Below are 72,089 nucleotides of genomic sequence, written 5' to 3' on the forward strand. Positions count from 1 at the left end.
GCCATGGTGGATGCTTCTTTGTGACCAACAGATGGCATGCCAGATGACTAGCTCATACCTAGTAGCAGGTCTAAGGGTAAAAACAACCTGTTCTGATTATCTGAAAGCATGCATGCAGACCACACACACACACACACACACACACACACACACACACACACAAAAATATCTCATGCAACACGGCTTGCAGGTTTCATGCCTTAGTTCTTATTTGATTTTATTTGAATTTGCAAACTGATTGCTCGTACTATACACCCAAGGAAATTAATAAAGAGAAAAAACTTTAATATGTTACAGATTTCAAATTGAACAAATATGAAAAAATGTGTTACTGTATGTTTAACATGGAACAATATGTAACAATATGCATTGATATGCCATTAGCTGTAAAAGAATACAAAAGAAAATCAAATAACAGAGATTAACCATGTCTGATTAAATAGATTAGTAGAAAATTAATATGTGAATTAGTGCAGTAAACATGTAGAAACTTACAGTACAAGATAAATTATACGTATCCAGAGATTATCAATAGGGCAATTGTGCTGTTAAGTAATATGAGGAAAAGATTACTTAGTACAGGTCTGAGTAATGTTTGTACTAGGTCAGGTTAGCATGCATGCCTGTCACATTGTATGCACTGTCAAAAAATGCAGCTTATACTTTGAGTCTTATCAGCTTAAATGTCTATATTTACAAAAAATAAAATGCAGGTTGACTTTACCCAAAGGAAAATAATGGTCACAGGGCCGGATTCACAAAGGCTTGCACGGAGTCTAAGAGTAGAGTAAGACTCTAGACAGCCAATATGTGTGCCAAGCGATCCAGGAACAGCCGGCAAGGGTGTGCATGAGACCTCCTAAAACTACCCTTGCACGGACAGTGTTATGTTATGCAAATTACCTCATTTACTGCTGAAAGCTATGCAAATGAGGTAAATTTACGATCCAGGAAACATTAACCTGTCCGAGTAAGAGTAGTGTTATTTGTAGAAATGTACTCAGTTGATAACGGAGTACCGTTCTGCAAATAGCAAAATGGAGCTATGACAGCTCCAAATAAAGGATGCATCCAGTTGAGGAAGCATGCCAATGGCCAAATATAAGGCCATTGGCATTTTTATCTGTTGCAAAATAAAAAAAATAATTTTTTTCCCACCGATCTCTGATGTTTAAGCATAGCGCAGCTCCACACAAAATATGCGGTGCTCTAAAAACCAGAAAAAAAAAGAATCAAAGCCAAAAATAGGCATTCTATTAAAAATATTCATCTGCCATGCAGGTAAATGGCAGGCTGAAGACAACATGGCTACTGAGTAGTGGTTGCTAAGGGGGGAAGCTCAGTCTGAGAGATGCAATCAAGCATTAGTAGGCAATCCTATGCAAATGAGGATAAGGATAGTGAATCCCAATTTTCTCTGCCATGTGAACCATGTCTCTAGAGTGTAAGAGTAGGATTAGGAGAGTAACAGAGTAGAAAATAGGTGACATCATGAGGGGGTATGTATCAAAGAGTGTAAGCTTATTGGAGCAGAGTGGCATGTATTTGCTGTAAGTTACTCAGGACTGGAAGAGTCATGTCTACAGTTGTCTTAACTGAAACCTAGAAACCGAAGTTGTACGCCGTGGATATCACTAAAGTTTCTTGCAAAGATGCTTACACTGTGTGCGCGCGTGTGCACACCTGTAAACCCATCTAAGCTTGTGTGCGCGTGTGTGCGCCAGTGTAAGCCTGTGTAAGGCTAAGCCTGTGTGCGCGCATGTGCACCTGCCTAAGCCTCTGTAAGCCTATGTGCACACGTGTGCACTCGTGTGCAGGTGCTTGCGCTTGTTTGCGTGTCACTGCTCCCTGTGGAAACAGAAAGGGAAAAGGAAGGAAAAGAAGTAGTAGGAAGTTAACCAAGGAGAACTAGCAGACCTATCAGGTGAAATCAATCAGAATCAGCCAATTACACAGGCAGTATACTAGCCCAGCCCAGCCCAGCCCAGCACTTAAAACTCTGCAAACAACATTCCCCCATGTTTTTCTCAGAAATACTGCAACACTGCAGTCTACAAAGAGAAGTGAAAACTTAAAAAGCTTAACTGAGACAAAAAATGTTAGGGGCTGCCATTGCTATTATAAGGCAAAATGTGCAAGATGCTGAGGGTGGTGCCATTGCTAATGCTGCTGAGCAACCCACAGTGAGGAGATGGAAAAGAGTGTACAGACCCAGGGTAACCTACCAGGGGCTACATGAGCTGGAGATAGTGGAGCACTATAGAATGGACAGAGACCTCCTGCAGCAAATTGTTGAGCTGTGCAGGCCACGCCTCACACACAGAACCAACAGAGGGAAACCCATCCCAGTGGAAACCAAGGTATGTGTTGGCCTAAGAATACTAGCAACAGGTACCTTTCAAAGACCAACTGGTGATATGATGGGGATTTCACAGGCATCAGCATCCAGGGTACTGCACCAGTTCCTGAATGCCATGTCAGCACATGTCGGTGGCCATCTATATTTCCTCAAGTCCCGTGAGGTATTGGCCATCAATATGCATCTCTTCCAGCAAATAGCGGAATACCCGGAGGTAGTGGGTGCAATTGACTGCACACACATACACATCAAAGCACCAGCCGGTGAGCGGGGTAGGGCCTACATCAACCGCAAGGGCTTCCACTCCATCAACTGCCAGGTTGTGTGCGATGCCAAGGGCATAATACTGAATGTGTGTGCTGGCTGCCCTGGAAGCTACCACAATTCCCATATCTGGCATCTGACGCAGCTGTACCAGACATTTGCCAATAGGGACATCCCTGATGTTAACCTAGTGGGGGATGCTGGATATGCACTGGAGCCGTGGCTGACTCATCAGAAATGCACACACACCTGAACAAGAACTCCATAATGAGGCACACGCACAAACACGAAATGTAATCGAGTGTGTGTTTGGGATGCTCAAGTCATGGTTCCAGTGCCTGGACACATCTGGTGGAGCCTTGCAGTACTCACCAACTACATGTACCCAAATTGTCATGGTATGTGCCATGCTTCACAATATGATCCTGTGAAACAGCTACAGCAGTAACAGCATGGGGCAGGGCCAAACAGCCCCCCACCATTGCCAAGGCCTGCACAGGCGCAGCGTGACTCGGAGGAGGAACAACCTGAGCCTGCCCCAGTAGGCAGAAGGAGGAGTGCCCAGTATGCCTTGGCCTTGGAAAAGAGGCAACGCATAGCACATACACTGGCTCAGTAGGAACCCTGGAAATTATACCTCTCTGACTCACACATAAAATAAAATGGATGCCTAACTTGACACTACCTGTTTCCAAACATGTATAGGGAGTGTAGTATGTGTATCTGACATAAGCAGCCCTGCAGCACCACCTAAGGCATGATTGCCATGTTTTAAGCAATATAAAGCAGTGCTAAGCAGCTTTTACGAATATTTAGTATATGTAAACAAAATTGCCCGTGCTAACTAGTGCAACGTCAGGCAACGTTGAGCAATGTTGGGCAAGGTCGGGCAAAGTTGAGCAAAGTCAGGTAAACATGCTCATACTAACTTTACTGTCCCTTAAGCAGTCTGGCCTGCCTAGCATGAAAATAAAAAGCTGTGACAGGGCTCGAACCCAGGATACTGTGCACTATAGTCACAGTACTGAACCACTAAGCCATGATAGCATTTCAGTGGCACAGACACAGCAGGACAATTGTACACTAATGCAAACACAAAGAAATGCTGTAACTTGGCCCTAAAGATGCATATGGGAACCCTCCCCCACAGGCCTATGCAGACAGAGAACATCAGGCCAGGCGGTGTGATGTGGGTTGTGTAGGCTATAAAGTCGCAATCTAATATACGAGACATTGGACGCTAAGATGTGTAGTACAGTAGTATGCCTCAAGCCAGTACGATAGGCAACAGTACAGACTGAAATGGTGTACCGTACATAGCAGTGCAGGCATAGCAAATGTGTATAAGTGTCAGGTGAACTCCTCATTCTATGTACACCCACAGTAACAATCAGGTGTGCCCCTGGGTAGAAATGTACAAAGAAAAGCTGTCCCGCTTGTATGTAGAAATGTTAAGTCTATGCAAAGTGTCTCATGGAAGCCCTGCAGGCACAGCATGATCCCTGTTGATCTGACACAAAGGTGAGCCCTGCTGTAAAAATACAACTTGATTTTCCATACACATATAGTATAAATGTCTATACTGGGCATGCTCACACATTCCAACAAATGTAGTGGATTTCATTCAGCATCACACTGAAAGGTCATACTGGGCATGCTCACACACTTAAATAAACGAAGCAAATGTCAGGCAACAACATACTGAAAGGTCATACTGGGCATGCTCACACACTTAAATAAACAAAGCAAATGTGAGGCAACAACATACTGAAAGGTCATACTGGGTATGCTCACACACTTGTGCTAAATACGGAGGTGATAATAAGGGATCTATGGACAAATGTGGATAGTCATCTCTACTTCCAGAAACACATTCACAAAGTTGTCAGCAAAACATGCTATGTGTTCACACAGACTGCCAAAGTCTGTGCATGTAGGTCAAAGGCGGTTCCCACTACTCATCAGTCATCAGACCCATCAGAGAGTACCACAACACACTTGTGATGAATCTGACTAAGCACGTTCATCAGCCAAAAAGACCACTGAAGTACCCTAACAAGAGGATTACTGGCCTCAAACAGTTGCCCCATGCAACAAGACTGAATGTAACCCAATCTGTACTCTGTTGCATACTGTCTACTCAGGAGATCTCTGCCCAACAGAGAGGTCCATGTCATGGCTACACTCAGATCTGTTCTGAGTTACAGCTCAATGGCACTAAATATACAGACCCAACTGATATTGCCAACATCCTGGCAGATAGGATCAGTGTTAACTTTACCCCCCTCTCACCCATGAAAGAGCATATCTCTATAATGGAAGACTGCAAAGTTGCTGTCATCACGGCTGCACAGGTAAAAAACACTCTCCAAAGCCAGTATCACAGCAGCCATGGGACCAGATAACTTCCCAGGCTGTGTTCTACACAAACCACAGAACGAACAGGCACCACACTGACGTACCATGTGCAGTCATAGCCTCACCTCATGTTTTGTGCCTGCTGAATGGTGCACAGTGATGGTTATCCCACTACACAAGGGTGGAGACACCACGAACACCAGGAACTAGCACCCCATTAGCATGATGAGCCTGCTCTTCAAGGCCATGGAATGTATCATCATACAACTTATAAAAAATTACACTGGTAATCCCCAAACCCTGGACCACAACCATGTTGGGTTTGTAAAATGCAGATCATGTCTCCTAAACCTGATACATGACATTGAAGCAGTCACCAGAACCGTAGACAAGGGTAAGGTGGTTCGCACAGCCTATGTAGATCCTGCCATGGCTTACAACACCACCCTACACTCTGGAATTATAGATAAACCCACTAAACTAGGTATAAATTGCTATGTCACAAGATGGGCTGCCAACAGGCATACTGACAGAACACATACTGTGAAAGTAGCAGACTTCAAGTATGACTTTGGACCAGTGATGAGTGCAGTACCACAGGGTCCAGTCTTGTGTCATGTCCTGTTTAGTATCTACTTCCCTGAATTACACTTTAACATGGAAGGTCTGTGGCTACTGAAGTTTCCAGAGGACTGCAAACTAGGATCCATAATTGTAAACACTATAGATGTGGACATCCTACAAAATTGCCTCACTGAGACAGATGGCTGTTGTCAAAGCCGTGGGCTCTAGCTCAATGCCAAAAGGTGCATTGTCATCCCCTTTGTTAAAAACTTTCTAGCCAAGAACTATAACATAGGTGGTAGTACACTTAACACTGAAAGTGTGACAAGAGACCTTGGGTCACAGGTAGACAGTGGACACAATTGTGATAATCACATCCCCACAGTAGTCAGGAAACCCTCCTATTTGGCACACCTCATCACAAAATGTGTCTCATGCAGAATAGAAGAGGACATTGTTCCCCTCTACTCATCACTCACTAGAACTATAATAGAGTACAACGCCACTTTTGCTATGTACCTCACAAAACAACTACAACAACTGTAAAGCCTGAAGCAATACCTCACAAAGAGCATTAGCAGCCTGAAATACATGCCATACACAGACGATCTCAAAATGCTCCAGCCGTACTCCCTCACATATCGCCTACTCAGAGGTGTTCTCTGCCTAACATACAAAGCTATGTCAAACACAGAGCTGTTGGACATGCTCCATGTAAAACACTCACATTCCCTCTGATCTTCAGACTCAAAACCACGAGTGAAATACCAAAGGAAGGGGTGTATCCATTTACCTTATGGATACCCACACCTACAGGTTAGTGACACAGCATGAGGCCTTAGAGACCATGCAAGTGCAACTAAGATTGGGCAAAGCTGCTCATCAGATTGTAGCCTGCTACAGATCACCTATCTTGTCTCAGGAACCTCACTCAGTATTCATGAGAACAGTGGAAAATATAAAGATCCTATCAAACACCATTATATGAGGAGATTACAACTACCCAAACATTGAGTGGGAGAATTACTTGTGTACAACGTCCTTTGCCCAATTTTTCCTAGAGTTTAAAAATTCTAACACCCTGGAACAGCTGGTCACCATGCCCACTAGAGGTGACAACATACTGGACATGATCATCACCAACATGGGGTACCAGTGTTCCACAACAGATATAAACCCCTCGTTGCTAATATCAGATCATAAAGTAATCACACTGGACATCCACACCCCCCCCCCACTCAGTCAATGAAACCACTGTGAAGACATTTTCAAAAGCAAACTGCACACTTCGCAAGACCAAAGTGGAACATTCCAAAGCCCTCTTGCTATAGGATAATGGTATATAATCTGCCAAATCATTTACAAGTGCATCCTATGAGCATCTACAGGGATGCATGGATCGAGACATCACAAATAAAACCAAGATGCACTCCTCCAAAAATAAGAAAACAATATGGTGGTCATTGCCCATAAATAAGCTATACAACAGAAGGAGGAAACAAACACATGATAGAGCCAACTTCACTAAAGGAAAGGCATCACTGATCATTATTAGGAAGAAACAATGATCGCTCATAAAATAATCCAAGGACAGTTTCTAAAGACAAATTGCCAAGGAATGTAAGAATAACAACCACAAAGTGTTTGGTAGCTATACCAGACATGTAGGTGTCAACTTCCAAATATGCTGTCAGCTACTGACAAATGGCAAGAAATACACTGAACCAACTTTCATTGCCCACATCCTGGGGGACAAGTTCAGTATAAACTTCCCCCCATCACCCCCAAAAGGGCCTGGGTCCATCACAGAAGGATGCAGAGCCCCAGACTTCATGGACATGCAGGTAAAGACAGCCCTCTCCAAAGCTAAGAACACAGCATCAATGGGACTGGATGGTGTCCCAGGCTACGTCTCACACTAGGCTCAAAAGGAACTATACCCTCACTTACATTCACTGTCCAGACTCAACCGTACCACAGGCTATATACCCAAAGAATGGCATACACTAACAGTCATCCAGCTCCACAAAGGGGGTGCCACAACAGAACCTGGAAACCATTGCCCTATATGTCTACTCAGCCTGCTCTACAAAGCTATTGAGCAAATTGTTATGGAACCCATAAACAGAGACATTGGGGACCTCCAGACACTGGACTCTACACAACCACGCCTTGTTAAAGGCAGATCCTGCCTCCTAAACATAGTTGACTTATTTCAAACAGTTGCCAAGGACATAGATGGAGGTGAAAGTAGTCCACACAGCCCACCTGGACCTCACTAAGGACTTTGTACACCATTCTCCACTCTGTCATCATGGACAAGATTACCAGCTTGAACATTAACAGCTATGTCACAGGATGGGTGGCCAAGTGGCTCACAGATCAAACACATATGTTCAGAGTTGTGGGTGCCATGTCCGACTCTAAGCCAGTCACAAAGGCATCCCACAAGTCTTGGTCCTGGGACCCCACCTGTTCAGTAGACACTGCTCAGAGGTACAGGCAAGCACGGGAGGAGTATGGCTGAACAGGTTTGCAGATGACTTCTAACTGTGGTCCATAATTGACTCTATGGCTGACACACACATCCTCCAGAAGGGGCTTACAGAGACAGATACCTGGTGTCAAAACAATGCCCTCAAGCAGAATGCCAAAGAATGCATAGTCATTCCCTTTGGCTAAAACAAAGTGCAAACAAATTACCACATAGGTGGTACTCCAGTATGTATGGAGAAAGTAATTAAGGCCCTGGGTACACAGGTAGATAGTAAACTCTCCTTTGATGATCACATGGCCAAAGTGTTTAGACATTCCTTCTATGTAGTCCACCTAATGTCACCTAATGTAACCCACATTGTCTAGTCTGATTATGTCACCATCCTACAAATATACCTGTGGAAAGTAGAGCTCACAGTAATGTGTATAGTGTGTCATGTAAATGTGTACACCTGTAGTATCATAAACCTGTTAGGTAGGGGTTTGAATTTTCTACTTGACATGTGTGTGTGCATGATGTCCTTGGAGAGGAGCAACCTTTTTGGAGAGTAGTGAAACACCTTAAAAGTGGTATACTAATCTTTGTCAAGTCTGATGATGTCACCAGCCTACAAATATACCTGTGGAAAGGAAAACTCACAGTAATGTGTATAGCATGTCGTGTAAATGTGTACTCCTGTAGTATCATAAACCCATTAGGTAGGGGTTTGAATCCTGTACTTGACAAGTGTGTGTGTGATCTCCTTGGAGAAGAGCAATCTTTTTGGAGAATACTCAAACACCTTAAAAGTGTTTATACTAATCTTTGGCAGGTCTGATGATGTCACCATCCTACAAATATACCTGTGGAAAAAAGAACTCACAGTAATGTGTATAGTGCATTGTGTAAATGCGTACTCCTGTAGTATCATAAACCAGTTAGGTAGGGGTTTGAATTTGACAAGTGTCTGTTTGTGTGTGATCTCCTTGGAGAGGAACAACCTTTTTGGAGAGTACTCAAACACCTTAAAAGTGGTATACTAATCTTTGTCAAGTCTGATGATGTCACCATCCTACAAATATACCTGTGGAAAAGAAAACTCACAGTAATGTGTATAGCACGTTGTGTTAATGCATGTCCCTCTATATTATAAGGTAGTTAGGTAGTGGTTTGAATTCTGCACTTGACAAGTGTGTGTGTGTGATCTCCTTGGAGAGGAGCAGCCTTTTTGGAGAGTACTCAAACACCTTAAAAGTGGTATACTAATCTTTGTCAGGTCTGATGATGTCACCATCCTACAAATATACCCATGGAAAAGAAAACTCTCAATAATGTGTATAGAGCGTCATGTAAATGCGTACTCCTGTAGTATCATAAACCAGTTAGGTAGGGGTTTGAATTTGACAAGTGTCTGTTTGTGTGTGATCTCCTTGGAGAGGAGCAGCCTTTTTGGAGAGTACTCAAACACCTTAAAAGTGGTATACTAATCTTTGTCAAGTCTGATGATGTCACCATCCTACAAATATACCTGTGGAAAAGAAAACTCACAGTAATGTGTATAGCGCGTTGTGTTAATGCATGTCCCTCTATATTATAAGGTAGTTAGGTAGTGGTTTGAATTCTGCACTTGACAAGTGTGTGTGTGTGATCTCCTTGGAGAGGAGCAGCCTTTTTGGAGAGTACTCAAACACCTTAAAAGTGGTATACTAATCTTTGTCAGGTCTGATGATGTCACCATCCTACAAATATACCCATGGAAAAGAAAACTCTCAATAATGTGTATAGAGCGTCATGTAAATGCATAGTCCTGTAGTATCATAAACCAGTTAGGTAGGGATTTGAATACTGCACTTGACAAGTGTGTCTCCTTGGAGAGGAGCAACCCTTTTGGAGAGTAGTAAAACACCTTAAAAGTGATATACTAATCTTGGTCAAGTCTGATGATGTCACCATTCTACAAGTATACTTGTGGAAAAGAAAACTCACAGTAATGTGTATAGCATGTCATGTTAATGCATAATTCTCTAGTACCGTGAGGTAGGGGTTTGAATCTTACACTTGGTGAGTGTGTGTGTTCTATGTGTGTGACACTGTTGGTCAATGTGTTGTGGGTTTTGCTTTTACTACTGTATGACATATCAGTATGACAACAGTATGTGCATTGCACATGTGAGGTAGCTGTGTGGCAAATACATATACGTACATGTGACCTCAATTATTGCATGTGTGGGAACCCTGCTTTCTCCAAGAACACATCTGTCATCTTTGCCAGAGTGTGCTGCTGTTTTCCTGACCTTAGGTCATATCTGTATGCTTGTGACAAGGCCAGCCACTGCAGTGATCCCTGGCCTAGGTCATCCGTGTCACACACACTCATTACGGTTTCTATTGAATTGTGTGAGTGAGGGTTTATGGCCGAGGTATATGTCAGACCTGTTCAAACACAGCAAAGTCTGTCAATGATGGCTATTCATTATAGGTGTACAACAACCTTTGTGGATATGCATGCAGACCCCTTATTGCTTATGTGATCCACTGTGGGATTTCAGCATACATTTGGAAATGTGATTATCAAAGGAGAGATGACGTAACACTTGGTTGCATGTACACATCGGTACCTGTTCTTCATGTTGGTGGCTACTACCTATGTGGTACTGTGGGGATACTATGTTCCTTAAAGATGGATGACTATGCTTTGGTTGGCTTATAGCTTTACAGCATGGGTTTGACAACAGGTATCTGTCTGTATGATACCCTTGTGGAGGATGTGTATGTCATCTGGAGAATGCATTATAGGCCACAGTATACATTACCAGACATGGACGGACATATCCCTACTGTGATTGCTTGTACCTAAGATAGCTATATGCCAAACAGGAGTGGTCTCAGTAATGGGTGCAGGTGAATACCACTGGTTACTGGCATAGTATAGTACCTGAAGGATCCAAATGTTACTGTGTGTCCTACATCTGTGTGTCAGTTGTCAAGACATCATCTAACAATTGGTTATGGTCAGGCTGTTGAAGTTATGTATGCTACCAGAATGCAAAACAATGACAGATAGTAACAGTACCACCCGCAGCACAGTGTCAAACCATGTCATACACACATGTGTAGTCAAGTTCCAAAATGTGTGTAGTACAATGCATACTGGCCACCAATAGAAACTATGGAGTGTTACTGTGTAATACAGGGCATGTCACCCTGCCCATAGGTTCATAGGTTCATAGGTTCATACTAGGCTATCTGCCCGAGGGCATTTATAAGCCTAGCCATAGTTTTGTGGCTTACGCCACCCCTTAGTTTGGAGAAACTATGCCCATTATTTAGCTGTGCCTCTGTCGAGCAGTGACACTGAGGTAACCCCTGGGGTGTATCTGCGATCTCCCATCCATTGGTCAAGATTCCTCTTGAACAAGGCCAGCGAGGTGCTCTGCCTCACATAAACCGGGATTTTGTTCCACAGCATAGGGAGTCTTTGGGTGATGAATCTGTCCCTCCAGCACGTCCTATTAATAACCGTGTCGAGGTTTAAGTCACCCGCCTTGTGGCTCTGAGGGATCTAGATTTTTTGAGATGAAGCATATTCATCAAATCTGGGTTTGACATGGCCTTGTATGTCAGGCATAGGTCACCTCTGAGTAAGTGGTACGCAACTGAATATAACTGGAGTTCTTTCAGTCGTGCAGCATAAGACAGATTTTTGAGACCCTTTATCCTTTTGGTGAGGAACTTTTGTGGCCTCTCCAGCTGCTGCAAGTGTCGGGTCAGATACATTCCGAATGGGGCATTGTACTCGATCATTGGTCTGATGAGTGATGAGTATAGGGAGACTATGACTTCCCTTGATCTAGATGTGAATCCCTTCATGATAAGGTGGGCAATGTAGAAGGTCTTCCTAACTACTTTAGCAATATGAGTGTCGAATGAAAGGCTACTGTCAACCTGGGTTCCCAGGTCCCTAATAACTTCTTCTGTGTTCAGGGGATTGCCACCTATATGGTAGCTAGGGGTAACCTTATTTTTCCCGAAGGGTATGACTATGCATTTCTTGGCATTTAACTTGAGGCCATGGCTCTGGCACCAGTTTTACATTTCTGTGAGACCCCTCTGAAGGATATCTGTGTCGGATGTGTTCTCAACTACGGCACCCAGTTTGCAGTCATCTGCGAACTTTGTCAGCCATAACCCTCCTGTGTTTGCTTGTACTTCAGAAAAGTAGATGCCAAACAAGAGTGGGCCCAGGACTGAGCCCTGTGGGACACCACTTGTGACAGGCTTAGAGTCTGACATGGTGCCAGCAACTCTGACCCTGTGGGTTCTGTCACTCAGCCAGTTTGCAACCCATCTTGTAATGTATGGGTTTACATTTAAGTTGATGAGTTTTTCAATGATACCCGAGTGGGGTATTGTATCGAAAGCCTTCGCCAAGTCTAGGTAGGCTGTATGGACTGCCTTTCCCTCGTCAATGGCCTTGGTGACTGTTTCAAAAAGTCAACCAAGTTTAAAAGGCATGATCTGCCTTTGACAAAGCCAAACTGGGTTGGATCCAAAGTCTGCAAATTCCCTATGTCTTTATTTATGAGATCCATTACGATCCTTTCCATGGCTTTGCAGATCAGGCTTGTCAAGCTAATGGGACGGTAATTTCCAGGGTCGGTGGAGGCACCGCCTTTGTGGAGTGGGACCACAGTCGCTGCGCCACTCCCTGAATGCGATCCGAGGTGAGACTAAGATTAAACAGCTGTCCTAACTGTGGGTTTAATTCCTTGTTGAGTTCATGGAGCACACAGCCGGGGACACCATCAGGTCCCATGGATGCTGTGTTCTTTGCCTTGAGAGAGCAGTTCTCACCTGAGCGTTGGAGATGTTTGGGGGCTACAATCATTTGGTATAGATATCTCTTCTTTAGGGGGGGAGGGTGGGGAGAAGTTTGCACTGAACCTGTCAGCCAGTATGTTGGCAATGTCTGTAGGATCAGTAATCTTCACATCATTTTTAACTAATTCTGAGCATATCTGGGAGTTTCCTCCTAGGTTTCTGACATAGCTAAAGAATGCTTTATGGTTGTCTTTAGAGTCCTTAGCTATTTTTTCTCAAAATTAGCTTTGGATGATTTTATGAGAGCTCTTAGCTTTTTACTTATAGTGATCAGCGGTGTCTTACCTTTTAAGGATTTTGCTCTATCTTGTAGTAGCTTTCTCCTTTTATTGTAGAGTTTGTTTATGGCTGGGGTCCACCAGACTGGACGCTTGCCTTTGGTACAAAGAGTCTTTGTTTTGCTTGGGATTGCCTGATCCATGCAGCCCTGCAGGTGCTGGTAGAAGGCATTTGTAAGTGATTCAGCGGTTTGAGTAATGTTAACCACCGGCTCAGGGGCCTTAAAGGAGACCACACTAGTCTTTAGAAGTGTGAAGTCGGCTTTCGAGAAGTTCTTTACTGTGGTCTTTTTCATTTCGGGTGGGGCGGGATGAGGACCTCCAGTGAGATTAGTTTGTGATCAGATCTCACCAGTGAGGGGTATACTTCTGGCGTTGAACATTGTGCTCCCATGTTCGTGATGATGAGATCAAGTATGTTCTCTCCTCTTGTGGGGATGGTGACTAGTTGTTCCATGGCATTTGAGTTTATGAATTCCAGGAACTTTGGGCTAGAGTGTTTGGGCTTGAGTAGTGTTCCCAGTCTATATTAGGGTAGTTGAAGTCACCTAGTATGATGGTGTTGAGATACATTGATCCCGTCCAGTGTTTTCAGGAAGGCCATGTGAGGTTCCTGAGTTTCGCAGGGTGGCCTGTAACATGCTACAATTTGCATAGCAGTCTTGCCTATGGTTAATTGCACCTGGATGGTTTCCGATGCATCGTGCGATGCCACCAATCTTGAGGTGTGGGTGTCCTTGATGAATATGGATACCCCTCCTCCTTTCTTGGTATTGTCCGGGTTTTGTGGCCGGAATGCATGATATGAGGTAAAACCTGATAGTGCTGGGGTGCTCTCAGGAGCCTTGAACCAGGTTTCTGTCACAGCACAGTCATCGATGTTCTCCATACTGAGAAGGGCCTCGAGTGCATGCATCTTGAGGTTGAGACTTCTGGCATTTAGCAGCATTACCCTTAGTTTTTTTTCTTTGTTTTGTTCTAGGGTGGTAGGTTTAGAATTTGAGCCTTGCCTAAAAAGGCACTATGGGGTGGCAAGAGCCTTTGCCAAAATCCGAATCCCAGGGTGACAAGTGCAAGCCGCCCCTTGCAAAGCAGCGTGGTTGTCCAGCATGTCATCCCAGGGAGACAGACATTGGATCCCCTTTGAATGACACCAGAGTTTAAGCCAATTGTTAAAACTGATCATCTTATCTCTGTATTGTGGCATCATTCTTGGTGAAGGTAGGATACTGCTCAAGGTCAGGGTCATACCTGCCTGGGCTACATAATCAGAGAGCTCCTCTATGTCTCTTTTCATGTAGTCCAGGGAGGTACGTCTCAGGTCGTTTACACCAGCGTGGACAATGATTGAGTCATACTTGTACCTGCTGTTGAGAGACCTGAGTGCATGCGTTATGTGGCAGATTTTAGCACCCGACAGGCAGCTTACTGTGACCTTCTCCTTACTCAGTCTGGTGAGCGGGACGTCAGTGTGTCTGACTATGGAGTCACCAATGACTAGTGTGTCTGGCATAGTGTTTGGCCTTAAGGGCTGTGACTGCTTGACACTCTGTGTCCTGGCCATGGATATGGTACCTGTGCCTGGCAGGGGTGCTACTGACACTATCATGTGTCCACTATGCACGTACATGCAGACAGTGCACCTCCACCAAGTTCACAAATGTACACCTGCAAATCTGTGCTACACACATCCCACACATACTGTCCACTCTCTAACACATGCTGCCAATACTACACACATCAGCCAAGTGGCACGTGGGCGGACAATACACTATTGGAACTAACCCTGGTGTAAACAATACTACATTGACAATCATAGCTTCAATGCATCATGCTTGCTCAGCTACACCTTCAAGCATATCATTACACTCTACTGCTGACAACATGCTAACATTGCTATACTGCTATAAAGTCACCCTGTGCATCAGAACCATGGTAGCCTGTTCCTGCATCAATGTTAAAGATAACAGGAGGTGGCACAGGTTTCATCATATGCACAGGGTGTGTTGTTGGTTTGCCAGAGGCCTACAGTGAGCCATACAATCGACATGTATGTGTGTGTGTGTGTGTGTGTGTGTGTGTGTGTGTGTGTGTGTGTGTGTGTGTGTGTGTGTGAGGGCCAAGAGTACTGCTATGGGCCAATGTTGATGTAATGTGTGCGGGTATGTGTTAGCCCTAGGTGTCTGGTTTATGTGTGTGTGTGTATGTGTGTCTGCATGCACACAGTTCCACCATGTGGCTGCCATATACGGGTATTTGTGGGACAGCCACAGACTGTACCTGCCAGGCTTTGCAGATAACCATCTCTGGCCATGGATATGGTACCTGTGCCTGGCAGGGGTGCTACTGACACTATCAGGTACTAGGCCAGACTGGGTACTATCCCCGGAGGTAGATGGATGTACACTGGACCCAGGTCCCTGCTGGGACTGTCCAGAGCCATGTGCATGTGGTCTTCTTGGACATTCTATGGACAGCCCGCCCCCAACATTGCTGGGGTTGCTACTGGCACTACGGGAGCGGCTGTGACTTGAGGGACGTCTGCGGCAACTGCCAGCTGCTGATGTTGCTGGCATACATCCACGTCGATAACTCAACCATCCTGCACAGTCCTGACACATGGACATGACATTGCGGAAGACATCTAATGTCTCACCCCAACGTCTATCAGTGACCTTAGTGTAATTACGGATGGCACCTGCTAGGTCATGGATACTGTCAATTACGGCGGTATGTGCCCTCTGTGCCCTTAGTCCCTGTCTGGTGTACCGTTCCATACATGCCTGTACCTCCATGACAGCCTGGAACATGTGTGAAGTTGTAAGACCTGTGGCACTTCTGCCAGTGGCATGATGAGCAGCAGTGCTTTGATGAGAAGTCCTGGACAACTGTCTATGTGGTACCCTTCCAGATTTCTGGGTATGGCTGCTGTGTTGGGATGCATGTGCCATAGACACCACACTGTCCTGGCCAATGCTGACTGTACGCTGTCCCTCAGCTAAGGGCATTGGTGATGGATGTATTGGCAGTATGACTGTGTGCATGGATGGGGTGGACATACGTGTACTGTTGATTGGTGGCCCAACGACAGACCCTGGCAAACATGCCTGTGCCTCAACACACCTATCATCATTATCACTATTTTGCTCAGTGACATCAGTTTCCCTGCTGCAGTGAACCAGCCCAAACTCAGCACCTGTGAGAGGAAGATAGGAAACACACTTTTACGACCTGTACATGATGTCGGCACATATGCACACATGAACACATGCACACATGCACACATGAACACATGAACACATGCACACATGAACACATGCACACATGCACACATGCACACATGAACACATGCACACATGCACACATGAACACATGCACACATGAAAACTTGAAAACATGCACACAAATACACTCCTCACTAAAACAGACACACACACACACACACACACACACACACACACACACACACACACACACACACACACACACACACACACACACACACACACACCACCAGCAATCCAGAACATACTCAATAGCGGGTGATGGTGGGGTACAGTATCACAAGCCAAACAGTTATATCACACATGTCAGCATGCAGGACGTGTGTTGCTCAATAGCATGCAATGCGAGTGTAGACAGCCCTTGATAATAACAGTATACATGGCTTTGATGCACGTGTGTTGTTGTTCAGTGATTGGCCTCACCCTGGAATGCAATGTGTACATGGACACAACATTGCTGTGCAAGTATTAAAAGCTCTGCAATGTTCTGTGAACCATCACTCACAGGTATACATACCATGGCTGGATGTGTATCTGTGTGTCACATAGATATCCATTTCTTCACATAGATATCCAACATAGCCATTGTACAGTGGTTATAGTGAGTGCAGGACATATTGTGGACATGCCAGTGCCAGCCATGACATGGCATGCTACAACACAACTGCAACATTAAACATCACACATACACAATGTGTGTCATGTGACCTATACACTCAATAGCATTACAAAACATATGTGTGTCACTTTGTACAAATGTTGATTGCTATGCATATTGTGTATAGGTGCATATGTCTGCACACACACAACATTGAGGCACATAGCAATTAATTCTATGTGTAGTACTGTGGTCACTGTAACTGGATGGGGTTTAGTACCATGAGCCATCATCATGCAGCATCATGTGGTCACTCAAGGCTACTAATGTGTGCCAGACCGGCACATAGCATGCTGTACCTGAACTGCAGTACCATGGCTACATTCACCATTTCACAGCCAGTTGTTACATGGGTTTGTAAGGTGCCTAATAGGGGGCATTGCCTAACATGAATGTGTTATGTTTTGAAGAGTGTCGCACAGCCACATGAGAGGCCTCTACCCCTCAGGTATATTATGTGTGCTGTGTGGATGACATTTGGGATACTGGAGTGTGACCTTACAGCCGGTGTCTGAATATGCCATGTGTAGCATGTTAACATGTACTGCGTATGACACAGTTGTGTATGTTGTGTACATGTGTATCGACTCTGCCTATCCAATGTCCACTACACTGTTGCCACAATTGTGTGGGATGCTCTGTGTATTGCATGTGTTTGAGGCAGCTACTCACATTACTGAGATGTGCATAGTCTCACAGCAAACATGCACAGCATGCATTATGCACAGGTGTGTGACGTGTACATGGCCTACACCTCACCTATGACATGAACATTTAATTAGCAATATTAAATGTAGAACACACTCACCAGCATGGGTCTGCTGCCTTGCTGTCGCACCAGAGGGACCTACAAGGATATGAGACAGTTTGTCAGTGGCAACAACTGTGGCATTGCTACTGTGTGTTTGCAATCTTACAGTAGTACAACGGTTGACAGTCACAGGCCTACAGATTATATTCCTAATTATTAGTATTGCACAACATTGGCACTGCATCTTCTAACTACACAGTACACATCTCACATAAGCATTATCTACCAATACAGGTAACAGTAGTCCACAGCTATACCATGTTACCTGCACGCTCAGTGTCAACTTGCTGGGTGGCTCCAACCTCCATGATGATACATGTTAGTTGTTGTTGTTGTTGGCCAGGAGCCACCTGGCTCAGGAGCAGCTCCTCCACTCTGGTGTGGGGGGGATGGATGACTACCCCACCACCTGTGGCAAGCTGTTGTCTACAGATATCAGACGCATGCCGCCGTACATGTCTAATTAAATCACTGCAGTGATGGCATACCTGCTCATATGTCCGGTTATGCATACCTATGTCATTTACCCTACAGACAAGATCTTGCCGCAGTGCAGTCTGCTCATGCTGGTCCTGGCTGGTTCTTGAGAACAGCAGGGCATAGTGCTGAACCAAGCTGGTTGTAATCTGTTCCTCCTCTGCTGGGCTATATGAGGGATTACGATGGTGGGCCATGACCCTGGAAGACAATGAAACAATATGTGTGAGCAAGTCATGTGGCACACTTAACATTCTAAAGTAGAGATATCAATTAACTGCCATATATAGCAACCTATTGGCTGTCAGAGGATACACACTTTCAATACTACATATCAGTGCTCAACCCACAACTGCCTGACAGTGACTGGCACACTCTATATATCAAACCATGTTTTGCACAGCAACAAAGATAAACCAGTATGTAAGACTATACAACAGTACATGGCACACTGTATGCGACACAATGCACCACCTAGCCACAGGAGGTATATATCAAGCTAATGCATAAAGAAACATGTAATCCATTGCAATGATTGTAAAGTCCAGTTACAGTATTACCAGTATACCACACTAGTCATTGATGGCAAACCCCTGGCTAACATATGTGCACATTCGTTAATATAGGTGGCATACTGCTGTACTAGAACATACATGTTGCTAGATATGCACTTATATCCTGTAACACACATATGACTGAGGCCATGGTACAGGCATACCCACACACACACATCAGACATACATACCAGACACAAAGGTATGGCAACCCAGATGATCTTTACCTGTGTACTATACAGTACTGTGTGTCAGTAGTTACAAACCCTTATGCCTGTGGTATGTAATCTGTGAGGACTACGGGGAACACACAAAACAGTGGTTCCAAGAAATGTGGACATACACCATACTGTGCTGTTTAGGCATACAGCTTCAGGTAGTACTACAGTTCATACAGGAGTTGGATTCACCAGCAGTAACACTCAATAAGCATACATGTACTGCTGTAGCCTACAATGGGACACCCCAGATGACACCAAGGGACTATGTCAGACCATATGGCATACTGCGTTTTCTGCCTAGCAATAGCATGTGCATCATTTGCTGGGATCACAGCTAGGACACATAATACCATGACAGAAACAGTCTCCCACTTAACTATCACACATATACAGAACTCTGACACATTCACCAGCACATTCACCATCACACTCAGTCAACCTCACATAGCAATTATTTTAACAACTACATGTGGGTGTGTATCAGTTCATAGGTAGGTAATAGGCTATTGGCCCTAGGGCCTATAGATGTCTAGCCATATGCTACCCTGGCCTTTGACACACAGGTAATTTCTTTTCACATGGCCCTGTCAAGCAGAGCCACAGAGGTGATTCCCGGGGTACATTTCCTATCTCCCATGCAATCATCAGGATTATTTATGATGATTGCTAATTAGGAGCTTTGTTTGCTATTGATAGGTGGTTTGTTCCAGAGTATGGGATGTCTCTGAGATAGGAATCTATCCCTCCAGCATGTGCTGTTTATTGAGGTGACAAGGTTTAGGTCCCTAGAGCGTGTAGCTCGTAGGGATTGTGATCTGTTTACGTGGAGCATGTCCAACAGCTCTGGGTTTGACATAGCTTCGTATGTTAGGCAGAGGTCACCTCTGCGTAGGTGGTATGCGACACAGTCTAGCTGTGGTTTTGTGAGACGGTCTGCATAGGTCATCTGTTTGAGGCTGGTATTACTCTTTGTGAGGTATGTCTGTGTCCTTTCCATTTGCTGTAGATGTCTTGTGAGGTACATGCCACATGGGGCATTGTACCCTATAATGGGTTTTATGTGTGTTGAGTAGAGGGGAACACTGACCTATATTTCACTGGATGACACACCTTTTGTGATGATGTGTGCCATGTAGACAGATTACATGACTAGTGTGGCACTGTGATTTTCAAAGGGAAGACTCCTGTCCACCTGTGTCCCATGGTCTCTTATCACACCTTCGGTGTTAAGTAGACTACCACCTATGTGGTAGTTAATGGGTACAGAGTTTTTGCAAGAAGGGATGCCAATGCAGTGTCAACATTGAGCTTGAGTCCATGGCTTTGTCACCAGGCATCTGTTGCAGTAAATATTACTCTGTCTCTCTCAGTCCACCTTTCAAGGTGGGAATATCAATTATGCGAAGTTTGTGAGGTATACAGTTATGTCATAATATTGCACAGTGTTGTGCGGAATGCATTGAAGGGGTTCTCAGCCCATGTAGCTTTAGCAGGCCTCACTGGCTGCAACACTGCAAACCTGAGGAATCATAACCACAGCGTTTAACCACCAGCACTGTGTGCTGTCTTGTTTGCCACACACTACAACCTACATAGAAATATGCACATAACAACCTTCAACAACATATATATGTCCACCTTTCACAAACAGTTGCAGTATGTCCCTTGCTCTATGCACATGTACAGCTGCTAATATATCTGACACAGACAGATCTCTCCATATATGTGTGCCATACACACACAAGGACCACACTGTTGTAAGTCCGTGTACCTCACGGCTGACGTGTTGGGCCTTGCTGCAACATGTACAGGTGTCACATGTGAGCACACAGTAATATTAGAGGGTGTATATATAGCTGCAAATGCTAGATTAGAATACTAGCCTGGTACAGCTGTTGCCAATGCTAAGCTACACGTTAATATGACTATCATGCATTTGTTCCTCTGTCACATCCATGTTTATATAACTGTATGCGCTACTCCCCCAAACAGACATTGTACACACTACTGTACAGAACACAGATAACATGGATCAGATGTTTGACATTTAATGCTGAACCACATATATGTCAGTCATATCCCACTGCACACAGCTACACACTGATTTCTCCATGGCAGTAGTTATGCAGGGCATCTGTGCATAGATACGTACTGCTGCCACATATGGATGATTCAAACTATGTAGAGTACTCTTCAAAAACATCTACTACATGCCAGTAAATACATATCTGTTACATACATTTCCTTTGTATGTGTTTGTATTAGTTGGTTCTGTGTGTTTTGTAATTTTTTTTTTTATATCTTATTTTTTTTTCAATATATTTTTTTTCTCTTTTTTTCAATATATTATTTATGTTTCAATATATTTTCTTTAATATTTTGTTTTTTTTCTGTTGCTGTTGTCTGTGTCTCTCTCTCTCGCTCTCTTGCTCTCTCTCAGTGGCTGCAATGAAATGATTGCATGTCTGGACAGCAAGTACAGCCTGCTTTTATGGGTATCTGCACATGTGCATGTGATGGCCTCTTCACCAATTGTTGGCCACCATTTGGCAATTGCAGGCATCCTGCTGTGTGGTACTTGCAGTACTCACTGTCATAGCAACCCAATGCTATAAATTGCTAAGTCAGGTAGGCATAGCCCTTTCAGCTTTCCAAAGTGGGGACCATGCTTGTTTGCTGTGGACACCGTTGTGTAAGTCAGAAGTTTGGTATACTTCTTGTATCTGATGCTAGGGGTGTAGCCAGTGATTTGAATGTTGTACTCAGACCTGAATGTTGCCACTTCCAGTACACAGTTGTTAGTGTAGAATTGTACTCACCCCTACAAATGCTAACACAAGATACATGGGAGTATGTAGTTTATTTTCTACTTATACAATTAGCTGCAGTACATACATAGTTATTGAGATGTTTTCATTTGGCACATAAACTGTTTGTGAACTGCTGTACTGTGGATATTAATGTACTCACTTCTGCACAGTTTGTGGTTTTTTATTGTTGACATTAGCACAGGATGCTCATGAAAACTGGACAATTCCAGTACTGAGTTTGCCTACCTACATCCTTGCTGGACCTTGAACACACAGGTATTTTGTACATTTGGGTGGGGATTGTCCTGCTATGATACTGTGTGGGGGTTGTAAAGTGCTACTGTAACATTATTTACTGCTAAAATGGCTGGTTCTGTTATCACAGTCATGTAATGCAATTTCACAACAAATGCTGGTAAAGTTCCACACAACAGGTTTTGTGTTATGGCATTCCTATCTTTCCTTTACATTCACTCATTCTGATGCATGATATATATATTTCAGCAACAACCTTTTGTATAGCTACTGTGGCTTAGTGGTACTTCATGCAGTCTAGTGTGTACAAGGTCCAGGGTTCGAGACTGATAGTGGTGTTTTATTTTGCTGCTGAGCAGAACAAGGGCCCTCACATGCCGGTGACTAAGGCACTTTTAAGCAGTTGTAAGCGGGTTTGCACGAAGCTTAGCAATACTTAGCTAAGCACACACAAGTGCACACTCGCGTCAAACCTGCTAACTACTGCTTTAAAGTGCTTACTCCCGCTAACCCCCTTGCTCATTTCTTTGAAAGAAAAGAAAATGGGGAGATAGGACAGTGGTGAAAAAGGGGCAGAAAGAGGGAAAGGCAGTAGGGAAAACAGCTAGGGATGTGCAGAACCGGTGTAGGGAAGGTCCATAGCTGCCCATTTCTTTAACAGCAACAGCTGTGCATATACTAGTAATTTGGAGGGAAATTTGAAAGCTTCCACCCCTGAGAGAGGGGTGAGGACAATGAAATATGTTGTACTGCCAATTAAATTTCAGTTTATGTGTCCAGCGGACATGTGTGCAAAATGGGCAGCGATGGATGGAGCATAATTTTTTTGTAGGAGAATATTGCCCATTTTTTTTTTCAGGTGAGAGTGGAATGTGGGGTAGAGGAAGTAGGTATATTTGGGGAGGTAGGTTGGGGAGGTAAACAGACAAGACAAACAAGATGCATACAGGGGCAGAATATGACACATGGGGTGGATGAATAGCATTGACGGGGAAGGATGTTTGGAATTTGCAAGCCCATGAGCCCACAGATGGCAACAGTGGAACTGAGATCCCCACCCATGGGCAGTCACCACTGCACCTTCACAGCCCAGAGGGTGGCTGTTCTGGGAGCTGTGTAGGATGGGCAGGCTCACCCATGAGTCATGCCACTCTTGCCTCGAGCTGGCATAGAGGATCAGCGACTGAATGCTCAATCTCCCTACGCACCACAGCCTGGACCATTCGGAGGGTGATAAGTGGCCCTCCTCCAGCCATGCTTGCACAGGGGGGACAAGCCCCATCCCCTGCAGTGCTTCCACCCGAAGGTGGCACAGGGCCAATGAAGGAGGAGGTCCCGGGCTGGGCACCGGACCTGCTGGTGCCAGGTGCCATCGCCAGCTGAGGTGGGACAGGTGGGTCCGCTGGGACCGGCCTTCCCATACATTCTATGTTTAGGAGGATTTAATGACAATATGGGTTAGTAATAGCCGGCAGCATTCCAAATTAGTTGTAACAGGGTGTAGTAGTATTCCCATTAACCCAACACCCCAGAGTTCCAACAGTTGAACAGCAAGCATAACACATGCACATGTAGAGCAACAGTGGACATCGAAACAGCATGCAAGATTGATTGGTGGCAACAGGCCACCAAGATGGTGGTATGTGAACAGGGCACATGCATCAAAGTAAATGCAGATATTTATAAACCAATAGGACATATGTCCCAACAAATGTTATGCGATTGGACATACCCATTGAGGTGTGGAATTGCATTGTTTATTCACATACAGTAGGGTGTAAAAAGATACCTCCATTAACAACTTATATATACTTATAGTTTACACTACATTCCTATTGACTGCAGTAATATATCCCCTACGTGTATTATTACACTAGGCAATGTCCTTTAAATTGTGAAATGGGTTTTGCTAGTTCTTTATATGCCTGACCTGTATCTGACATACAAACTGTCCAGGATGCAGATGTTACTGCTACGTATTTATATATTTCATTTATATTTATATATCTACATATCTGGATGTGTTCAGGTGACATTATCAGGTATATTTTAAGAACCACCTACATTTCTAGGAGCACACTGACATTTCTAGGGAACACAATAACCGGCTACTCATGTGCCAGATTAACCTGTAAATGCTGGCCATGAACCGACAGTTGAGGACTGTATATATGCTTAACAGCTACTGACACTCCCTTCATCCACTTTATATGGGCCTACCCATGTGTGGGTTGACTGCGCTTAATACAACAGTACTATTTCTATAATGCAAGGGTACAACAACATATCGAAGAAAGTGACACGGACACACTCCAGGAATTATACCTTTATTAATTACATTACACACTTTTCTAGTGACTCTCTCATTTATTTGATATATCAGTGCATGCAGAAGACTTTTATTCAAGACTTATTATACCTTTATTAATGGGTTAGAACACCTTTTCATGCTGTCTCACTTATTTTATATAACAGTAAATGCAGAGAAGTTATTCAAGACTTATTATACCTTTATTAATGGGTTACAACACTCTTTTTCAGGCTCTCTCACTTCTTTTATATAACAAAACATGCAGAATAATTACTAACCTGCCTGGTGGCGCAGTCTTAGCAGCCTATCTGCACAGGCTTGCTGATTCGCAGCATGGACACCTGCAGCTCTGAAGTAAATGAAGGGATATTGAGACATACCTATCCATAATATAGACTACAATAGCAATTCTTACATACTTCATTCCATGGCTACATACTCAGTAGTGGGGCATTTTCCATTTCACGGGCCTCCTGTATCCACTAGTTCAGTCAGTCCTCCTTGCGTCTCTTCAGGTCTGAGTAGTGGTGTCTGACCTGCTCACCAGTCCGAGGGATGCCTGTGGCACTGGTGAGATCATGTGCTAGATGGTTCCATGCTTCCGCTTTGTACTCAGTGCCTTGAAACTGGCCCTGCAGGAGTCTTGCATCATGATGATGGACGAGGAGTCAAACCATTACTTTTGACTCCTCAATGCCCCATTGTTGCACTCGAAAACAAAAGCCCTCTCCAACACCGGCCATGCTGACTGCAGATGGGAGCTACAACCAGTTATGGCAATTATTCCTGCCTATGGAGCTTAAATATGCCTCATTTCCCGCATTTATCTGTGATTGGCCGGTTTTGAAAAATCTCAGCTAAAAGCAAACCTGCTTAGCAATGGGTAAACTACCATTGATATATATGAGTGTGTTGGAAGTGCATCCATATGAAAAGCTGTTATGGCTTAGTGGTTTAGTACTGTGATTATGGTGCACATTATCCCGGGTTTGAGACCTGTCATTGCTTTTTATTTTACTACTGGCCAGACCGGCTAGGAGGTGTGGCTGTGTTCAGCTGACTTTGCTCAACTTTGCCCAACGTTGCTCGACGTTGCCCAACGTTGAGCTAGTTAGTGTGGTGCGCAACTACACGCAAACATGTTTTGTTTTCACTAGTTGACGTGATGCGCAGCTCCGCGCAAAGCCATTGCGCTAGTTAAAGCAGTGCTAAGCTATGAGCAATTATACTTAAATGTTCTTAATATTGGTAAACTTTGCTTAGCAGTGCTTCACATTGCTTAAGATACGTTACTTATGCATTTATCAGTATGCATGACCATTTCACCTTCATATATATATATATATATATATATATATATATATATATAAATATCATTCACTACTACATAGGCCATTTCAATGCATTTTACTAAAATTTAAAAGGTAAATATCAGGAATTATTTTTATGCACAGATTTCCTACAGAAAATGGGAAGAGGAGTGGTGGGACTCGAACCGGGAATGGCTCCTCTTAGTGCAAAGGCTCTACCACTACACTATTGCTATTTGGCTGAATTTGCATATAAGTAGTTTATTATCCTCTTCGATGTCTAAACTGCTAACTGTAGCTAAGCAATGTGCAAACCCGCGCACACACATGCAAATACGGGCAGCTATATTGGGAATAATAAAAAAAAAAAGTTTTACATTTTATTATATTTGTACAGGGGTTTAGAATGTGGGGGAGTGTAGTGTTGGGGATATACATATTTGAGCAGACTTGCTCATGTCTGGTGACATTTGCAGTTTAGGCACTTGCAGGGGCGTGGATATTTGGACTGCTCAGTAGTCTGACATGCCCCCTGTACTCGTGCACACTCCGTGTTAGCCTTAGAGTTGAGTCAGTGCGCCCTCATGAATATGCATGACGCGCTGACATCATACTCTTAGGCTGCAGTTTCCGTGTAAGACTTATTTAGTCTTACACGGAGGATTACTGAATCCCAGCCATAGTCTTTATAACAGATATGTCTCTGTTTTTTTTTACAACATAAGTCATGTTTGTGGCTTTTACAAAACATTTAGTTCTGTTCACTTTATAACTAAAAATTAACACATGTAGTCTTTTAAAATTAAAGGTTACAGTTCCTTTGGTGATGAGTATTAACAGAACAAAGGTATACCCTAGAATTCAGAAATATGCTTAGTACAATCATAGTATGTAGGTAAGGCTCGTAGCATGATGCATTCCAAGGACAGTTAGTTGAAATTTGTGACCCATTTCACTGCTAATAAAAAAAAAAAAAACTATTGAAGATCACGTATTGATCACCAGAGCAGGTTATGTCAGTGGCATCATACATCACCCTAGTAAGACTGTGGTAGAAATCTACTCTGTACTGGTGACCTCGTAAGAGACCCCAGTCAGGGACTCCTGGTGATTTTTATGCAGCAAATATAAAATGTTTCTGCTCTCTTTTTCACTGCATCACCAGGGAGCCCTGCCAAATTCAGTGCCTTTGGGAGCGATTGTCTTTCACTGGGTCTCATTCAAGAGAATTATGGCAGGTCTCCTGAGGTCATACCCATTCACTTTTTTGGCATGTGCTTTGAACTTTATAGCCCCTTGTTAGCCTGAACTGTTATGGTGTGACCATTATGAAGTACACAAAATGTCGCCATGGCATGGTGATGTTAAGGTGGGTACACTGGCATGGAACATGTGTAGGAGGAGTGTGCTGCCTAACTATGACAGCGGTTTTGCTCCTTAGTGCCCCTACTGGATGCAAATTTTTTCCCATGTCATTAAGGGGTCATTGACAAGTTCACAAATGCTTATTGCACCTTGCCAGTACACTTTCAGTTGCATGACATTAAGAGAGCCTCCAAGCGTGGCTTGGCCCACAGCCAAGATTAGTATTACATGCTGTTCTGTTATATTTATTAGGTAGTGATTTATCAGCATAGCCGACTCTAGTTTTTTTAAATTTAAATGATTTAAACCCCTGTTGCTGCCACAGGCCGCATCTCTAGAAGATTGTAGGCCAGCAGCTTTCAAAGCTTTTTCTGAAGTGAGGAAGACATCACTTTATTTAAAGCTGCTTGTTTGCAAGGTAAGGGTGCATCCAGATTACCTGCTGCCTTCACAGAAAATGTTTGCTTGAAAAGTGTTGTGCTGTTATAGTAATTATTGATGTTGCAGTTATAACATACACTCATCAGGAGAGTTACCTTGCCCTCTGGAAGGATGCACTTTCCTGTGCAGCAGTGTAATACAGTTCACAGCATGCATTATTAGTATGACTCTTTGCACTTGTGAACTTTAGCCATTCTTACACTGCAATCATAAAGGTCTGAGTTGTGGAGTGATTCTGTTATGTGATGGCATTTGCAGGTTGCTAATCCCTCCTATCAGGTAGACCAAGTACAGGTTACTACCTGTCTTGCACTGGATAGCCCTATTATACAGTAATGACAGTCTGTATAGCATTTCATATGAGTACAAGGATAGGGAGAGAAAGACTCTTCTTGCATACATTATTGCTATATACACCTGCATAAGAAATGCAGCAGGGCAGCAATGTGATAGAGAGATGTGCTGCTACTACTTATGGATAAATAATTTGTGTATATAATGCTTCATGGAGTAAAGATTGTTTATGTATTCCTGTTACACAGACTGTAATCTGAATGCATTCTGCAACAGCACATCAGTATGTCTAAAGTACATACATACATATATCTATATATATATCTATGTACATACATACATACATATATCTCTATATATCTCTAGAGCTTTATTTGACTATCTATATGTGTGTGTGTGTGTTTGTGTATGTGTATGTGTATGTGTGTGTGTGTGTATATATATATATATATATATATATATATATATACACACACACACACACTTGATGTATACACACACACACACTTGATGTATACACACACACACACACACACACACATATATATATATATATATATATATATATATATATATATATATATATATATATATATATATATATATATACAGATAGATAGATATATGTAAAGACATCTGATGAAGCTGTTTTAATGGAGAAAGTGCTCTTCTGTTTGTTTTTCATTAAAGAAGTTTTGATTTCTAAACAAGTTATAATTGCTTGATTACTCTGAAGCCTCAGCTGAACTTTTCTACAGTGAATGGTTCTTTTTTCCCCAAATTTTTAGGATTCTCAGCCAGCAGCTTTGTTGCTCACAAGTACCAGTTTTTCCTGTAGTCTGTTGTTTTTCCTTTTGGGATGGAGACATCTTACCCACTAAGGCTGAAAAACTATTTTGTCTCGATACAAAGATTTATGCTATATATATATATATATATATATATATATATATACTGCTGTGGCCTCAGCAGGGTCCTATCAGACTATCAGTATGACAATGTGTTGTACCTCTCGGTAGAGTTACTGAGATTATCCATCCAACAGTAAGCCTACATGCTGTCAAAGGTCAGTCAGTGGTAGTAACAACACTGATGGAAATCAGCAGTAGATTATTATACAAGGCTAGTGGCTGTGGATGCCAAATGTTGGCTTCAGATGGCATCTGTTCATTGCCCCCTTTTTACAGGGGGAGCACAGTACAAGAAGGGCACACAACCTGTCCATAGGTATGCAATATGTGTGTGCTGTTTCCCTGCAAAGATACATTGAGGCCATGTATCTCCAATACTCAGGCACCCCCGTAGATTGTATGAGTTGGAATATAAGAGTCTGGGGTGGGATTACCTTCACATACATTTTCCTCCTCCTTCCATGGCAGAATGCCCAATTGTGGCAAACAACGAGAAAGCAAGTTTTCCTATGCAGAGAACAAGAACTTGTTGAAAGCACTCATCTGCATGATCAGTAGGTCATGATAAATCTGACTGGCACTGTTGTGAATGGCATCAATGCTGTTGCTAGTCAGGGCAGACATTATTAGCAAATGAGACAACATACCAACAATATCATCTTTGCTGCTAAAACTCATGCAGCCCACTTGGCAAAGGAACTGAGGGAAATGAGTGGAGGCATTTTGGTAGAACCACCTTTATCAGGGATGGAAGAATTCCTTGCTTCTTTGCATGGGAGGTTTTTTGACATATCCAGACACCACAAGGGTGTCCTGGATATAGTAGCTGAGCTAAACCAACGGATATTTCCCAGGTGGGAATGTGTTTGTGATTAAGTATCTCTGCATACTGGATAACACATTAGCACATATTTTCACAAGAATATCAGGGCTTCAGAAACACAGACCATCAACACCTGATACATTATCTGGTATATGAAATAACATTTATTCATTCACTGGAATTCAGGTAATGATGGGAGGTTTTATTTACTGTGTGTACTTTCCTTTGGTGTCTACACAGGTGATATTTTATCTGGCTCCTCCTTTATATATCTACCTCTTTCCGATGTTGAAGATGCATCAAGTTCTGCTGATGATAGCAGCCAACATGTGGCATGGCCAGTGGTCATGGAGTCAGTGTTGGAAATGGGCAATGTGGAGTCCAGATTCTTTCCCCTGTTAGTGGGTATAGCCTCTGCACCTGTGGAACCCACCACGGACACATAGGAGGACACAAAAAGAATGGAAGCTGCAGACAGGTCTACCCAAAGTAGGATGTATCCCCCTGTGGTGCAATCCTCATTGGCTGCCACAAGTTTCACTAAGCAAAGGAAAGATGGGGATGCCAGTGGTGATTGGTGTTCCCTCTTCAACCAAGCTAGCTGTCTGTATGTCCAGGACCCAGTGAATGTGCAGGACCTTCATACATGGAAAGGCTAACGACACCACAGTCTTGCTAAGATGGTGTTTGATGAGGTGTGTGTGTGATGACCTCCAGGAGTGCATCTCCCACATGTCTGACATGATAGACATATTGGATATGGAAGTTGCACAAAGCAGGTGTCTTTGTGTACACAGACATCATTGCAGATGAATTTCCCATGGCCTGTCTACCTCTACCCCTGGTGGTGAAGACCGCCATGGAAGAGGGAGGCCAAAGTTAGTCACATGAACTTCCACCGCTACTACTCTATCATCCATTATGGTTGGAATAGCATATGATGTGAACATCCAGAAGGTCTGGGTAATTGTCTTAAACTTGATCCCAAAAATGGTGACCATCACTCATGCATAGAAAACACTCCTTCTTATCAGCATTGTCTGGATACTGCTTGTGACCCTTACAGGAGAGGGCACTGACATAGAAGAGGCATGCCTGGTCAACACAAATGATCTGCTTTGAGTGCCCTGGACCTATCTGTACAATCTTGCCACAGCACTGCAACATCAACTGAGGCTGTCAACTAACACATACACACATACACACATAGACACACACACACACACACACACACACACACACACACACACACACACACACACACACACACACACACACACACACACACACAAAATGCCCAGCTACACACATACACATACACACACACCCACAATGCCCAGCTACACACACACACACACACACACACACACACACACCCACACACACAAATGCCACACACACACGCGCGCCCACACACACACACACACACACACACACACCCACACACACACACACACACACACACACACACACAATGCCCAGCTGCACACACACACACACACACACACACACACACACACACACACACACACACACACACACTTGCAGAGACACTGCCATATCCCTGCCCAGTGCAACCTAGTCTCCCCAGTCACTCTGCCAGATCTGACTCCTCATGTGCTCCCCATGTGATTCTATTATATATTCACCTGTATCAACATACACAACTGACCATGAATTACAATATGGCCCTCCCCACTTGTGCATATGATGATAACTATGTCATGCCTTCTGTAATGTATTACTTGGGTAGCCTTGGTCTGATGTACAGTGTGGCCAGTCTGTCCAAAAAGTAGCATAGGCTAGGTGAAGGTCTGCAGTCATCGGGTTTTAATTACTGTATAGTGTTTTATTCTGGCTAATAGTTATAAACCAGATGCTGCCTGCTAGTGAATGCCATGGCATACTGCACCATGCTGCCTGCCAGCGAATGCCATGGTGTACTGCACCAACTTTTGCCTTGATTAGTCCTCTCCTGAAACTGGTTGCTCCACACGCTGTTCATCGGGCTTCTTCTCCACTGCCAGGTGTAGGACTACTTCCTCCTTAACATGTCTGCCCTGCTGCACCCATTTGCATACAGTGATGTTATGTAAGATAGCACATACTGATAATATCTTACTGCATGTAGCAGAGTCATACTGTAGAGAACCTCAGGTACATCTGGACAGCAGAAGTAGGCCTTCAGCAGTCTAAACTCATATTCAACAATGATCCAGGCTTGCAACAGGTCATAGTTGGAACCAATGGCTCCCATGTTCTGAGGATTTCTGACTGGTGCCATTAAACATGGCTCCAGGACATATCCAGCATCACCAATTCCATGCCCATTGTTGAAATCACCTCACACAAACGTATGATATAAGTCAAATGTGTGCCATATGTGGGAGTTGTAGGTACTGTCAGGGTGACCTGCAGACACATTGTAAATTAGATCTTGTGCATTACAAACCACCTGGCAGTTGATGGAGTGGAAATGTTTGTGGTTAATATACCTTCTTCCCTGTTTACCAGATAAAGTCTTTATTGCAATGTGGGTGCAGTCTATGGCCTTCAGTACCTAAGGAAAACATATTGTCATAGAAAGCCTGCATGGTATTTGCTGTCTCTTCTGTAGTATGTGGAAATCACATCCCTAAGTGCTATCACATGCCACCGAGGAACTGTTGAAGTACTGTTCAGGTAGATGCCTGAGATACACCCACTGTGTCCCCTGTTGGTCACTGAAAGTTCCCTGTAACTAGTAACTGTAAATACATACATACCTTGGTATCTACAGGGACTGGCATGCCATGCATTTCATGGGTCTATGTATGAGGGCAACACATCTTGAACAATTCCTGCATGGTATCTCTACCCACATGGTAGTGGTCCAGAATTCCAGTGTTATGGAGGGCATAGACAAATGACACAGTGCCACTAAGGGTGATATTGTGCAACACTGTGACTACCAGCAGCAAATACACCCTGTTGCATATACAGGTTAACTAATGTTGCAGGTATCCCGTACATGCATCTGCAATTCACCTTTAGTAACTCCAAGATTTTACTGTGACTATTAACTCCTGAGCTATCACCTCTAGCCGTAACTTATAAACATCTCTGAATCACACTGCCATATTATTTACCCTCATCCGCATCTACAGAGACCCTCATTTTAGTAATGTTGCCCACTGCTATGTCATTATACTGCCATTAAGACATTGTACAGGCCATGGAATTTCTCAGGCATGCTCATTCATGTTCAGTAAATTTCTGAATCAGCATTACTCTGTGCATGGCCTCTCCTTGCATAAAATTATTTTTTTTTCCTGAGTCAATACTTTGGTCTCCAACTCTTCTTGTATTCACAAACTCTGCTGGAACATTTCTGTATAATGCGTACTTAGGGATTAGCAATCTCATTTAACCATTTAAATATCCTCAGGTTTACACTGGATGACTTCTAATGACAGCAGGTATCCCCTCTTAAGGAGTAACCACTGTGTTCACCATTATCACTGGTAACATCAAAAGCACTTCAAATACAAAGAAATATTCAATAAAACTATTAAAATATACCCATTCTAGGTGGAAACCACCATGTCAGGTTACTTTTGATTCCCCCAGCTTAAAGCCACTGACTTCAGGCTCCATGAATAATTTGTAAACATTGACAGACATTTACATTGTAATGGCTGGCAGTAGGCCAATATAGTTTTGTGAAGTGAAAGGGTTGTAGAGACACAGCCCACCAGTAAAAGCTTAACATTCCTTGCTTTCTGTTGGTGCAGCTACTGAAAGAGTGCATGGTTAGTAATAAAGATAAATATTCTGTACCAGCAGGTACTACTGTAAGGATCATAGAGATGATTTAATGGCCAGACATTCCCATCCAGTGGCTAACTATTTCATTTCAGCTTTGTTTGATTTTCTAATTAAATAATGTAAGGGGTCTTCCTCACCTAATGTCTGGAACAGTGCCACACCTACCCCCCAATGCATCTATATACCCTATGAATGGAATGCCAAGAAGGGGTTAGAGCACAAGATGGCCTTTAAGTGCCGAAAAGCATTCTGTACCTTAGGGTTTCACTTGATTTTTGTGGGCAGCTTTATGTTTGCATGGTTTGTGAGGGGGCAGGCTACAGGGGAAAATACAACAAACATTTTGTTTAATATGCAGCTAAGCCTAGGAAGGTCCTATTCTGCATCTTAATTTGGGGCACTGGCCATTTTTGTACTGTTGCTGAATTCATATTCTGAGGTTTGATAGCCCCCTGCCAGTCATGTACCACATGTAATTAACTTTGGGCACCCACGCTTACTTTTAGTGGCATTCACTGTGAGCCCTGCTTTTCTAAGGGAGTCCAAAACAGCTTAAACCTTGGGAAGGTGTGAATCCCAGCATTCTGAATGGATTACAATATCATCCAAATAAATTGCAATGTACAAATTATGGAATTGAGCACACTGTTTGTTAAGCATTGAAAGGAAGATAAATCCCCATGAAGGCTTAATGGGAGAACTCTGTATTTGAACAGAGTATCCGATATTGAAAAATTATTTTTTATTTGGCCTCATTCATTATCTGAATTGGATTTACTGTACTTAATTAGACATCTTAGTCACCTGTTTAGTTTGATGAGAAAGTTCTTATCTTTAGGGAGTTATACTTCCTTATATTAGCCATGACTTTTTTCCTTCTGTTGTTTATTGTGCTTAAATTGAAGCCACCTGGGAAATTTGTTTTTATAGTTAGTTCTAGCCTTACTTGTGGTAGTTACAGCAGCTGCTATACAGACATTTATATGGTCGTACAGAGTTTCTGTGAACAATTCTACATGTGATGTTGCATTACCTGGGTTTGGAGGGGCATTGAAATTGATAAACTATTGGTTAATGAAAGGTAGTTTGCCTTGGAATAGTTCCTATTACAGGATTTACTGGGATTACCAACTTGATTTTGATTTCAAGGGAGACATCTTTATGATCAGACCATACCAGGTATAACATTGGGGGTGCACCACTCTGCCATACTCGTAAGTACAAAGTCCAGTGTGTTTGAACCATTAGTGGGCATATGCTCTAGGTGTTTAAGGGTGTTTGTGTTTACGAAGTCCAGGAATCTCTGTGCCTGAAGATTTGAGGTCATATAGGATTCCCAGTCTATAGTAGGTTAATTAAAGTCTCCCCATGAGTAAGGTGTTAGGTTGGATGGTAAGTGTCTCCAGTAGGTCTAAGTTTCAGCTATGAGTGTCATGGGACACAGAGGGTGACCTGAAGTTTGCTAGGATATGGAACAGGATATCATCTGTGGTGACCTGCTTGCAGAAAACATCCAGCTCCTCATCCTTTTTAACCAGTCTAGAGGTATGCTTCTTACTGATAAAGATCAAGACACCTCCACCCTGTCTGTGCAGCTATGGGCTAAAAGTGTGGCAGGCACTGAAACCTTGCACAAGTGGGATACTCTCTGTGGCTTTAAACCATGCCTCAGTAACTCGACAGATGCCTGTATTCTCAAGGGTGAGGAGGGCTTGGAGGGAGTGTATATTCTTGTTTAGACCTCTGGCACTGAACAGTAACACCTTGTGGTTCACTTGAGAAGATGTTGCTATGTCAGTAGATTTGGCAATTTGGCTTTGCCTAAAAAAGGTTCTATGGGGAGGATTATGTTTTACCCAGTATTTCAAAGCCTAGAGGGGACAGATGTAGACCATTCTTGGCAAAGCAATGTGGTCAGTGGTCTGTTAACCATGAACTCCAAAGCTGAAAATATTGGAGCCCCTTAAAATGACACCAGAAACTGAGCCAAATGTTGAAGTCAAACATCTTTTGTTTGTATTGTGGCCTAGTCCTTGGTGAAGATAATAAGCTGCTCAGCACTAGGTTCATATTAGCATGAGACGCACAGTCAGATCTATAATGTCTCTTTTCAAGAGGTACATTTCAGGTCATTTGCACCTACATGGACTATGGCTAAGACATAAGAATACGTGATGCGATGACTTGAGAGCGTGTGTGTGTGTAATTTGATGGATCCTGGTTCCAGACAGGCAACAAACCAGGTGCAGCTCATTGTTCAGGCTACTGGAATGCAGTCCCCCAGTTAAAAAAAAGAGAGAGGGGAAAACATACATCATAAGCAGAAGAAAATAATTAAAAGCCAACTCTAACTTTCTTTATCGGATGCTCAGAACTCTCCATATGTGCATGCATGGAGTTCCAAAAAACTCCCAAGTTTAAAAAAAAATAACAATCATCAGCATATTTCATTTACCAGTCTGTTTTCAAAACAGCCCAGCTGTTAAATCCCACCAATTCCCCCAGCTGTTAAGAACTTCTGAGACATCGCTCAACAGGTACTTCCCAAGACTGCTGCATGAAGCAGTGAGGAACCCTTTCTTATGGCTTAGGCTGTCCCAGGTGACACTCAAATTCCTGTCATTATTTAGTAATTGCAAGCCTCACTGATCATGGGAATATTCTTTTTCCACACAGGCCTGCATGAAGGAAGTTAAGTACTTATTTATTTAATTAGTGTGTGTGTGTGTGTGTGTGTGTGTGTGTGTGTGTGTGTGTGTGTGTGTGTGTGTGAGGGGTTGATGTCTCAAGTGTTCCTAACGATTTGCTACATCATTTCATTTGTTACATGATGATTTTCTATTTAGTCACTTAGAATTACAGTTAATACAGACAGATACTAGAGCTTCATGCTTTTTATTGTTCAGAAAAACACGTTGATGAAATTCTCTTGCTCTGTTGATTTTTAACTGTATAAGGCTGACTATATTTAAAATTATCTCTGGTGATGGGTTTCTGTCCCATGTTTATTGCTGGCTTTGTCCAGAATTTTTGAACAAAGTAGTCGACAGGGCAGGGCAGGGTCAGAAGAGCAACTGGCCCAGGCAAAAAGATTTGTGTGCGAGGGTGTGATTAGCTGATCTGTCATTCAAACCTGAGCACTGTAAGTCTGTGTGTGAGGGCTAAACTGTAGCAACTGCTTAGTACATTGTAGCAAGCATTTTGCTACAGCTCAAAAGTGAAAAAAAAATATATATATATATATATATATATATATATATATATATATATATATATATATATACATACATACAATTTTTTTTAAACTCAAACCTGAGCACTGTAGTGTTCCATGCAGGCAGGGTATAAACTTAGTGGCAACTGCTTGATATATCTGTAGCAAGCAGTTTACTACAGTTAAAAAGAAGAAATCATTTTTTTTCTCTTTAGTGGAAGAGCTCAGGGTCTGTGGATCTAACTATAATAACCTGATGGTTACAGTATTTTTTTTTACTTTTTTTTGCTCTTTACCTAAAGAGGTTAGGTAGGATGCTAGTATGTGACAGCGGCATAGGGTTCTGGTTGAGCCAGCTATACTTCTGTTGAGAGGTTTAGTGGGGAGGGGCATAGAAAGTCTTAAATGCCTCTGATTTTTGCCTCATGTTTTATAGGATCACAGGATCACATGATGTTACTAGGCTATTGGCCCTGAGGCTCTTTTAACCCTAGCCAAGAGTTTAGCCCACATTTAGACAAGTCATCACCTGATCCTCTGTCCAGCAGGGACACAGGTGGAATCCCAAGGATGTATTTTCTGTTTCCCATCCAGTTATCCAGGTTGTGCTTAAAATGGGTAAAGAGGTACTCTGCTTGATGTGCAGAGGGAGTCTATTCCACAGATGGGGGAGTCTCTGGGACACAAATCTGTCCTGTCAACAAGTCCTATTGATGTCATGGACCAGGTTGAGGCCACTCATGTGGGTTACTCGAATGGAGCTTAAGCTGCGGATATGCAGCAGTCATATCAAAACCGGGTCCAAGATCACCTTGTCTGCCAGACAGAGGTCACCTCTGAGGAAACTGAGTAGAAGGACAGGGTTTTTACCATATCTGTGTATGGCAGATTTTTGAGACCCTGGATCCTCCTGGTGAGGAACCTCTGACTCAATAATGGGCCTTATAAGGGAAGAATACAAGGATGTTATGACCTCCTTGTACCTGGATGAGAAACCGTTACTTATGAGGAGGGCTATGTAGAAACCTTTCCGTACAACGAAAGCAACATGGTGGTCAAAAGTCAGGTTGCTATCAACCTGGGTGCCCAAATCCCTCATGACTGATTGCATGCTTAGGACGTTGTTACTAATGTAATAATTTGTGGGGATGTCACTCTCCCCAAAGGGGATGATGATGCATTTTTTGGTGTTCAGCTTGAGGCTATGTTTCTGGCACCAGTCATTTTTTTGGGTGAGACCCTCTTGGAAGATGTCCACATCACTAGGGGAATTGATGACAGCACCCATCTTGCAGTCATCTTCAAACTTGGTCAGCCATAGCCCACTGGTTTTGGCCTGCACCTCAGAAAAGTATATCCCAAATAACAGAGACCCCAAGACTGAATCCTAGATTATGCCTCTCATTACGGGTCTACTGCTTGAGGTGGCTTCCCCTATTTTGACTAGGTGGGCTCTATCAGTAAGCCAGTTAACTACCTATCTGGTAACATATGGATTGATGCCTAGTTGAGAGTTTATCTATTATGGCAGAGCGGGGAATAGTGTCAAAGGCTTTGGCCAGGTCAAGGTAGGTGGTGTGCACTGTCTTCCCCTTGTTCATCACTTTGGTGACTGTCTCAAAGAAATCGACCAGATTTAACAGACATGACCTCCCCTTGGAAGAAGCCAAACTGTGTGGGATCAAGTGTTTGGAGGTTGCCAATGTCTTTGTTAATGACGTCCATAATAATCCTTTCCATGGCCTTGCAGATCAGGCTAGTTAGGCTGATAGGTCTATAATTTCCAGGATTAGTGGACACTCCACCTTTGTGCAAAGGGATGACAGTGGCTGTCCTCCTCTCAGCTGGTACAAAGCCAGTACTCAGGCTTTAGTTGAATAGGGTACTAATGGTGCTGCAAGTTCCTGCCTGAGTTCATGTAGGATGCAGCCTGGGATGTTATTGGGTCCCATGGAGGCTGTATTTTTTGCCTTTGAGGGGGCAGTGATGACCTTTTCCCTAGATATATGGGGAAGGGGGAAGGTACTGGGAAAGTTCTGATTTACTGATGGGGGGATAGATGGGTGAAGTTTTAGCTGAATCTGTCATCCAGCGAGTTTGCTGTATCTACGGCATTTGTATATGTGGTGTTCTTGACCACCAGTTCTGAACAGATATGGGAGCTTCCTTTGAGAGTGCAGACATATGTGAAGTAGGCTTTATGACTGTCTCTAGTAGATGTAGCCAATTTGGACTCGAAGTTTGCTTTGGAAGATTTCACTAGTGCTCTTATTTGCTTGTTTAGGCTAAGGAGAGATTGCTTCCAGTTGGGCGCCTGCTCCTTCTTGGTCCTGGACAGCATTGTTTTCCTTTTGTTATAGAGTTTATTTATTGCAGGTGTCCACCAGACAGGTTTACTCTTCCTTGCAGAGGATGATTTAGTCCTGTTGGGTATTCCTGATTCCATGCATCTATATAAATGCTCGTATAGTGCTTTGGTATAGTTTTGGATACTGGTGCCAGTTCCTAGAGAGGGGAAGTGGCTGTGAAACTGTTTATATCATCCCCCAGGAGGCTGCAATCAGCTTCAGAGGAGTTTTTTGTTTGACCCTAGCTAGAGGGGGGTCGGGGGAGATGGTGATTTTGAAAGTGACCACTTTATGGTCGGATCTTACAAGGGAGGATGATACTGCAAGGATGGTTACTCATGTTGGCTAATTTCAAGTCCAAGATATTATCACCTCTTGTTGGGGTATTGACTAGCTGTTCCAAAGGATTTGCATTGACAAAATTGAGGAATCTCTGGGCATTTGTGTTCTATCATGAGTAGTTCTTTCAGTCTATGTTTGGGTAGTTAAAATCACCCAGGATCAGGGTAAAGGATTAAATCTTGATAGATTTGAAGAGATCAAGATAGGTGGATTGGGCATCATGAGTCAGACATGGGGGCCAGTAGCTAGCCATGATTTGTATAAGGGTCCTGTCAATGGTTAACTGCATCTGGAGTGTCTCCTGTGCGTCATACTGTTTGACCAGCCTGGACATGTGTACGTCTTTAATATATATTGAAACTTCACCTCCTTTGGCTTTACTGCCCACAGTTTGGGGTCTGAATATATGATGGAATGAGTAGCCACGTAATGCTAGAGTACTCTACAAAATTTTTAACTAGGTTTCTGTGACTGTGCAGATGTCAGCATTTTCCAGGGTTAAGAATGCTTCAAAGAGAGCAGTTTCATGTTTAGACTCCTAGCGTTTAGCAGCATGACCTTTAATTTGTGTTTTGTTGAAATTTTTATGTTGGTAGTTTTAACCTCATCTCTTTTCCTAAAAAAGGCACTATGATGGAGGCAAGAGCCTTTTCCAGAAGCCTGAGGCCCAAGCAAGACAGATGCAGGCCATCTCTGGCAAAGCATCATCGTCTGTTGATCATATATTTCCAGGCTGTCAGGTACTGGATTCCCCTGGAATGACACCAGAAACTAAGCCAATTGTTAAAGTCAATAATTTTCTGTTTGTATTGAGGCATCATTCTGGGTGATGGTAGAATGCTGCTTAAGGTTAGGGACATACCTGCCTGAGATACATTATTCAGTGAGTTTAACCATGTCTCTCTTCATATAGTCCAGGGAGGTACATCTCAAGTCAGTCACGCCAACATGGACTATGACAGAGTCATAACAGTACCTGTTGTTTAGAGATTTGAGTGCTTATGTGATATGGTAAATTCTAGCCCCTAAGAGACAACTAACCATGACTTTCTCCTTATCCAGCCTTGTGAGAGGCACATCTGTGTGTCTCACAATGGAGTCTGCTATGACTAATATGTTGGGTTTATGGTTAAGCCTTAGTGGCTGTGAGACACAGGTGTGTGAGCTATGCATGGTATTTGGTGTGGAGGGCTGTGGAGATCACGTGTGTTTTTGCCTCAGAGGTCTCCTTTATTTGGGTACGATTTTGGTGTTCTGGCAAATTGGTGAGGATTGCAATTACTAAACAATGACAGACGTTTAAGTTTCAGGCTTAATAGTTTTCAGAAAAATGCTAATACAAAACAATCTTATTATTTTTGAAACGTTCTAATTATATAAAGACAATATTCATCCCTGAGTTTGGTCCTTTGTTCTTCATTATATTTTTTAGATTTCTCCATAATTCATGAACTAAAATGTTGAGAGGTATTTGGTTGCAGTGGGTTGAACACAATGACAATACTGACTTCAGAAGATGAATTCCTATGTGGCAGTTAGTTATGCATTTATTCATTCATTCAATCACAATCAAATATCTGAGGTTTGCAGTCATAGTCACACGAGTGGCTGTAATTGATGGTTTCATGTGTGTGTGTGTGTGTGTGTGTGTGTGTGTGTGTGTGTGTGTGTGTGTGTGTGTGTGTGTGTGTGTGTGTGTGTGTGTGTGTGTGAATGTGTGTGTGTGTGTGTGTGTGTGTGTGTGTGTGTGAGTGTGTGTGAATGTGTGTGGACACAGATGCTCTTAAATGTCCCTGATTTTGCAGAATGATTTTTTTTGCCTCATATTTTGGATTTTGGTCTATTGCTCATAAAGTTTGTGTTTATTTTTTCTGGCAAAAATTTACATGTTACAGACACTAATTAATGATAGCAGACATCTGAATTTCAAATGTAATAGCCTGTTTTGTTATTCTAGCAAGTTTCTGTATATAAAAAGGCAATAGCTGTTCCTGATCTTGGCCCTTTGTACACCATTATTTTTTAGTTTTCTCCTTAATTCTTGAGCTAAATAGTTGAGTAAGCTGAAAAAATAAATGTCTGCATGTTATTTATATAACAAAATGTTACAAAAATGTAAAAAAATCTGTATAGACAATCTCTACATTCCCCCCGGAAATAACATTCCTATACTAGAAAAAAGTCCTTGCCTGGACATCTAAAACTATTCAAAATGAGACGATCATCCTAGGTGATGTTAACATTGATTGGTTAGAACTTGGCAAAAAAGAGTCCACCAACAACATAAACCCATTCTCCTATACCCAAGTAGTAACAGACATTACCAGACCAAACAAAACCAAAAACAATGGCTCTACACTAGATTGGATTCTAGTGTCTGCCATCAGTCAAATTTCAGCCACAGGCACATTACCTTAAATCATTAGTGATCACCTACCCGTTTATATCCTTTGGAAATACCCCCCCCCCCCCCACAATACTCACCAGTATAAACTAACCAGGAACCTATCCAAATTCAGCCCAGAAACTTTAAACAACACCCTCATACAAATAGACTGGAGTGCCCTAAAAGTGCTACCCTTAGACGAGGCAGTTGAACTCTTCAATAGGTTTACTATCAAAATTTCGAACTGCACTCTGTCGACTGTACTATCGTCGAACACGGAAGTTGAAATGGAATGTCAGTAAAATCAATCTAGGAGTGGGTTTTAACATGGGTCGAGGTAGGGGAGATGTTTGTAGTTTAGAATAATACTGAACACCTACCTCGACCTATGTTAAAACCCATTCCTAGATTGTTTTTTTGACTTCGACATTCCCATTTTCAAACTTCAGTGTTCGACGATAGTACAGTCGAAGGAGTGCGGTTCGAAATTTTGATAGTAAACCCTTCAATATTACATTTTTAAATATTCTAAATAACTTAGCTCCTCTAATAGTAAAACAAATCAAAACCAATCATTCCTACTGGCTAACTAGAGCCACAAAACAACTTATGACAAACAGAGATAGAGCATGGAAACTTTGGCATAAAACCAAAAATCCTGCTGGCCTCCTAGAATTTAAACAACTCCGAAATCAAGCCAAACACTTCATAATCAGAGATAAGATAAACTTCTACCTCACATCCCAAAACCAAAACAGAAAAAACGCCAAGAAATTTTGGGGTAACATCTCTAGTTTACTGTATCCAGGTAGTAAAAATAGCCCATGCCTACATCCAGACAAATTTCCAATGAAATAGCAACCCTCTTCAACACACATTTTTATAGACACCATCTCCAAACTCTCTGCAACCTTCACACAAACAAATTCTAAAGTTAGCAAACACACACTAATGCAACCTTCGCACAACCACCCCAATGCTTGCTTTTCCTTCTCCCCTATACTCACAGCTACCATTTGCAAATTGCTAGTCAAACTAAAACCATGTACAACTGCTCCAGATAATCTATCTCCAGATTACTTACAAATGTCAGCCAAATCTATACCATTAGCATATTAATCAACAGATCCCTCCAAGAGTTTCATGTACCTGTAATCTGAAAAAAAGGCTACATAGTCCCATTTCACAAAGGTGACCCTAATATAGATTTCACCAATTTCAATACTGTCCCCACCAAAATCATGGATAAATGCATCCACACTCCGCTCCTAAATTTGCTAACAGAAAATAAGATAGTATTCCCATCCCAGCATGGATTCCACCCATATCACAGTACTACCACTGCACTCCTATCATTCATGGACACTGTTTCCCAAGCAAGGGACACTGGAAAAATTGTCTCCTCTCTCTTTCTGGACCTCTTCAAAGCCTTTGACACCATATCCCACCCCTTGCTCCTGACAAAGCTATCCAATCTGGGAATGTCATCCCCACTCTTAACTGGTTTTCTGATTATCAAGCCACTAAATGGCTCCACTCTTTCTCATCATTCCTCAATATACACACTGGAATTCCCCAAGGATCCATATTGGAACTTCTTTTTAGCATATTTATTAATGACTTCCATTCCACCCTCCCCCTAAATCCTGTAATACAGTACACAGATGACTTGACCATTATCTGCATTGTTGAGTCTGCTGACAAACTCCTAGCTAGGATCCAACATGCTTTCTCAATCACTGAGGAATGGATGAATAACAACCATCTAGCCCTTAACCCCAACAAAACTAACCTGCTTCTATTCAGCCCCAAAAAATCAACCCCCCCCTAAATAGAGCAGATTTTAATATCTATTCACAAAACAAAACCTACATCAGAGCAGTATCACAAACTAAACTTCTAGGAGTTATAATAGACAAACACTTAACATTCGATCTACACATCCAAAACTGCATAAAAGAAAAACCATCAGAAACTAGGCACCCTCTATAAGCATAAATTGTACCTCACACCCACCACTAGACAAATCCTTGCACTATCCTATTTACTTCCTTCACTTTTATACAGTGCCCATTTGTTCACCAACATTCAAAGCCCCTTAAAATCCAAGATCGAGTCCTGTTATAACAACGTTGCCAGGTTTGCTACCAATGAAACATACTCCTTCCATCACTGCATCTCCCTATGCAAACTAAAATGGCTCAAACTTCCCCATCACCTAACCTACTTGCAGTTAAACACAGCTCACAATATCATTACCAAACCTTCCAATTGCCCATCCCTCACCTCTCTGTTTACTCTGCATAAGCCCCCAGCAACTCAGAACTCAAATCCTTCTATAAGTACAAATATCCAATCTAGAGGTTGGTCAATCTCTCTACTCATGCACCGTTGCTAAAACTTGGAATTCTTTACCCAGCTCTATCAGAACTATTTCCAATCACATATTCTTCAAAAGGTCTCTAAAACAGCATCTCAGCCCTATGGCAAGGTACATGTGGCTACTACTACAGAGCATCTTCCCCGACTTGACCTCACTAACTTTTTTCTCCCCTCTACTTAACAGTTATACAACTATCTCTTGCTGTCGTCACTCTACAGTATCCAAAGCAGATGATATATTGTACTTTGTATATTTTGTACGTAATGTGTACCGCCTTTGTTATTCTCGCTAGAAATTTATGATAAGATTGTATGTCTGTTTTTCTAAGTTGTTATCTCTCTATGTATGTAGGAAATGTGATTGTATTAAATTTCTTTTGTATGTAAAGCTTTTCTCCCTGGGCCTCCACTGAAAATGGGCACTTTTTGGCCCAGTGGACCATCCCGGTAAACAAATGTAAATAAATAAATAAATGTATTTAGTCAGTTATCTGATTATAGATGTTTGTTTGCAATCAAAACCATACAATTAACTGTAATTGATGGCCATATCTGTGTGTGTGTGTGTGTGTGTGTGTGTGTGTGTGTGTGTGTGTGTGTGTGTGTGTGTAGGAGTAAAATTTCTGAAGCCAATTATTATTTTTTTATTTATTACATTCTGATATCTGAGCTGTATACAATCAATAATGATTGCTTTAATTGCTTTGTAGAGGGGCTGTCTTTAAATGAAAGTGACTGACACTGTTGTCATTTATTGAATTTAAGCCATCATTATAAAAGCTTTTCAGAGGGAATGTGCATTTTCATGTAACCAGCTAGAATACTTACTGGATGATTTTTTAAAATAATCAGATATTTGAGAGGTATTGTTAATACAGTGACTATAACTGATGAGGAGGGAGATTGTCTCTGATAAAAATATCTATGTATGTGCTGTGAGGGGGTTGCAGGAGATATAAAAGTAACAAGTTGGCCATAACTGTTTTCACTTTCCATCATATTAAGGAATCAGCACTGTACTGAACTCATTACATCCGAGTGACGCCTCCAGGTGCATCTGCAGTTTCCTCCTACTGATGCCTGTAGGCGTCAAATATTACTAGTTAATATTTGCAACAATAATTCCAAAACCATGCTATGTACAAGGTTTTAAAATATTTAATCTTAAAGCTTACACGATTGCAAACTCAACTGCATTAATATTTGACCTCGGTGTAGTGCAGGTAAAGAGATATTAACTGTTGTTTTTATTATATTAATTTATATAGATATAATTTTCAAATTGTTCTAAATATCGCAACAACCAAGCCACACAGACAGAACTCCTTAGCCTCGTATGAAAGCTCTCACCTAGATGAATAAATGCTGCTGACATTGTGTGTACAACTTGTGTGGTTACTGATATATTGTAAGTTGTTTACAAAATATTACAAATGTAGTAATTACTGTGTTTACTGTGACTTATAAAATTCGGTTTAAGACCTAGAACCTAAATAATGCTACCACCATAAAATAGTTTGTGCTGAAGTGTTTGCCATTGATACTTCTTTCGTAATACCTGTGGTTCCAGAAATATGAACATTTGTTTGAAATGTGAGGACATAATTTGAGTCTGTAAAAAGGCTTAGGCCCCACCCATTGGAAGTTACAGTGCAAACTTCTGGCGTAGCCATCGGAGTGAATTAGAGGCTGTCTGTGGCAGTCTGGGCAGAATGTGTGGGATGGCAATTGATCACTGGCAGAGTGTCACATCAACTAATATTTCCATTTAACACAGCTCTAGGTTAGTGTTTTGACTGTGATGCCTTATGTGTAGAGTGTGCATGCACTCCTTGTCTCTTTGTGGGTTTTATCAATGTGCATGAATTTCTTTACCCACATCCTTAGCTATATAACGTATGCCCCTGGCTATTTGTGCTTTCAGTTTCATTCCAAGGATGGCGCAGTGGTGCAGCAGTTGCATTGTTGCCTCGCAGCAAGAGGTTCTCTAGTTTGATTCTTGGCCGGGGTGCCTTCTGTGTGGAGTCTGTATGTCCTCTTTGCATTTGTGTGGGTTCCGTCCGGGTGCTCCGGTTTCCACCCATGTTGTAAAGACATGCATCTGGAGTGTTTCTCCCTGCTGCTGCTAAAAATTGGCTTAGTTCCAAATTCGGTACTTTCCCAGTAAACAAATGTTAACTAAATAAATAAATTTATTTTATTTATTTTTATTTTATTCATTTTACATTTGTTGACCTGGATAGTCCGACTGGATATATGTCCATTTTCCGTGGAGGCCGAGGGAGAAAAGCTCCATACCAAAGACAAAGAGACAGTACATACATCACTGAGTGATAAACTCAGGCAGACATGTTTAGAAAAATATAGACAAAGAATACAGGCAGATATCACTATACACAATGTGTTGACTTGCATCTGATTGGCAAAGGCGTATCAGAAAATGTGAACATAGAATAAAATCAGATCTCATAATTCATAATGCTTAGACATTCAAATGCTATGAGACATAGATACTTGGCTAAACAGCAGGTTGGGTAGCAAGACATGTATAAGTTGTTAGTCAGGTTTAGAACAAAACACAGCCAATGAGATGTGAGGTATTTTTTGAGTTCTCTTTTAAATAGGGGTAGTGAGATTTCCTTGGTAACAGTAGTAGATTCCAGATTTTACTGGTTGAGTTGACAAATATGGCATCACCTGCAGAGTTGTTGGATTTTTGGGTCAGTATCATTAGTTTATCAGCTGAAGTAATGGCGTGGGGGTACTATGAGGGGTGAGAATATTTTTGAGGCAGGGGTGTTGTCAGGTTGTGGAGTATTTTATGTGCTACTATAAGCTGGTTGAACTGTAGAAGGGTAGGATACTCTAGCCATCCCAGTGCTGAGGTTCTGGAAATGGTGGGTCCCTAAAATCCATGCCTGTAACAAATCTGGCTATATGATTGTAACATCCTGATAATTTGTTGAGATTGGTTTTGGATAGGTTGCTGAGTACAGGGGAGGCATACATAAGGGTAGAGAGGAGGTATGATCTTGCAATAGCTACCCTAGCTAGGGGGGTGAGGAAAGGTTTGGCTCTGTACAGGAGCCAAGTTTTTGTTAATGAGGACTTAATAGTGTGATTGACATGTTTATCAAATTTAATTAATTATAATTAAATAAAATAAATAAACAAAAAAGAGATGCATAATAGATAACTGCCCTTTTTTGAAGGGGTTGGAAGGCAGGGCTTAATCCCACATAAGGTCTGTATATCCTTGAAAGAAGTACCCTTCTCAATTTATTAATGTTATGTTGTCCTACCTAGCCTTCATTTTTGCTGGTTGGGTTCAGAAATGGTCATCAGTTCCGACTCTGCCTTTTACTAAAGCTCCAGAGCTTCCACTGGCTCGAGGCAATACTCTATCCCATGATTCCTAGGGATATTACCCAGATCTTGTTTGCCGCTAAACAGAGCGGGTGCTTCTCAATGGTTTGGCAAAAAAAGGAAGAGACCATGCATATGAGGAAAACCAGGGATATTCTGTCAAATCGGGAACAATTGACAGCTATGGCACACACACACACACACACACACACACACACACACACACACACACACACACAAACACACACACACAACCACTCACACACACACACACACACACACACACACACACACACACACACACACACACACACACACACGTGCGCGCACACAGACACACACACACACACACACACACACACACACACACACACACACACACACACACACACACACGCACTGTACATATATGTATGCCTGCAATATACCTTGTTGAATGCACATCTTGTTGGTAGAGAATATTGCCATTTAATTGAAAGTTACATTTGTTGACATCGGGAGATGAGTAATGTTGGCTCAACTGTTCCTGTGGTGTGGCAGCTGTGCTTGCATGCAAGCAAGTGGGGTTTTGCAAGTTATGGCTAGAAAAAAGGTCTAGTAAGGGGACAGATTCAGTGGTGTGTGTGTGTGTGTGTGTGTGTGTGTGTGTGTGTGTGTGTGTGTGTGTGTGCGTGTGCGCGCCTATTTTTATACATATGAGGGTGTGTGTGTGTATTTGTCTGCATGTGTATTTATAAACTTTATATATGAATGCTAAATCACTTCAAGCTTTCTTTCATTCCTCCCTTCTTTGACAGGTTCCCAGATGTATTGTGTGGCTATTTTATATTTTTGCATCACATTTTGGTCCAGTTTTCATAAAATTGTGGTTTTCTGGCAAATTACTGGCAAATCATTAAAGATTGAAGTTAAAAAATAATGACAGACATTTGAGTTTCAGATTTCATACCTTTCAGAAAATTCATACTAATGCAAGACCTACTATTCTATTATCTTTCTAAGTTTATAAGAGTATATTTAAAATTGTCCTTATTTCTGGGCCTTTGTCCCACTTTTATTTATCGTTTTGTCCAGATTTCTTGCTCTGAGGTTGAGAGGTATGACAAATGTCAGGGCCATCACCATAAGCCAGAGACATTTCAAATTGTGACATACGTGTACCCTACTCCCCCATGTAATGACTCTGGATTTCTCCAAGCAAGGCAAGGAGCAGTTATGCAGTGTAAGTGTGCAGAGTATACCCCCAACCAAGGTAGGCACAAATACTACATTGGCTTTTCATCCGTCCTTGATTTTGCAGAATGTTCAGCTTTTCTGTCATATTTTTATACTGTTGATTTATGCTTCTTATTCAGAAAATGCATGTTGTTGCAGTACCTGTTGGTCTCTGTTTAACTAGCAATGCTTCAAAGACCATCAGGTAAGCTTGTCTGAGATTGTAAGATGCAAGTAAGCTTTAATAAGCATACTGTTAAAGAATTACCAACATTGAAAGCCTTTTTGTTGTTGCCATGCAGAGAATATTTATATAACTAGATAGTGTATAAGCCTTGGGTATTGAAATGCATATGATAGTATTATGATAGTATTTGTAATAAAGGACAGGATTACAGTATTTTCAGAACCTCATTACTTTTTGTTTCCATCTAGACATTAAGTTAGCCGTCATGTAGCTGATACATTGACATATTATTTTCTTCTACACTTCATTTTGTCTTGATTGGACTCTCATAATGATGGTTTGGCACCCAGGGCAGCGTATTTAATTAAAGTCCTAGTTTTCTGCAGTTTTTAGCATAGCTCCACCCCTTTCTAGTTGGTCATACCCCTTCTCATTGGCCCCACCCATTCATCTGTCTCCTGCAGCCCCCCTTTGATTTGAAGTCACCAGCCGCCACTGACTGTACTGAACTCATTACATCCGAGTGACGCCTCCAGGTGCATCTGCAGTTTCCTCCTACTGATGCCTGTAGGCGTCAAATATTGCTAGTTAATATTTGCAACAATAATTCCAAAACCATGCTATGTACAAGGTTTTAAAATATTTAATCTTAAAGCTTACACGATTGCAAACTCAACTGCATTAATATTTGACCTCGGTGTAGTGCAGGTAAAGAGATATTAACTGTTGTTTTTATTATATTAATTTATATAGATATAATTTTCAAATTGTTCTAAATATCGCAACAACCAAGCCACACAGACAGAACTCCTTAGTCTCGTATGAAAGCTCTCACCTAGATGAATAAATGCTGCTGACATTGTGTGTACAACTTGTGTGGTTACTGATATATTGTAAGTTGTTTACAAAATATTACAAATGTAATAATTACTGTGTTTACTGTGACTTATAAAATTCGGTTTAAGACCTAGAACCTAAATAATGCTACCACTATAAAATAGTTTGTGCTGAAGAATTTGCCATTGATACTTCTTTCGTAATACCTGTGGTTCCAGAAATATGAACATTTGTTTGAAATGTGAGGACAGAATTTGAGTCTGTAAAAAGGCTTAGGCTCCACCCATTGGAAGTTACAGTGCAAACTTCTGAGCGCCATCGGAGTGAATTAGAGGCTGTCTGTGGCAGTCTGGGCAGAATGTGTGGGATGGCAATTGATCACTGGCAGAGTGTCACATCAACTAATATTGCCATTTAACACTGCTGTAGGTTAGTATTTTGACTGTGATGCCTTATGTGTAGAGTGTGCATGTACTCCTTGTCTCTTTGTGGGTTTTATCAAGGTGCATGAATTTCTTTACCCACATCCTTAGCTATATAACGTATGCCCCTGGCTATTTGTGCTTTCAGTTTCATTCCAAGGATAGCGCAGTGGTGCAGCAGTTGCATTGTTGCCTCGCAGCAAGAGGTTCTCTAGTTTGATTCTTGGCCGGGGTGCCTTCTGTGTGGAGTCTGTATGTCCTCTTTGCATTTGTGTGGGTTCCGTCCGGGTGCTCCGGTTTCCACCCATGTTGTAAAGACATGCATCTGGAGTGTTTCTCCCTGGGCTGCTGCTAAAAATTGGCTTCGTTCCAAGTCGTACTTTCCCAGCAAACAAATGTTAACTAAATAAATAAATTTATTTTATTTATTTTTATTTTATTTATTTTACATTTGTTGACCTGGATAGTCTGACTGGATATATGTCCATTTTCCGTGGAGGCCCGGGGAGAAAAGCTCCACGTACCAAAAAAGAGTCAAAGAGACAGTACATACATCACTGAGTGATAAACTCAGGCAGACATGTTTAGAAAAATATAGACAAAGAATACAGGCAGATATCACTATACACAATGTGTTGACTTGCATCTGATTGGCAAAGACGTATCAGAAAATGTGAACATAGAATAAAATCAGATCTCATAATTCATAATGCTTAGACATTCAAATGCTATGAGACATAGATACTTGGCTAAACAGCAGGTTGGGTAGCAAGACATGTATAAGTTGTTAGTCATGTTTAGAACAAGAGCACAGCCAATGAGATGTGAGGTATTTTTTGAGTTCTCTTTTAAATAGGGGTAGTGAGATTTCCTTGGTAACAGTAGTAGATTCCAGATTTTACTGGTTGAGTTGACAAATATGGCATCACCTGCAGAGTTGTTGGATTTTTGGGTCAGTATCATTAGTTTATCAGCTGAGCGTAATGGCGTGGGGGTACTATGAGGGGTGAGAATATTTTTGAGGGCAGGGGTGTTGTCAGGTTGACGGAGTATTTTATGTGCTACTATAAGCTGGTTGAACTGTAGAAGGGTAGGATACTCTAGCCATCCCAGTGCTTTGAGGTTATGGAAATGGTGGGTCCTAAAATCCATGCCTGTAGCAAATCTGGCTATATGATTGTAACATCCTGATAATTTGTTGAGATTGGTTTTGGATAGGTTGGTGAGTACAGGGGAGGCATACATAAGGGTAGAGAGGAGGTATGATCTTGCAATAGCTACCCTAGCTAGGGGGGTGAGGAAAGGTTTGGCTCTGTACAGGGAGCCAAGTTTTTTGTTGACGGACTTAATAGTGTGATTGACATGTTTATCAAATTTAATTAATTATAATTAAATAAAATAAATAAACAAAAAAGAGATGCATAATAGATAACTGCCCTTTTTTTGAAGGGGTTGGAAGGCAGGGCTTAATCCCACATAAGGTCTGTATATCCTTGAAAGAAGTACCCTTCTCAATTTATTAATGTTATGTTGTCCTATCTCGCCTTCATTCTTGCTGTTTGGATTCAGAAATGGTCATCAGTTCCGACTCTGCCTTTTACTAAAGCTCGAGAGCTTCCACTGGCTCAAAGCTACACTCTATCCCATCATGCCTAGGGAAGATTACCAAGATCTTGTTTGCTGCTAAACAGATCAGGTGCTTCTCACTAGGCTCAGGCTAGTGGAATAATTTTCTTGTTATACTGTTTTTTTGTTATCTGCTATATTAATATTGTTGTAGTGATTTAGCTACTGTGTGGTTAGGATTCACCAGTTTGCGTTAATCCTTCATTTTTTTCTGCTTGTTGTGTTTGCTTGTTGTTGGCTGTTGCTTTTGCTAGGCCTATAGTTCATCCCTATCCTGTTTCGACTTATATTTAAACTAATTTTCCCATTTGAGTTAGAGGGTTTGTTTGTTTTTTAACCCCGTTTAAATTAAAGGGCTCCTCTTATCTCATCCCCCTTTCTCTAGAGGGCTTGTCATTTAAGTTAGAGACATCTTCTTGGGCTAGAGGAGATTGTCGTTTAAATTCAAGACTTCTCCTCTAGCCCCTTTTTCTTCCTGTGTGGTGTTTAAAAAAAAAGTCAGATATATTTAGTTTCTCCCTTTCTAGTAGCTACTTAGTGACAGTTGTGGTAATTTTATTGAGATTGTTCTTGACAGAATTTTGTTATTACTATAATGTCTAAAGATGGGAAAGAAGCAAAGCAATCAGGCTTCAAGAAGTGTGATTCTTGCTCTCAGAAGATATCCTTGACCGACGGGCACACTAGCTGTGTGTACTGTTTGGGCGTTCTACACTTACAGGATTCATGTTCTATTTGTCATGGGTTTAGTTACAGGATCTTAATGGAACAAAAAATAAGTTGATAGTTAGGGGTTTGCTGAAAGTTCCCTTTTTGGAAACACTAGAAGGGAATCAGACTTCTAAATCTCTTCAATCCCCTAAATCGGACAAGTTTCACAAGAGAGCATCTTCAACGGCTCTAGCTTCTGAGCCATCAAAAAGCAGGCAAAAGACACATCTTTGGAACTGAAGGCTTTTGGACCCAAAAAGATAACTCCTTTGGCTCCACCAGTTATTTTGGAATCAACCAGGAGTCACAGTTGGAGCCAGTATCCAGCTCTAGAGCCAGTTTCCACAGTTCCAGAGTCACCTATTTTGCAATCCGTGGCTGGAAGTATCATGTCCTCAACCCCGTACTTTTGATACTCCAGGACCCTGTCAGATGATGATGTGGAGCAAGTGGTCAGGAGGCTACAACAGACCCCGGCTCTAGCCAAGAATCTTTTGAGTCCAGCCCAAAAGAAATTGTATCCGACAACTGTCACTACCCCTTCTTTGATTCCTCCTCCGACCTGAATGGCTTCGGAGCCGGAGGGCTTGAATGTGATTGTAGTGGAAAAACGTGGGTCTGAGACCTGCCCCAAGTTCTTCAGCCCCAATTTCTGATCCAACCTCTTCAGTGTCATACTCTGTCCAAGGGTAAGGGAGCCGACACTCCCCCGTCGGGTCCGGGGAGGAGAGTTGGGTCAAACCCTTGTCGGATCTGAACGTACCTCTCGGGGCTTTGGCGAGGGTGAGTTCGGCATCTACATCAGCCTCCAAGCCCAACTCCTTGGTGTGGGGGAAGTCTCCTGGCTATTTGGAGCTGGAGGCTCTCTTGGACCCGGGTCATGGTGCTTTCAAGGTCATGAGGAGTCTGCTGTCACCCCAGATGGCTTCACTCTTGGATCCAAGCTCTCTTCCCCCAAAAGTGCCAGTGTCTGACTCTCTACCATCCCTCCACCCTAGGGGTAGAGAACCAATGCCCCAGGATGTCCCATTGGGTGAGACACTCTTTTCTGAGACCTCACCAGAGGATCCCTCTGGAGAGGTCCTTAGGAAGAAATCTTGTAAGTGGAAACATCTAGACTACCCTGAGTAGTCTGTCACTTCATTCACAGACTTGGATGACTTGGAAGGGTCCCCGTGGTCACCCTCTGAGGATGCCTCTTGTGCAGACATCCTAGAAATCCTTAAGCAGAGAGGTGGCAGGAAGGCCATTAACCCATCTGAGGATCAGGCTGTGTACCTACAGGCATTTGGTTCTTTACCCTCCACCTCTTGGATGACTCTGCCTTTTGATGAGCTCCTTAATGTAGCCAGTAGAAAGGCGTGGTGCTCTCCAGATTTGATGGAACCCATTCCGAGGAGGCCCAACAAATGTATTACTCCTCTCTATGATAAAGAATTCCTGTCAAAAGGTGTCCCAGTAGATGCTATGGTGGTGGTGGCGGCCACCAAGAAGGAATTGTATGAGACTTCCTCATCTGTCCATCCACCAAACAAAGAATCTCGAACAATGGACAGATATGGAAAGTGTATATTCTCGTCGGTGGCCTTTACACTCAGGTAGCTGAACTACTTGACTCATTTTACCAGACTTCAGAGGGATCTCCTGAAGGAGTTAGGAGATACCCTCCAAGGTTCTACAGCTGCAGGGGTCTCAGATAAGGTGACTGCTCAGCTTGCTACCTTAAATTCCATAGTCAACTCCTCTATGCGACTCATATCTTATGCAGCTGATGGAGCAAGTAGGGCAGCAAGTGCAGGAATCTCCCTAAGGAAGCATTCCTGGATGTGCCTATGCAAGTTTGTTGAACCCTTCATGTCTTCCTTTATAAATTCCCCTTTTGATGGCTCATCCTTGTTCGGGCCTAAAGTAAAAGAGACTCTGACCAGATGCGAACAGGAAGATAAGACTCTGTCTGCCATGGGAGTATGTTTTTCTCTCCCTTCTAGACCTTATCCCAAAGGTCAAAAGGGAGGAAAGATGTGGTTCCGCAAATCCCAAAGAGTTTTACCTGATGCATGTGGTGACTATTCCCCCAGGGGCAGAGGGGGAAACAATAATGGAAGAAGCCAACCTCACAGAAGAGGGGGTCCGCAAAACCAGGGTGACAGAGGTACATTCTCTGGAGGCAGTCAGGGGCAGATTATCACTGTACCAAAAAGCCTGGCTAGATATTACACAAGACAAATGGGTACAGACAATAATATCCAGAGGATACAACATACCCTTCTCCTCCCCACCCCCACAACAAAGGTCAGTCCCAGACATTCCACCCAGTCAGAAGGATCAAGCAACCATAGAAGTTCAAAGGTTTCTAGAGAAAAGAGTCATTCAAAATGCCCCTGCAGACTAAATAAGATCCAGAACATTCTCAAGGTTCTTTTTAGTTCCAAAAAAGACAGGGGACTGGAGACCCATTTTGGATCTCGGCAGACTAAACAAGTCGGCAAAAAAAATCAAAGTTCTGGATAGTAACACTGCAGTCAATATTTCCCTTTCTGGGAAAAGATGATTGGATGTGATCTATAGATCTCCAGGATGCGAAATACCACATCAAAATGGACAGGTGATCCAGGAGTCACACTTCTGGCAGGGTGCCAGTCATTACCAATTCCGAGCTCTGCCTTTTGGTCTAACTACAGCTCCCAGAGTGTTCACCAAATGCATGGTAGTAGTTACGGCTCACTTGAGACATCTAGGATTCCAAGTGTTTCCATAGACGACTGGCTCCTAACCACTACCACTGAGCATCTACTAGTCAAAGCAAGAGACACTACCATTCATCTGTGTCTCAATTGGGCATTACAATAAATTTCAAAAAATCTGCCTTGTTGCCATCACAGCATATTTCATTTATAGTAGCAGACTTAAACACAAAGGACATGGTAGCAAAACTTCCTCACAACAGAGTTCAAATGCTACGGCATCAAATATCCCTCTTACTCACTCAAAACAAGGTACAGGCAAAGTTTGTTCTGAAGGTACTAGGTACAATGGTGGCAGTGATTACTCTAATAGCCATTGCACACTTACACATGAGGGTCCTTCAGTGGCTACGTTTTGCCCAATGGTCCATGCAGGAGCTACCCATATCCCACAAGATTATTATTACAGATTCCTGCAAGAAGGACCTGGTTGGTGGCTTCAGTCAACCCAGGTACTTCCGGGCAGACCATTCACCCACCCCACACACATCAAGTAGTTAAAGTGACCATGGACACTTCCCAGAAAGGGTGGGGGGCATTATAAAGGAAATACAGTCCAAGGAACTTAACAAGACAATGAATACCACTTGCACATCAATGTCCTAGAGATGAGAGCAGTACTATTGGCATTGCAAGCATTTCAGTGCTCCCTTCCACTAGGAATATTGGAATACAGACAGGCAATATGTCAGTCGTGTGGTATATAAACAAACAAGGCAGAATCAGACCCTACCCCGTATGTCGAGAGGCTCATACAGTATGGCAGTGGACAGTCCCCTCCCAATGTTTTCTGAAAGCAATGCACATCCTGGGGAGATCCAACATGATAGCAGACAAATTGAGCAGAGCTACTCTAATGCCTCACGACTGGTCCCCAAAACAGGAAACTGAGAATCAGATTTTTTGCAGGTGGGGCAGCCTTGCTACAACTTCTTTGCCATGTCCATGAACGCCAAATATGGCAGCAACTTTGTCCTCATCCCCCCACTGGAGGAGGCAGCAAGGGAAGGATTTGGACTCGATTGGCCCCCCGGGTCTCCTTTATGCTTTTCCACCTGTCCCTTTAATCCCCAATGTTCTACAGGGAGCCAAGCTATTGGAATGCAGATTAATACTCATCACTCCATACTGGCATTGTCAAACTTGGTTCCCCTTTCTTTGGCTCCATCTAAAAGACGAGCCATGGATTCCTGACCCAGTACCAGACCTCCTGACTCATCCATCAGGGACTGTCCATCCCTCAATCCAGACCCTCAAACTGACAGCTTGGCTGCTCCACTTCCAATCTTAGCCAGGCTTCCAGATATATCCTTTGGTGTAAAACACACCCTAGTCTCATCTCATAAAACCACAGCTAGGAAACTCTACACGAGCAAGTGGAAAAAGGTTTTCTTGTTAGGCCTCTGCCAATCAAATTGACCCTTTCACAACCCTGGTAGCTTGCATTTTAGACTTCTTAGAAAAACTTTTTAATGAAAGAGCAGTAGCAGCCGCCATTTGAGTTCAACTAGCTTCCATATCGAACTATCATATTGGTGATTTGGGTTCAAAAATTGTCTCACAAATTATGCAAAGCCTTTTTGAGAGGTATGTTTTTGTTAACATCTCCAATAAGAGAACCACCTTCTCCTTGGGACCTCAATTTGGTACTGTCTACTTTGATCTTTCTGCCATATGAGCCAGCTTCTTCCTATAATCTAAATTTTCTAACCTGGAAAATGGTCTTTTTGGTAGCCATCACTTCAGCTAGGAGGGTATCAGAACTTCAAGCGCTATCCATATGCCCTCCTTACTTTGTTTTCCATAAAGACAGAGTCTCCCTTAGAACTAATCCTTCATTCCTTCCCAAAGTTTGTTCTAAAACTAACTTAAATCAATCAACTGATCTGCCTGTCTCCTTCCCTAATCATGGCAACAAGGCAGAATACAAACTTCACCAGTTAGACGTACACAGGCAGTTAAGCTTGTACTTATACAGAACAAAAGAATTCATAGAATCTGACCAATTATTCATGTTCTTTTCAGACAAAAAGAAGAGTGCCTTGATATCTAAAGTCACTCTATCAAAATGGCTTACAGATACTATTACATTCTCATATACCTCTCAGAATAAACAACTGCCTGAAAAAATAAAAGGCCACTCAACAAGAGCTATTTCAACTTCAGCTGCCTTTCAAGCTAGGTTGCCCATGGATTCAATTTGTGCTACAGCAACATGGGTAAAACCTCACACCTTTATCACTCATTACAAAGTAGACGTGGTCTCCCGGAATAGGGCTTCTTTTGGGTCCACTGTTCTGAAGAGCTTGTTCCCTTGAGTCACCCAAGAAAGAAGGTGCTAGGGATGCTGTCCCAACCAACAAGAATGAAGGTGAGATAGGGCAACATAACATAAAGAAGTTATGTACGCACCATAACATTCCATGTTTGTTGTCCATCTCACCTTCATTCTTGCATCCCACCCTCCTTCGCCCATCCTTTGCTCCTGAAGGATCGAGAGGTCTTTATTAGATGTGGAATTCATGTTCTCTGATTCCCTTCTTTGTCTCGAAGAGTATAAGTCTCTAAATATACCTGGAATGTATGTATATGACTTCTATTCTATTTAGTAATTACAAACAAGATCTAGGTAATCTTCCCTAGGCATGATGGGATAGGGTGTAGCCTCGAGGCAGTGGAAGCTCTCGAGCTTTAGTAAAAGGCCAAGTTGGAACCGATGATCGGCTCCGAACCCAACCAGCAAGAATGAAGGTGAGATGGACAACAAACATGGAATGTTATGGTGAGTACATCTTCTTCTTTCACCTTTTCCCAGTTAGGGGTCACCACAGCGGATCACCTGTCCGCTCATGATTGGCAGTGGAGTTTTACAGTGTCGAGTTGCCAGCCCGGCGCCCAACCTTCCACAGAAGGCATACACATGCATGCACTCACACCTAGGGCCAATTTAGAGTGTCCAATCCACCTACAGTATGTCTTTGGGATGTGGGAGGAAACCGGAGCACCGTTAACATAACTTCTTTTTTTTGTTGGCTTTGAACAGTAAACTTTACACACGACTTATTTTCCTTGAAAAAAAAGAGACAATTTCTTTTGTTACTCATGACTGTTTTGTTCAGGCCATCAATAGAACAAAAAGTTGTAAAAAATGCTGTAAGACGCATCTCAGGCCATACAGAAATCTATGACTTTTGGGGGCCTAGTGACCCCCAAACCCCTGGTTTATTTCAGTCATTTCTGCCAAATTTATTACAGTAGAATTGTAGCCTGTTAGGCTGTATTTAACAGCCTAATGAGGAGATGAAGTGTGAAAAGACAAGAAAGAAGTAATCTGTATGGATGATGGGGGCCAGAATGAGGGGGAGAACAGGAGAGGGACACTTGGGAGGTGCAGAGGGAGTAGTGTGCAACAGGGCCCCCATGGACTCCTTTGTCTACCCAATCTCACTTAAGGCTGTTATTCTTGATTGCAGTTAAATATCTGAGGAGTATATATTCTGTAAAGTGGCTATAAGAGTGGGCACATACTGAGGCAGTCTGCAAATGAAAGTGAATACCCCTATCAGTTGCTTCATCACAGGTAATGGTCACTTTCTTTCTGTAGTAGAGCCCCACCCATCACTTCTTGCAGCCCCCTCCCCTTTACTTTGAAGTCACTAGCTGCCACTGCAGCTAACCATTAGCATCTGCTTGTTCAACCCAATTAGAGGAACATCAGTATGTCTTACAATATTGCCCCCTATGACAAGAATACTGAGAAGTGTGCTTATTTGTCTTATGGGCTTTGCATCTGGGGCTCCACTGAGTGTGGCTGTATTTGTGCTCTTAAATGTTGCTTTTTATGAGTGCTTTTGAGTTTGCTGAGGATATGCTTGGCCAATGGAGGACCTAGGAGGTCTTTGTTGTTTAGGAAGATTGCATTGAATTGCTTAAGCATATGTTGGCCTATGTGTGGGCTGAATGTTATGTGTGGTGGGTGTTGTGTGCATGGTTCTGATAACCTGATGTGTGCTTGTATTTCAGAGATTAGCTTACAGAGACATTGTGTAAGTACACCTCTCACATAATGCATCTGTCACCTTAAGGATTAAGTGGCAGCCAGCAAACATGAGACAATTGCTACATTGTCTTAATTTACCCATATCCACCAATCTAACTGCACATAAGTTAGGAAATAGCATATTCACTGCCCATTCCTTTAATTTTTGAGCTACAAGGGTGTGGTGGGCAGTGTTAACAGGAAGCTACTCATGGTACTTTGTTATGGGGATGAAGGCAAACAAGGTTATGTAATAGTAAATTATACTAACGTTATGGTGTTGCTACATGATGTGCAAAATAGCTGCTCTAAGCTTGGCAACATGCAAGGTATTTACTCTATACTTACTGCTTTACAGGGTACAGTTTTATGGGCTGTTCTATAAGGAAAATTTGCTTTCTAGATGTTTGCATCTGTACAGGGCATTGCTAATGCTGCTGCACAGTGAGCAGTTACGTGCAAATACTCCAAATTGATACCAGCATTGAAAATACAGAAAACTGACTACTGAACCCTCCGGCCAATAAAATGACTACATTTAGAGCCCTTTTGTGCGTTTCCCAATTCAGATAGACCAAACAAACACATACTGCCAATAGATGAATAATCACAGTCCTCCTAATGTAAAAACACAATAAAAGATTGCCAAAAATGCAATGATACCACAAACATAAATAAATAGCTAGATAGCCCTTTTAGAGGTGATTTCAGAATTTCAAGGCAAACAGTCTAACAGCAACAATAATGTGAGGAAATGCACTTTTTCAAGTAAAATAGCAGTTAAATGCACAAATAGTTCAATAAAACAGCAGGGTTTTGTTTAAACAAATTAAATAAGTGTAATTTATCAATCAAAATTACTTAGCTTTGCCTGAATGCAAGTAAAACACTCAGGAACACAAGCCTGGATTCCAAGCTTTGCTGAGCTCTGTGGAAATGAGTCTCTATATGATGTCTAGACTGTTTCTACTTGAGAGATAAGAGAAAGCTTTTTTATTTTGGGGGTGAAAGTTCTTTGCCTCTTGATTTTTGGGGGGGTTGATAAGATTGAATCTGTTACCACCTGAAGTATGTTTTCTAATTTCCTTAGCCTCTGCATCAATAATAGTTAGGACTGCCTCTGCCTCACTCTGGGGTTCTATAACATTTCTATACTCAGGACATCTTTTACCTGTTTGCCTAACCTTCACTCTTTTCGCAATTCTAAAAGGACCCTTCCATTTGGCTAAAAATGTAGTCTCAGCCAAAGAAACTAAAACTAGTACTAGGTTTCTGACCTGAAATTTGATCCTTCAGGTGTTCTTGTTATACTCTCCCTAATGGGCAGCTTGTGCTATTTTCAGTTGTTCATGGGCTATTGGCATTACTATTTTCATCCTGAAGTTTATGGAGATATAATTCTCCAGTACTGTCTTAAATGGTGTTTTTTCCACTCCTCTTGTCTCCTTGGCAATGGTCTAGTTGCTGAATTCTATGGACGCCTAGATAACGTCCAAGATGGCAAACAGGAGATATGCTTTTTGCCATCCTCTTCTGTAACTTTTCTTAATGTGGATTTTAATGTCCTGTTAAACGATTGGAATGGGCTATCAGTTTGAAGATACACAGAAGTTCTAAGATGCTTCACTTTGAAGCTTTAACATACTGGGATATAATCTTTTATGTAAAAGTGGTCCTGAGTTTGTGAGTATTTACTTTGGTATTATTACGCTGAAGAATAGAGTAATTCTTTGCTTTGCAAAGAGGTTTGCTTCTGGGTAGTTGGTTGTATATATATATATATATATATATATATATATATATATATATATATATATATATATATATATATATATATACATATACACACACACACACACACACACACACACACACACACACACACACACACACACATATATATATATATATATATATATATATATATATATATATACATATATTGATACTCACTAATAGACAATCAATGGCTCAATAAAATCCACGACAGTCCTTATGAAAGCTGTTTCTGTTATTAGAATTGATATTAATGGATTTCTACAGCTAGGGTCTAGGACTTTTTTTTGACACATGGTACCTTGTACAAAAGTTGTAACTTGTTTACCTTCCACATTATATGCAGCCAGTAAAATCTCATTAGAATTCAGACTTTGGTTTTGTTCATACCCAGGAGCACGCCCCCTCCAACAATGTGCTGTGTACCAGTTTCATCACTAGTTGGGTAACGGATTTAGGCACCAGCAACTGGCGTACTACTTCCTCCTTCTCCTTAGTTACCCAATGTAATAGGTCATTTTGGAGTTCAAAGTAAGGGTAACCTGGAGGAAAAGGTGCAACAAATTCTTCCCCACCATCCTGGAAATGCTATCTTCAGCTCTACTCAAAGTTTCATTCTCCCAATAGGCCTTCTCAAAGTTTAATTTGCACACTTGAAGGTCAACTGTCTCTGTACTTCCCTTTCTAGTTGCCTACTATTTGGTAGTGGATTCTGCCTCTTCACCCACTAATGATGACATGGGGTCATAGTATCCCATTCTTCTCTTAATAATGGTGATTCACACCAATATTTAGTGTAGTCATAAATCTATTCTTCTAACTTAGTTACATCCCTATCTAGGCTCTGGAAGCCAGTACCTTCCTCGTCTTCTTTAATTTTCTGCAGCCTGGCTTTTTCAGTGGGAATTATTTCAAGCTTAGCTTTCCTTCTTCTCTGGGTCTTTTGCCCTTTTCAGCTGGGATTTTTCTGGGGTGCATAGCAAGTTCACTGGATATTTCCTTCTCCATGTCTCTATGTACTCCAGCTGCCTTTGGCTCCTCCCCCTGACTCAATTGTCTTTCTGTTGCAGTTCCTTAATGTCTGAAGAGTTGCAAGGTCCTCCTTTCTCTTTATCTTTGCCATTTTCTTCTCGTCTTAAGACTTTTTAACATTATCTCTGGGCAATTACCAACTTCTAGTTTACTAATGGACATGGCCATTAGTTGGGCCCAAATTTCTACACTGGGGAGTGCAGAGGTATGGCCCTGGGTCCAAGTTCCTGCAGCTCCAGTCCTTTTAGGTTGTGGACGTGACTTGTTAAGTGCTCTCCCTCTTTCCCACTGTCTCCAGAACTTTTTAAAATTGGGAAGTATTTCCCAATGATTATATCATGTGAAAAAGATATGCTGTTTTCTCAAACTCAGTCTGAATTTCTATCTGGGCAATAGGATATCTTTTTATATCCCAAAAAATGCATATAATCACTACAGTCTTTCATGAAAAGTTTTTTTTTTTTTTTTGCTTACAGAGGTAATGCCCCTTGATTAATGTTATCATGCTATTAGCTTTTAATAGTCCCTGTAACCATTAATCATCTATTATACAATGACCCCCCCATTAATATTCCAAAATGTGCATGCTGATTGGTCAGCGTGCATGTTGTAAATCAGACTTATACTAATGGAAAAAGGTCCAGTCGCCTGGACTTTTTCCAATAGTATAAGTCTTTTTTTTTACAGCAATGGAGAACGCAAGATCTCCATTGCTTTTTACACATTGTCTCGCTAACATAGCGAGACAACTTTAAAAAAAGCAACGGAGATCTTGCTTTCTCCGTTGCTATGTTAAATGGGTTTAACATAGCGAGACAGCTTTAAAAAAGATTCTCCATTGCTTTTTATAAAGCTGTCTCGCTATGTTAAAGGAGTTTAACATAGCGAGACAGCTTTAAAAAAAGCAACGGAGATCTTGCTTTCTCCATTGCTTTTTTTAAAGTTGTCTCGCTATGTTAAATGGGTTTAACATAGCGAGACAGCTTTAAAAAAAGCAACGAAGATTCTCCATTGCTTTTTATAAAGCTGTCTCGTAATGTTAAACTCCTTTAACATAGCGAGACAGTTTGTAAAAAACAACGGAGATCTTGCGTTTTCCGTTGCTGTAAAAAAAAGACTTCCACCCACAGCTCTGATGTATTGCATAAGCATACGCATGCGCAGTACATCAGAACTGCCGCAGAATACCAGACAGCTGCGGAAGGGCAGCAAGAAGGCATTATACAATGCCATTATTTAAGAAAAGTAATTATTTTTTTTCTTAAATAATGTCATTGTATAACAGCAATAACCCACTTCTGGGTGTGGGTAATGCTGGATTTACCCACAGTTGTCTTTGTTTGGCCATTCGGGCTTTGCCCTCGTGACCAAACCACACCAACCGTGGGTAAATCCAGCATTACTCATACCCAGGCATGGGTTATTGCTATATTAGTAGATGGCACTTAATTAGCTTAATAGTGGATCAGTAAAAAATGCCGTTTTAACCACCCTAGCACTAGTTTTGTTTCATTCCCTAAGTTTCATTTTGCTTTTTAACTACACTAGCAGTAGTTTTGTTTCATTCCTTAAGTTTCATTTTGCTTTATAACCACAATAGCAGTAGTTTTATTTCATTCCCTAAGTTTCACTTTGCTTTTTAACCACACTAGCAGTAGTTTTATTTCATTCCCTAAGTTTCATTTTGCTTTTTAACCACACTAACAGTAGTTTTATTTCATTCCCTGTTTTATTTTGCTTTTTAACCACACTAACAGTAGTTTTGTTTCATTCCTTAACTTTCATTTTGCTTTATAACCACACTAGAAGCAGTTTTATTTAATTCCCTAAGTTTCACTTTGCTTTTTAACCACACTAGCAGTAGTTTTGTTTCATTCCTTAAGTTTCATTTCATTTACATTTGTCAACAGGTTTGCCATTTATGTCAGACTTATTATCATTGATACTGCTACTACAGAACATTGCAAAGTGTCTCCTCCTTTCACATTTAAAATACAAGAAATTAGAAAATGTCTCTTTTACTTTGAGTAATGATTTGTTGTTTGCTTTAGGTGACATGCTTCTAAATAAGTTCTCATAACACATTACCATTTAACTTAACACAAGAATAAATAAGAAAGCTCTCAGTATATCTGACTGACACCCATTTCTTAATAATAGTTCACAATTCTTATTTAAATCTATTAATTATTAGTGTTTCAAACATGGATACTTTATAGTTATTCCCTTCAGCATCTAAACAGAAAGTAACTTAATGTTTCAGTTCCGCAGTTTAGACAGCTGTGATCACTTAGCATTTTGCTTTTGACAAAAGTCCACTTGAGGACTTGAGTCTCTGTAGTGACCCTTTAGTAAGCAGACACCATTTCTCCTTCTTGTAATCTTTGTAACTGGTGCTTTTATGTCCATTAAGGCACAGCGGTCATCCCTCAATGCATTGTGCAGCTACTATTAGAGGCATATCAGCCCAGCTCAGTACCCACCCCCCACCCCAGGTGGTGATACGGTCTAACATCACTATGTATGCCTTAAGTTATTTCTTTCTAGTTAGTGGCTATTTGTGAGGCTGTGGCTTGACATGTAGCCTTGGACATTGCTATTTCTACCGATCCCTCAGCAGTAGCAGCTGTTCTATGAAGTAATGGCTTTACTGTGGTCACCTTGTGAGCACTACCAAAGCAGCTGACTTCCCACTGGGCTTCTGTACAGCACTGGCTCCAGACTGCACATCAGTCTTGAATACAGAGACATAAAGTACTTCAAATTTTCCCTTAAAACTACCTTCCTCGAACTATACTACTGATCTAATCAGCTTATCCTATAATTAAAAAGATCATCTCTACTTGACTCCAAGTAGACTATTCTCTATCTGTTAAACGTAGCACTTGCTCCTACAGTACTTATTACCTTGATACGGCACTCTTGTCATAGATAGTACCCCAAAAAGGCAACCCCCCATTTCTCGGTCACCCACGTCACCCAATGTTAGTCACTGCCACTGATGAACACAGAGACCCTCCTTCAGCCCAAGCAAAAATGGCCTCACAGACTTTAACTCTCAGAAAAGTGGGAAAAAAGCAAGATTTTTTTGTTGTTTTGTTTTTTAAGTGCAAACAGGAAATTCAGCAAACAGCTTTGTTGTGCTCTAAATACAGCTACTAATACAGAAATCAAGTTTAACAAGCCAGAAAATGCTCAAGCTAGAAAAACTTAGCAAATAAACAGAGAAAAAATACCTCTTGGAGGGTGCTTCACCAACAGCCAACAAGCCTGAAAAGACGCTCAAACCGGCAACTAGGTTTTAAGAGATGAAGGAGTTATGGAAATGACAGTGGCCAAAACTACAGTTAGTCAGTAACCACCTCTCGGGGGCAGGGAAGCTGCTCAATGTTAGTCACTGCCACTGATGAACACAGAGACCCTCCTTCAGCCCAAGCAAAATGGCTCACAGAAACTTTCAAACAGTTCAGGAACAGCAAGCCTGTAACTGAACTTTTTAACTCTCAGAAAAGTGGGAAAATTTTTGTTCAGGTCTCTCAACAGCAGGTACAAATATGACTCATTGTCGGACTACATGAAAAGAGATTGAGGAGCTCTCTGATTATGTAGCCCAGGCAGGTATGACCCTGACCTTGAGCAGTATCCTACCTTCACCAAGAATGATGCCACAAGATGATCAGCTTTAACAATTGGCTTAAACACTGGTGTCATTCAAAGGAGATCCAGTGTCTGTCTGCCTGGGATGACATGCTGGACAAGCCACGCTTTTTAGGCAAGGCTCAAATTTACCACCCTAGAACACAAAAGGAAAAAAAAACCTGGTTCAAGGCTCCTGAGAGCACCCCAGCTATCAGGTTTTACCTCATAGCCCCAAAATCCGGACAATACCAAAAGGAGGTATCCATATTCATCAAGGACACCCACACCTCAAGAATGCATCGGAGACCATCCAGGTGCAATTAACCTCACAAACTCAGGAACCTCACATGGCCTTCCTGAAAAGGGATAAATGTATCACCAAACACCATCATACTAGGTGACTTCAATTACCCTAATATAGACTGGGAACACTACTCAAGCCCAAACACTAGCCCAAAAGTTCCTGGAATTCATAAACTCAAATGCCATGGAACAACTAGTCACCATCCACACAAGAGGAGATAACATACTTGATCTCATCATCACGAAACATGGGAGCACAATGTTCAACATCACTGGTGAGATCAGACCACAAACTAATCTCGCTGGAGGTCCTCATCCCACCCCCACCTGAAAGACCACAGTAAAGAACAATCAAAAATCACTTCACACTTTCACACTAGTGTGGTCTCCTAGGCTCCCCCCGGAAGGCAGCGGAAAACAGTCACTCCACTGAATCACTTTTCTACAAAATGCCTTCTACCATACCTGCAGGACTGTGCATGATAGGCAATCCCAAGCAAAACAAAGACTCTTTGTACCAAAGGCAAGCGTCCAGTCTGGTGGACCCCAGCCATAAACAAACTCTACAACAAAGGAGGAAGCTACTACAAGATAGAGCAAAATCCTTAAAAGGTAAGACACCCTGATCACTATAAGTAAAAACTAAGAGCTCTCATAAAATCATCCAAAGCAAATTTCGAGAAAAATAGCTAAAGACTCAAAAGACAATCATAAGGCCTTCTTTAGCTATGTTAGAAACCTGGGAGGAAACTCCCAGATATGCTCAGAGCTAGTTCAAAATGATGTGAAGATTACTGATCCTACAGACATTGCCAACATACTGGCTGACAGGTTCAGTGCAAACTCGGAGATATCTATACCAAACGATTGCAGCCCCAAACATCTCGAGAACTGCTCTCCAAAGCAAAAACACAGCATCCATGGGACCTGATGGTGTCCCGGCTGTGTGCTCCATGAACTCAATGAGGAATTAAACCCACAGCTAGGACAGCTGTTTAATCAAAGTCTTACCTCTGGATCCAGGAGTGGCGCACTGCATAGCTTGACAAGCCTTATCTGCAAAGCCATGGAGAGGATCATAATGGACCTCATAAATAAAGACATAGGGAATTTGCAGACTTTGGATCCAACCCAGTTTGGCTTTGTCAAAGGCAGATCATGCCTTTTAAACTTGGTTGACTTTTTGAAACAGTCACCAAAGCCATTGATGAGGAAAGGCAGTCCATACAGCCTACCTCGATCTGGCTAAGGCCTTGATACAATACCCCATCATTGAAAAACTCATCAGCTTAAATGTCAACCCATACATCACAAGATGGGTTGCAAACTGGCTGAGTGACAGAACCCACAGGGTCAGAGTTGCTGGCGCCATGTCAGACTCAAAGCCTGTCACAAGTGGTGTCCCAGTCCTGGGCCCACTCTTGTTTGGCATCTACTTTTCCGAAGTACAAGCAAACACAGGAGGGTTATGGCTGACAAAGTTTGCAGATGACTGCAAACTGGGCGCCATAGTAGAAAACACATCTGATACAGATATCCTTCAGAAGGGTCTCACAGAAACGGATAACTGGTGCCAGAGCCACGGCCTAAAGTTAAATGCCAAAATGCATAGTCATACCCTTTGGGAAAAACAAGGTTACCCCTAGCTACCAAATAGGTGGCAATCCACTGAGCACAGAAGAAGTTATCAGGGACCTGGGGACCCAGGTTGATAGTAGTCTGTCATTCGACACCCATGTAGCTAAAGTAGTTAGGAAGGCCTTCTACATTGCCCACCTTATCATGAAGGATTCTCATCTAGATCAAGGGAGGTCATAGTCTCCCTTTACTCATCACTCATCAGGCCAATGATTGAGTACAATGCCCCATTCGAATGTATCTGACCCGACACTTGCAGCAGCTGGAGAGTTCCTCACCAAAAGGATAAAGGGTCTCAAAATCTGTCCTATGCTGCCCGACTGAAAGAACTCCAGCTCTATTCAGTCGCTACTGCTTGCTCAGAGGTGACCTTTGCCTAACATACAAGGCCATGTCAAACCCAGATTTGATGAATATGCTTCACCTCAAAAATCTAGATCCATCAGAGCCACAAGGGCGGAGACTTAAACCTTGACACGGCTATTAATAGGGCGTGCTGGAGGGATAGATTCATCACCCAAAGACTCCCTATGCTGTGGAACAAAATCCCGGTACATGTGAGGCAGAGTACCTCGCTGGCCTTGTTCAAGAGAAATCTTGACCAATGGATGGGAGATCACAGATATACCCCATGGATAACCTCAGTGTCACTGCTCGACAGAGGCACAGCAAAATAATGGGTATAGTTCCCCATACTAAAGGGGTGGCGTAAGCCACAAAACGATGGGCTAGGCTTGTAAATGCCCTCGGGCAGATAGCCTAGTATGAACCTATGAACCTATGAACCTATGAACCTCTTCCAGACCTCAAAATAGAAATATGTAGGTTTAGTATTGTGACATGCTTCACTACGTCACTTTGGTATCCTTTGCATTGTCCACAAATCACAGGAATACAGTTCTCATATGGAATTTTCTTTGGTTTACTTACTAGTGACAGGCACAAGCTTCAGTAAAAATATAATTATAGGGTGAATGAATTGCCTGCTACATCAACCAATATGGAAAATAATATCGTGCACCTAACACTTTAAATCTTTGCAGTTCAAATGACTATTTACCAAAAATAAAATGCAGGATGACTTCATCAAAACAAATATAATAGTTGTAGTATAAATATCTCTGTTTTTTTTTACAACGCTAATAACAACTTTGGCCTTAATAGCACAGTCCTGTCTGTGTTTTGTAACCTAAAATTAACTTTTGTTGTGTAAAAGGTTATAGCATCTCTGGTGCTGAGTCTTAATGCAATGAGTTACAGTCTCTTTTTCTTTGGTCAGATATTAAGGTAATAATCAAGGTTGTCTTCTGGCAAACTAGTCTCTCTGACTCATTCCTTTCCAGAATCGATAACTTGGTTTCAATCTCTTGTAGTATTCAAAAAGTCCTCCAGACTTATCTTTATGAGCTCATTTGTCACATTCACCTGCTGACATGTGAACATATGTGCCTCTGTGTCATTTATTTTATATTTCTATATTTATTTTCATTTTACTGGCTATCTCACATATACCAGTTGTACTTTTTAAGTTTCATGGGGATATACATGTATAGCATCAAATGATTGCCATGATGTATGATCTTTGGTTTATAAGTTCATAAGTAAGTACTAGATTAGCTGCCCTTGTGGGTTGTTATAAGCCTAGCCAATTTCCCTTTCAAAGGTGAGAATCAAACCCTATACCTTTTGACTGTGAGGTAAACACCTTAACCATTGCACTAATCCACAATGGCCTATACTACTCCTCCAACCATTTATATGTTTACACACCTGCATATGCATTTTTACAGCCCTTATTTATGTTTTTATACTATATTCCTCTCTACTCACAGATGACCATCCTTTGCTTGTGTGTTTACCTTTCTTGTGGCCATATTGTTTGTATAATTCCATCATGTCCATGTTTTGTGTCATGTTAGTTTGCTTTCCTCTGCTGCCTTTTCACACTTTACCCATTGACCTTGTTTTATCCTACACATTTTTTCATACAATAAATAAATTGAAGCCCTACCTCAAAAAAAAAAAAAAAAAAACACAGATAGATGGCTGTCCCTTAGACTTGTCAGAGTTACCAAAACAAATTCACAGATTCACCCCATCTCCTTTTCATCTTTCTTATCGCCTCTCCTCCCAAAGGTTCTTTGCACTGATATGGCTTCCCCTGTTTCTGGAATTTACATATATTTATATTTATCATTCTTACCATGGTATGTAATGAGTTTCCATCAGTTCCATAAAAAAAAGTTTAGTTCATAGGTTCATATGTAGGTACTAGGCTATTGGCCCAAGGGCCTAAGTAAGCCTTGCCAACAAGGTTCCCTGGCTTACGCCACCCAAGAAAGTTATTTTCCTGTGCTCCTGTTGTGCAGAGCCACAGAAGTGATCCCCGGGGTGTATTTCCTATTTCCCATTCACTCATCAAGATTTTTCTTGAAGAGTGCTAATGAGGAACTTTGCTTGACATAGATGGATAGCTTGTTCCAGAGTATGGGAAGTCTCTGCAACAATGAATCTATCCCTCCAGCATGTCCTGTTTATTGTGGTGACAAGGTCTAGGTCCCTAGAATGTAGTTTGGAGGGATTGGGATTTCTTTCAGTGTAGCATGTCCAACAGCTCTGGGTTTGACATAGCTTTGTATGTTAGGCAGAGATCACCTCGGAGTAGGCAGTATGTTATGGAGTAAAGCTGGAGTTTTTTTGAGACTGTCAGTGTAGGGCATCAGTTTGAGGCCAGTAATCCTCTTTGTGAGGTACTTCTATGGCCTTTCCAGCTGCTGCAGATGTCTTGTGAGATACATTCCAAAAGGGGTGTTGTACTCTATAATGGGTCTAATGAGTGTCAAGTAGAGGGGGACAATGACCTCTTTTTTCCTGGATGAGAACCCTTTTCTGTTGAAGTGTGCTACAGAGAAGGATTTCCTGACTACTGTGGCAAAGTGATTATCAAAGGAGAGACTACTGTCCACCTGGGTCCCAAGGTCTCTTATCACACATTCGGTGTTAAGTAGACTGCCAACTTTGTGGTAGTTCATGGGTACAGAGATTTTACCAAAGGGGATGACAATGCACTTTTTGGCATTGAGCTTGAGGCCATGGCTCTGACACCAGGCATCTGCCTCAGTGAGGCCCTTCTGCAAGATGCCCACATCATTTGGGGACTCGACTATGGCTCCTAGTTTGCAGTCCTTCTGTGTTAGCCTGTACTTCAGAGAAGTAGATACCAAACAGGAGAGGTCCCAGGACTGAACCCTGTGGTACTCCACTTGTCACTGGTTTGAAGTCAGATTTGGAGTATGCAACTTTTACAGTGTGGGTTCTGTCAGTGAGCCAGATGGCAACCCATCTTGTGATGTAAGGATTTATACCTAGTTTAGTGAGTTTATCTATGATTCCAGAATGGGGGATGGTGTCGAAAGCCTTGGTCAAGATAGGCTGTGTGAACCATCTTTCCCTCGTCTACAGCTTTGGTGACTGCCTCAAAGTAGTTAATCAGGTTCAGGAGGAATGATCTGCCTTTCACAAACCCGAACTGGGTGGGGTCCAGAGTTTGGAGGTTACCAATGTCCTTGTTTATGAGTTCCATGATGATATGTTTTTATGAGTTCCATGATGATATGTTCCATGGCCTTACAGACCAGACTCGTCAGGCTGATAGGGCGATAGTTCCCAGGATCAGTGGTAGCTCCCTGTTTGTGGAGTGGGATAACTTTTGCTGTGTGCCATTCAGTGGGCACAAAGCCTGATGTGAGGCTATGACTGAACATGGTGCTTAGATGGGGAGCCAGTTCATTCTGATGTTCAAATAAAATGCAGATTGGGATGTTGTCTGGTGCCATGGATGCTGTGTTTTTGGCTTTAGAGAGCGCAGCTTTTACCTGCGTAGTTGTGATTACAGGCACTCTGCATTCTTCCTGTATAGATATGGGGCCTTTAGGGAGTGAGAGGGGAGTAAAGTTAGCACTGAACCTATCTGCCAGGATGTTGGCAATATCAGTTGGTTCTGTAATTTTCATGCCATTGTGCTGTAACTCAGAGGAGATATGGGTGTTGCCACTGAGATTCCTGACATAGCTATAGAATGCTTTCTGGTTGTCCTTAGAATCAGTGGCGATTTTGTTTTCATAGCTAGCTTTGGAGGATCTTATAAGAGATCTTAGCTCCTTACTGAGGCTGACCAGGGAGCTCATCCACTCATGGAAGTTTACTCTCTTTTGCAACAGTTTCTTCCTTCTGTTGAAGAGTTTGTTTATGACAGGGGACTACCAGATTGGCTTCCTTTTTTTGGAGGATAGTGTCTTGCTTCTGTTCGGGATAACATGATCCATGCACTTGTGTAAGTGCTTATAGAGTGCATTTGTGTAGGATTCAGC

This window comes from Protopterus annectens, chromosome 3.part1 (genome assembly GCF_019279795.1).
Source record: "Protopterus annectens isolate FY-2018-M chromosome 3.part1, PAN1.0, whole genome shotgun sequence".
In the NCBI taxonomy this organism is placed as follows: domain Eukaryota; kingdom Metazoa; phylum Chordata; order Ceratodontiformes; family Protopteridae; genus Protopterus; species Protopterus annectens.